Below are 58,007 nucleotides of genomic sequence, written 5' to 3'. Positions count from 1 at the left end.
TTCCCCCAATTAAAATCTATATTTTCCATCTCCGCTCTGCTCCCTGATTGCTGCTTTACTCTCTTCGCTAACACAAACACGCACACACACATACACACCTCCCCCTCACAGCCTGTCCGGCGGCTGTCTCCCAGTACCCCTCTGTGCGCCTAGATGGCATGCTGAGAATGTTTACTTTTGCCACAGTGTGTATTTACAGAGCCTAATAGTTTTTTAGGCCGCAATGGCGCCTCACTTCGTAACATGTGTACAACCCACCTACTCCTTCGAACTCCTAAACAGACACACACACACATAGTCTCAGACTCACACAGAAAACATACAACACCCCCCTACACCGCCGCCGCCACCACCACCACCAAACAACAAATCAAACCTCTGGTATTTGGGGTTTGGCAGTGGTGCAAGCTCGAATGCAGGCAGGTGACACGATTAAGCAGCAGCAGCAGCATGCGATATTACCTCCTGTGTGATTGGAATGAATGAAAAAAAGGGAAAAACAAGCATCTGAGGGGAGCGTACTGTGACAGGCTGAACGAATGCATGGGGTTCTTGGAATGAACGGCCTCGTGGTGTTTTGAAGGATTGTGCGTGGTTTTGCGGGAACGCGAAAGATTAATGAATGTGTCCGAAGCACCGTGTGAGCAAGTTTGTGAGGCAGAGAGTGGATGAAGTTTACCTGGATAAGCAGATTATGCAGACAAGATGGATTTGAGACGACTCCTTCCTGGTTAAGAGATGGAGAAGCTATCAATAATAATGAATGAGCACATTCATGGACTTAAAAGGTAAACAAGTTGCAACAAGAGTTATAACAAGAGGAGACCGGGGGTAATCATACAGTAAGGCATCAGTTCATTCATTTTCTTAACCACCCGGACACTGGAGGACAGGCGGGGCGCCCCCTGAATGGTTCATCACAGGGCTAACTCAGAAAAAACAAACAGCCATTCACCTTTTTGCAGTGAGCCCACTGTACTGGAGCCACCCCGCCGTGTGCGGTATTTTATTTAATAAGACAACTGCAGTGTTATTACTGGGATGGCTGGTGTTATGTATTATATTAAAACACAACCACAAGATTCATCCCTTAATAATAGTTAACCCATAAGCGGTTACAAAAATGCTCTTTAATGCTGTGCACTGAACACAGTAACCCTGATAATTAGACATGTTCAGACATGTGTATGTGTGTCTTTTAATGTTGTTTCTGTGTCACCTTAGTTTCCTGAAAGTCAAAAAAACGATGGTACTTTGCTTTCAAGTTACTTATTGACTGGAAACAAACTGGTATATGCAGCCCTCTCCAGTGGGCGATTAAACCATCTAAATGGCAATACCCAACTCATCTACAGCTCCTGTCTGGCACGTTATAAAGAACGATCCACCAACATATCACCAGATCATGGGGCAGTTTCTCTCCTGAGGCTGTAAGATGTCTGAAGTCATCCTCCAGCTTTGTTTAATGACTAAATTACTTCTCTTTTCTTTTTGTGGTTTTGGATCTTTTATTGTGTAGCAGTATGGGGCCCTACATAAGCAGACAATTAAATGATCTTGAATCTAGAAGCCTAAATTTGTCTATTCAGTTATGATCTATTAATATAAAATTAATGAGTCCTCAGCAGTCACCATACAATGAGGGAAGGGGGTTGTGTACAGAACAGGTATTAACTGTGGATTTTAAAACACTTAGGCCATTGTTTTATCTTCGTCCTTCCATTAGACAAAGAGCTTGAGGCAACCAAACAGGTGAAAATAAATAACTGGCTCTTTTTCCCCCCACTGGGCAACTATGCAAGACTCGGCCCGCCGAATCTGATGTCCTGACGCCTGTCTGTCTGTCTGTCGTATTCAGCTGAGGTGGTCTATTCAGGGTTAGGGACCAAGGGACACAGAAGCCCAAAGGGTGTGGACATGCATGTGTGTTGTTGGTCTCTCAGGGGGAGGGAGGTGGCACTGTGAACAGCAGAGAATGCCTGGTGATGGGTTACCAAAAACAGAGCACGAGGGGACAATAGGACCTGGGACATTCCTGACATAACCCCAACACACCAGGGAGGAAGTGGAAGGGGGGATTTATTGGTGTCAATGGCCCCTTGCCCCGAGAGGAGGAACGGGTGCCTCTTTTGTCCCCTCTGGCGTTGGAGATGGACTGAATCGAGACGCCTTGCAAAGAGAGGACGCCACTAAACACATACACACATAATCACTCCTTTGAAAGAAGAACCACCAATTAGGGAATGGACATATATGGCTATAGTGGTTTAGACTCAAAGAGGGAGGCTGTGTGTGTGTGTGTGTGTGTGCGTGTGTGCATGCGTGCGAGTCTGTCTGCATGCACTTTTCAATAGGATCTGAATGTAAAGGGAGAGGCAAATAGGATGCTTTTCAGCACAAAGTGCACAAGGGCTGACCCCATGGGAACACCGCTACGAACTTGTTTGAATCAGAGAGCATTTAGTGGCATTTAGGAATGGTTCGAGTTACACTGAATGAGCCCACAAAGAACGGGACAATGTAATACTCTAGTAATTGGCTGGACAATTGTGTAGTATGTTTCACTTGAGAGAAATGAGTCTCTCCCTGAGTCAAATGAAACAACATCTTACTGTTTGCAGTGATTTTACAAAACAACAAAACATTAAGATGCTTTAAAAAAAAAAAGCATCTCTTGTTTTCCTATTTTAAAGATTTCCTTGTAAAATTCATGCCACCCATTATGCACTTTAATATTTCTCAACTGATGAGAAGAAGCATCGTTTTGGTAATGGGAGGGCTGGTTTTAAATTGCATTGTAATTACTGACCCACCCTGAGCCTCCTTAAAGCTTATGCAAACCATATTGAAGGTAAATACCTCTTTTGTGAACGGAAATGACTACGGAAAGCTGACCGCTGAGCCCTACAAAGAATAATGTTTCTCCATAGACACTTGAGACTTGAGCCGTGCAGGAAAAATCAATGACACACTCAATAAGGATTTAATTTAAGATGATTGATTTAGAAAATATGAATATAAAGTATCTGCTGGTCTGAAGCCAGTCAAAAATCACACATTTTAGGGTCTGATTCAAATATATGCTTTCATTTACACCACAAATGACTTTTTTTTTTCAGGCTTTATACCTGCAGGGTGGTAAATTGATGACAGAGAGCTACAGGTGGGCCTGAAATCCTCGGGTAGAAGCTTTTTATCCCAGGAGCTACAGCACACCTGGGATCAGTCTGGCAGCTTTTCTGTGCAGGCCTGCTGTTAATCTCCACTGTTTTTGACAGTATGGATTAGGCCTTGGTCAGTGGTCACCTATTTTAGCTTCAGAGAAACACGCTAAGCTAGATCAACACTGTCATCTAGTGGGGAAATGAGGAGCTATCTCTTCCAATAAAATGTGTGCAGTATAATAAGCTTGTAAAGCTGTATGACCACACTGTGGTTATCTGTGATAAGCAGTTAAGAAGCTGACCTTTTACTGTTTTACAAGCTTGAGGTCTGTATTACTGTCATGTTCACATAGCTGTACTGAAGTGTTTATTTTTTGGGGTTGTTAACTTGACCATATTTGCCATGGATTGCATGGGATTGCAATAATCAGATTACTGACTCAATGATTAAGGACGAACAAATACATAAAATAACCTATTCTCAGTTTAATATTGCAGTAAGTTGTCATTCAGACTGGTTTGCATGGAAAACTCCGCAATATAGCATGCATATCAGCTAAAATTAGCTAATTAAAAGTGGAAAAGGCATTAAATTATTTATGAGGTCTAGTTGTGTGCAGTAATGGAAGTTTTGAGATGATCCCATAAAAACCGTGCCAGCGTAGCCTGTACTTATACTTCTAATCTAATGTGGCTCAGGCTGGGAGAGCAGCATGTCATCAGGGATGATGATTAATATGTATTCAGATTCTGAACACATTTTAACGACCACAAAATCACTGTGATTTTCACTTTTGAAGCTAAGTCGCAATTCCGTGGCCTACATACTAAACTTAGAAGATAAAAACAAAGGATTGATCCTATCGCGCTGATATTGATGTGATACCAACACCAACACTGGTTGCCTGATACCACACAGGTCATAAAACACAATAAATTTCCAATTATCCTGATTTAGTGTCTTCGTGTTTTGCAGAAATTGCAACAATTCTTTCCATTTTATAAGCATATATTGAAAAGCTTGCACTGGAGGAAATACTAGAACACCTAAAGTTTTCCTGGAATCGATTGGAGCTTTATTAGCCCATTATTTACCATCATATGCTTGACTTCAACCCTTACCATCATCCACTTCCAGCTCACTGCATTACAAATAATTGAGAAAGCATCTCTGTAGCCTTGGGTGGCATTGTTGTAGCTGTACAATTTATTAGCTAATCAGCAAGACAGTGCCAGATTCTGCTGCTCATGAATATCAGGGTGGAATGAAAACCAGAACATGAGCTTTCATTATAGAGTTTTGACTCTTTCAGTCGTTCTACATCTTCAGAACACACATAGAGTTCAAATGGGAACTCCCAAGCACTTCCAGCTGGCAACACTTTGGGATAATGATGCTGGATTCCACACAAATGAAGGGTCTAAATACCACCAGAGAGGCACCTGAACCACCTCCTTAATGCACAGACATGCATACATGTATGACTTCCAAGTCATAGCTTCTCTCTGTGGGTTAATCACACATGCACTACATACCAAGTGGGAAAGCCAATTTCCCACCGTCAGTCCTGACAGTCACTGCTGTCAAATGTAAGCAGCTACCCCCCAAGAAATCCCACATCAGGTCAACAGCATCCCCCCACAGAGCACACATCCTTTGAGTCTTCAGCAGCGCAGATTGGGTTACAGCTGATTCCAAGCTGCGACCTCAAGGTATCCTCATTTAAAAACTCTCCGTGGTTGAGTCATCAGTGTGAGCTCGGAAGAGGCCACCTTCGGCGGCGTAACGTCAAAATGATGGATGGGACAATAATACCGATAGAAGAGCTATTGATAGCTCTCTTTCCTTAATGTTGACATGTTGATATTCACACCCCAAGCACTGTGTCACATGGGCAAAGAGAGGGCCTGCACTCGTGCACACACAGTGGACAAGGACATGATGGTATTATACCCATTAATATCACTTCCGTTCCCACTTAGGTCTTCGGGTCTTGAAGTGACAGCTGAGCCCTGGGCAAGTGAATGTGTGAGATGTATACCACAATGCCGCCGTCTTGACTTCAGTTGAGCTGGCAGAGGGAAAGTAAACATGCGGGGTTCCCCAAGAGACTGCTGTTGTAATTGGGGGTGTGCTAAAATGGGCTCGAGTTGTTTATTTTTTTTATTTTTGACCCTAATTGCTCCACATTATTGTTTAACAACAGTTGAGATTGCTGGAAGTCTAGATAAGGGGCATAATCTGTTTAAGGTTCTGCTCCATTCACCTCCACGTGAGCTAATTATGCTTAATAATTTAAGTATTTAAAGGTTATATAGACAAATGTGAGCCAACACTTCCTGAGAGACTGAAAACTCAACCAAGCAACAACCTTTTGGGATAAAAAATGAAGTTAAAAGGCTTGATGCTAGCTTCAGGAGTAGCATGTTTTTATTTAACTCGCCTATTTAAACTGTATTAAGGCTTTGAGTGAAACTTGGGTGCTATGTTATCTTGTTCAGCACTACGTTTTGGCTAAGTTATTTCAGAGTGAAAACAGGACATCAACATCCTTGCAACTTGGAAAAATTGGTGGTTTTACTGTGTTTGCATTGAATATTCTCATATTTGGCAACCATTTACAAATAGATGCGATAGTTTTGATTGCAGTTGTCTAAGTTGATGCATCTTTTAGCAATAAGGGACTCATCTCAACTGGTTTTCAGCTGTTTGCATTGTGTATTCTGGTTATATTCCTACATTGCTATTTCATTTTGCATTTAAATTGACATCCTGTAGCATTTATGTCACTATTTATATAACTGAATCAAGTGTACAAGGTTATTGAGTATGTAGATGGCAACAGATTTGCAGTTTTTGCTTATTTATTGCAGATTCACTCCATTAACACAAACAGATTGCATCTAATTTGAAACTTGAGCTTATTCAATCAAGACTGACTGTGCGTTATCCTCATTTTATTTCCATCTTGATGCATGAAAGTCCATTTGCAGACAGCAACTGACTGCGAGTGGTTGCAGACCTGGAATTCTACGGTGGCCCTGAGAGGTCAAATGCACTGCCTAATAGCACACATGTATCTATAGTATTATATGACTGATGCGATTAAAGCACATGTTATTTTATGTCTGTTCCTGCTCACAGTTCAGATGAATCCTCAGCTTCTTTTAAGTGCACCTGAGTGCAATCCTTCACATGCTTTGGTTTCTGTTACATCACATCATTGTCTCCCCAAAAGACGTTTTTGTGTTTCATTTTTTTCCATTTCCATTGTGTTTCATTCAACTTTTGCTGTGTTTCGTGTGCTTTTGTGGCATTTTTTCTATTTGCTGGTGTTTTCTTAAGTTGCTGTGCGTTAAACCTCTCAGAATCCCGTCTTAGAAACAACCATTTGAAAGGCAACTCGATCCGAAGTTCAAGTACACACGGTTGAGCTAATTTTAGTCGTGCTGCACTCTCCAACCAATTTGTGTCTGTAGCCTTAAAGATACTGACACAGTTTAAACACAGTCTAAACATTTACATCCTGTTTTTGCTCAGAAAATTAGCATCCCATTTATTGTCACAGTACAATACACATCCCAGTTATTAACCACTCTGGATAGAAAGAACTAATGTTAGCTGATAGCATCCTTCTTGTCCAAATATGGTCATTTCTTTTAACATTCTTGTTTAAAAAACAAACAAACAAACAAACAAAAACAATTGTAGAAACCAAAATGCCAAACTGAGGGTTTCAAAATATCAGCAAAAAATTGAGTGGGTGACATCAAAGTGCCTTTGTGCATCTTTAAAATACAGTCTGTGGGTTCTACAGATATTAAAATGTCAGCGACAGCTCATAAGTTCTGCATGTTAAAAAGTTTCTTACGCCCACATTTTCTTCTATAGGCCAGCAGGGGTGAACTCCTCAGGTCCTTAGTAAACAGTTTCCTATGTCCTATATTTAAATTTAAAGTATTAATAAATGCAACGTTATGTTCATTTTTATAAATTGTCATCTTCTTGTGTATCCAGCAGAATGATAAAGCTTTGTGGGGCCTAACTTGTGATTGATAACTTATAGTATGAGCAAAGAGTTCCCCTCTGTGCTCATGACGTCTGCTTTTAAAAACTAACAGTGAGAACGCTCACCTCAAGGATTAAAAAATAAGACTTTGCAAATCAGTCAGTGCTAACAGAGTGACTTTATCTGTGATTAAGTGCCAACAGAAGATTTCATTACATTCTGGTGAGTTTCCTTGTGTAGCTATAGTGAAAAAAAGATGGGAAAAGCAGTAAATGAAAAACAAATAATCCAAACAATCAAATAATATGTGATCTGTTTAATTCAACAACTTATCTGAACCTATAACACAGCAAAAAGAAATCCCGACATGAAATGATAGTATTTTTTCTTTGTGTATTTTACTTTATTTCAGCTGTGAGCTACAGACTTAAAAAATGTGTCATCACGCTGAAATCTGTTTGATTAGTCAAAAACGTTAATAATGATGATCGGTACTGTGTTAGTTCATATATAACGCTGCTTACTTGGGTAACCGAACGAAACAGCCCTAATCTTAACAGTAACACTTGTTTTCATGCTAAGGCATACATGTCTCCACGGTGGCCACGCCAGCTGATCCAGTAATATCGTGGAAATGCTCTCTTGCTTACTGCCATACAAACAACCACGAATCTTTTTTTTGTCTCAGAAAATCTGAGGCTGATAAAACGTCAACAAAGGTGCACCTGGTGGAAATCCACTCAACTCACCAGCTTAATTAGTGACATGACTGGGTATCATTTTCACGTTATCTTGCTCTGAGGCAATGCAGAGCCGCCACTAGAACCCCGTGATAAGGAAAATGTTCAGTACTATAGCGCCACCTAAGTGTGAGTTGCATTTATGTACTTTGGGGCAGATTTTTTTTTTTTTTTTTTTTTTTTTTTTAAGGCACAGGTTATTAGTCTGACTGAGTATTACACGGTATTCGCCACAAGAGGGAGGCCCGTCTCCACTGAAAGCCAATTGGGGGTTTCCCCTCTGGATAAGGTAAGCATCTCTCCTTGCGCCCGACAGCAGGGGTGCCAAAAAATGAAGCGAGGAAACAGTCGGAGGCTGACATTTTCTCCAGGGTGTCCGCCACAGGGAACCTAGTGCCGAGAGCCCCCGGGCTTGGAACAGACAGACGGGGTTGTTTTGCAGACACAATCAGCAGACTGATCCAAGTGCAACAACTAAAGGACCGAGGAGAGCTCCCCGCTTGAATCCCATCTGACAGCAAGTGAGTGTGTTGCCTGTTGTTAGTCTTGCTTTCTTTCATTCTGTCTTTAACGCAGTCCAGCCTCTCCCACTTGTAACTGCAGAGATAATCTACCTAGATTACTGGCTGGATGGTGGAGCTCCTTTATTTCACAGGAATGCGTCAAAATTGTCCCCTCTCTCAAATAAAACGCGTGAACGTGGACTGCACTGCCCCCGTGTAAACAGAAACGCTGGCAGCAAAATGCCCCTACTTGTTTTTTTTCCTCCTTTTAACAAACCAAAGAGTTTGAGTATTTTGTGTTTCGGACAGTTTGTTGGATCAATTGATGAAGGCCTGCTGTGTTTGTGTCAGCTTCTCTCCATTTGCTGCCCTACTTTCTCAAACGTTTAGCACTAAACTCAAGTATTTTAATTCAAAACACTGGAGAATATTTGAAGCGCCTGTATCGATGTTCAATCTGCAAATCTGAGAGATTTTAATAAGACTGGGATAGAAATGCATCCGAAATATTAAGATTTACTACAAGATCCCATTTAGAAGCTTAACTCTTGGAGAGTTATTTGGAAAGAGTGGAGACAAACCACCTGAGATTAAGAACTAAATTGCTCTTATATAAATAAAGTATTAATCGCTGAACAAAAGGAGTCAGATAAACCTTTGTGTTTTAAGTTTTCTGGAAGCAAATCGAAAAATCCCAATATTCTGTCTCCACTGCACGGCTCCCCTGTATGCTTGCCCTTGCTCGTCACTTACTTTCATCAGACTTCATTAATTTTAGCCCACTTTCTGAGCCGTTTTCCCCTTTGTGTTTAAATCCATTAACTGATTTGAGTAATTTCCTTTCCCCCCCTCTCCGTGTCTCATTGTGTTCACTGATACTGTTAATTAGTATTGGCTGCAGGTGTGCTCCGTGGGCGTAGCGCATGCGCACGGGGTTGGGGGTTAATGCCTATTAATTTTAATTATCCGCGGCTTTGAATTCGTGTTTGAACGGTCTTTGTTTGAGATGAATTACTGGATGAAGGCAGGGCGGTTCCGGGCCCGGGCCAGGCCAAGCTGGGCCATGCTGTTCCCCCCAGAGGATGGTACAGTAAATCGCCTACAGGAGGAATGTTGATCAGCTTACAGCGGGCCAGGAGGTTCTCGGGATTTGATCGACCGCGATACTAATGACCGGCCTACCCACCGGTAGGCAGGCTGCACCTGCAATAACACGTAGAGCAACACGCGAGCTGTCGCCTATAAATTACCTGGAATTATGAAGTGAACTGCGGCCCGTCCTCGCGGTTCTGCCGGGCTGGTTTTACACGTGTGACAAGTTATCCTCTGTGCTTACATTAAATGAACTCTGCCCAAAAGTCCCGACACGGCCTATTTTATTTGGCCGTTTTGTGATAAACGTCAGCGGCTCTAATTGCCGTTACCTACGTCTGCGATACCTGCTTTAATTCTCAAATCCCCGAAAATCCATTTGCTCCCCCAGTGCGCCTTTGGGCACGCGCTCCCCAGACGGGCTGTATAAAATTGCCAGCACTCATCACGACAGACCGCATGCTCTTTAAAGTCACATGAAGGCAGTTAATGAGTTAATGCGATGCTGTCATAGCCGAGGGCGCAGGTCCACATTTTCTCTGCCAGAACGAGCCTCTTTTTACACAAGCGCACAACAGGCAGTCCTGGTGTGTTTGATTCCATGTTACTATTATTAATAAAGGGGGGGAAAGTCGGTTCCTCGACGCAAATAAATCCCGCGTGTGCTGGACTATTATTGGGATTAATAAGTCACAACATTCTGCATCTGCCTCTTGTTTGTTTGGCCCCCGCTAACCCCTGACTCTGTTTCAACAGGTTCAGCGTTGTGCGCTCATTACGACCTCCATATGGCTGCCTGTGAAAACAGCCCGGCACGTAGCGTTCAGAGCAGGCAGCAGAGTAACTGCCGGTCCGTAAAGTGGCGGAGATGTATTTGTTGTAAAAGTGAGACCGTGGAATGAAATCAAATGATATAAGTAGTGTTTTTCTTCGCGCATATTTATTTCTTTTATTAATTGGGCGCCTCTTCAAATTACAGGAAAAATTAAACTTAAGTTATCCAAATACTGTGCGCTATTGGATATGCAGATCTCTCTCTCACACACACACACCCTCACTCTCTCTCACCCTCACTCTCTCTCTCGGGTGCGCTCTTTCTCTCTTGGTTTTGGGGGAAATCTGGGTTTGATTTTAACGGGGAGTAGCCTAACCCGGGCTCTCTTTACATATGGATGTACTGGACGCTCTTCAGTCGCTCTGAGCTTCGGACGGGGATGAGTTCGGTGGTTCATCTCTCCTCCCGCCGCTATCTTCTCACTTGTGCTTAACTATTTTTTAAAAGGAGACGAACGTGAGAAAGTACGCCTCACTTTTTTCCCCTCGTTTGGAGAGGACGGTTTTTGACGGAGCACGAAACTTGATGCTAAGGTGGATCTCTCGCTTGTAGGACGTCTTTTAAAAGTACTAAGTCAGCGGCTCTACCGTCTTGTGACACTGGGGTAAGTTTATAATTTGCGGCTCACCGTGCCTGTTTGTTCCACACACCCGGCGTGTGCGCGTCTCTGCGGAGAGCAGATCTCAATTTTACGCACCGCTTATTTTCCTAGTAAGTGACTCACGGCGCTCGCTGTGACGGGCTGTCCAAACCTGCTATTTGTTTTAAACGCAGGCAATGACTGTTATTACCGCATTACAGACTGAGGTCGTGTAAGTTTCGGGTTGCTGAATCACCGGGACGCGCTGGATCAGAGCGGCGGACATCACGAACAGGTGTCAGCCTCCACGGTTTACACCTGGCCCACGTGTCGCCGCAAAGGAAAAACAACAATGTCAGCCCGTGCCGAGGTGCAAGAGGTGAGCTATATGAAAGCCAGCTTGCATGCAACAGCTTCCAGGTTCGGGCACTGGCGCGTAATCGGTGCATTGGCCGCTTCTAATATTACCCCCTTTTCCGTTCGACGCCACCACGTGCAACTTGTGGTTTAAAAAAAAAAGGGACATTTATGCATTAAAAATGTTTAAATTAAGACACAGTAGCTCGTTTGGAGAAATAACTTGTCTTTATTATTAAAGGTCAGGAAAATCTGTCTAAATCAGGGTTGGCAAACATAAGTCCCAGGGGCAAGAATCGGCCGCCCAAGACTCCAATCCGGCCCACTTGATGGAAAATGTGTAGGAGGACATGAATATATGACTTTTGACCGTCCTTTTACAAGTTTTGAAGCCTTTTTTTTTTTTTTTTTTTTTTTTACTGATCCAGACCTTCCCCATTACCATTCATACTACCCCAAAGTAAATAAATAATAGATTTCTATCATTTTAAACATTACTGCTACACAGAATTTAAGCCCAAAGAGTTGTGCTGACAGATTTCATACATTTACTGCAGCAGCATTTCTTTATCATTTAGAAATGCTGTTGAAATTTGACTTTCTTTTTTTTATATTAAAATCTCTCTGGGTTTAAATGTGTAGTTAAGCTTCTGCACACTGACAGAAAGGGGAGTTTCACTGGTACGGCCCACATAAGATCAAAGTAACGTGTATGTGGTCCGTGATGTAAAATTAATTTGATACCTGTGCTCTAAACTCTAAATAGCAAATGATGATAATACATTTTTGCACTTAAGTCCACTTCCTGTCAGGGTGTGATGGGGAAACAATAGCCTTTACAATACTGATGAGGTTCACCCTCCCCGAGCTCATCCACTTCTCTGCTCTCAAGCAGGTACAAGCCTGGAAGCGAAAGCGAGAATCCCATACCGATGGCTTATCTTAACTGCTTCAATAGACTTAAAGTATCCCCCTATTGCGCTCTGAAACAGTGTCAGCCACTTGACCTACTTCTCACTCTCGCCGCAAACGCCTGGAATCGGTGCACGATGAGGGCCTCTGAAACCTTGCCGCTCGCCAAGGTCAGAAAGAATGTGAAATGTCAAGTCGAAGCCAGAGGAAAGCAGGGGGAGTTTAATGCATCTGAAGCGAAGGGCTGTTCATCTGGAGTGCAGCCACTGCTTCCCTGTTTTTGCAAATTAATCATCATTATTTAATTGCATCACACCCTGCTTCCATCAGTGACAGAGCGAGGGAGGTAGAGCCAGGAGCAGCTGAAGGCACATGATGTGGAGGCTAATCCAGAGCAACATAGTGCAGATTTTTATTAACTCCTTAAAGTGCGGCTGAATGGGGATGGTTAAAGCTGCAGTAACATAAGCAGACTGTTTTCTTCTGCCTTGAAGAGCAGGATTCCTCTGGATCTTGGCTCCGTCCACCTGAGCGAGTAAAGTCAACACTTCCACTATATTTTTCCTTCTGTGGCTTCAGCAGTTTGACGAGAGCGGGAAAGTAATGCTATATCTGTTTCTCCTAGTCGCATACACTGCTCTGTTTTTACTGTGTGTAACTTCATCCCCCTTGAGTCGAGCATTCGAATAAACTGTGCAGGCTGATTAATTAATAAGGTCTGCTCAACCACGAGCCTGTGGGAGAGGCTATCATTGAACTCACGATGCAGCTGTTTGTCAGGAGCTACCATATCAGATTCTGGTAGCTACAGGGATAAAACACAAGATCCAAGAATTAGAGTTTGATTTCAATCCATGAAGAATTGATATATTCTGTTTCCAATCTTGCATTTATATGCAGCGCATGAGCTGAATGTGGTGTGACAGAGTACCCACATTACATGCACTCACTCAGGCAGCATCTGTCTCCACTTCAGAGGTGAGAATGAAGTTGAAATACTATCTTGACTGCTGACTGAATTGCCTGTGTGATATCTCTCTGAGTGACAAATTAGGTGTTTGTACTTGCTTACCTTCTCTGTTAAAATACCCATCATTCATCAGCGTGATACCCAAGATGGCTCTCGCTGTGGGAAGAGGACCCAGAGGCAGAGATTCACATTTTATCCCACCACTTCCTGCACCAGCAAACGCTAGGCCTGCGTTTGCTAGCTGCAGATTTCATCCAGATGCAGTGTGTGTGTGTGTGTGTGTGTGTGTGTGTGTGTGTGTGTGTGTGTGTGTGTGTGTGTGTGTGTGTGTGTGTGTGTGTGTGTGTGGTCCACATGCGTATATCTGGCCCCACTTATTTCCTATCAGTATACTTATCTGACTTGGATACACACAGACACATCCATAGTGATGGAAAAGTGTTAGTGCCTTTACACTATGACCTCTGACCTGTGGGCAACTCCCCTACAGAAATCCCCCTGGGGTGTAGTAACATCGCCCTCAAGGGAGAATGAATAAAGATGGAGAGGAAAGAACAGGAAGAGGTGAAGCAGGCTTGTCTGAGTCACAAGCTTTGGCATCCGATAAAGTGTCTTGTAAATACAACTTGTTTGTCAAGGAGTGTGTTTAATGAACGCAACCTTCGGAGTATTTCAAGGACTTAATAAAACGATTTGCACCCCCTTTGGAGTTCAAAGTAGGTCCGTGCTTTTGGCTGTGGTGGGGTAGAGGTTGCTCTTATGCAATGGAAAAAAAAAAAAAGAGGAAAAGAGACCGTTTTTCCTGTTAGGGGGGCTTTTGGGAAAACCGCGGCTCTGCCTACCGCAGCCAACCTTCAAAGGGTTTTAAAGGAGCGTTCACCTCTCTTCTCCTTAAATCCTTCCATGCCTCTGAACGAGTTACTTCCTCTCATACCCAGAAACGGCTCACCTGCCTCTCAAGCTGCGGTCTGGGTTGTGCTTATGTCCATGGGAAATGTTCCGTAGGGCAGCCCTCCAGTCCAACCGCTTCCTGAAAACACCACACTTTGGGAAGTTCAGCATTTCTCACATGTCTGTATTATCGCTGTAATCCTGCTACTTGATAGCTTTCATCCAGTGTTAAAGGAATTTGTTAGTCTGCCCGCCATCGTGGTCCGAGGATATCATCCATCTTTTTCGCTCTCTCTCTCTCTCAAGCTCATCTTGACAGCACATGTAGGGGAAATATTTCTTGTATTTGAAAACAGATCACAGCGTGACATAGGTGGCTATAAATTTTTGGACGCCGGTCCTTGTACTCCAAACTTTTACCCTGTCAGCTAAAAATCCAGAAGAAAAGTTTTTCCTCGTGGGAGCTTCATGGAGATTTTTTTTTTTTTTTTTCAAGAAAATAGTTCCACATCCTGTAACGCAACATACTTATGTTCAGAATGATCCATGATCCATTTGGCTGTGACTCAAATAGATTCAGAGTTTGTAACTGCTAACTCACATACTTTATTTTGCAGTGTGATTTAAGGTTGAGCTTTCTGTAGGATTTAGTCTTAAAATCAGTTATTTTACCACAGATGTTTGGTTTGTGTCACTGACTAAATGTTTTTTTAAAAAAAGGTCAAAACTAAAAAAGAAATTATTTAAATGCATCATATTTTATTATATTTTTTTAACTGTAGAGCTCATACTCGTCTTCACCCTACTTACTGTGTTTTCTTCTCGCTTTTTATGAGTGCAGTCACATTTAAAAGTGAAGCAGAAAACACATGAGTCGGATGTGTGGAGGCTCTAAGTTGGAAAAACAACTAAAACCAAAGGTCTTGTGTATTCATTTGATGTGTATTTTTGCCTGTTTCTGTTCTCACAGTTTAACCCTCTTTAATCCCGTGTAAATTCATGAGTAATGCCTAAAACTTTCTGTCTGCTCATGTCCTCTCCACTCCCTTACGCTTCTCGTTTTCTCACCGAGAGCAGGCTCACCTCACTGAACCCTCTTTTTAACAGACAAAAATATACAACAAGGTGTCCTATCAGCAGTTTTCGTGACTTTTTGCACTAAATACAAGGATCAGCAGCTCAGTACAGCTTCCCGTCCAGAGTCTGTGAGAGCCGTCTTAACTTCTCTGTCTGTCGTCTCTCCTCCTGTTTGGTTCTGGATCAGGTTCTGTTGATTTAAAGAACTGCTGTCAGACTCGGGGCCGGCGGTGTGGGCTGGGCCAGAGAAGCTGCTGCATTCCTCTGCTGGGCGTTCAGGGTTTCTCCCTGTGGTGTCTCTTTCTGTCAGATAGAAAGGTAGAGAATTTTTTTTTCACTTGGATGTTTTATGATCTTCTGTGGATCTGCCTGCTGCGTCTCAAGCCACACAGACACTTTGAAACGGCTTTGTGTTATCCCAGAAACAGCCAGTACTATCTCATGGACTTTGCTTTAGCTACAGGAGTTTGATATAGCAGTAAGGTGATGGTGAGTAGTTTTGAAGGTTGGAATTGGAGGATTTGTCACATTATATACACACACACACACACACCCTCTGAGGAGACATAAGCAGGCTTTAAAAATTTGTTAGTGATCCCCGTGCTAATGACGCCCTCAGCTGTGAGAGGTTACACCCCTCTTTCCTCAGCCCTCCCCCTGCCTCTTCAGTGCCTAATGAATGCTAGTGAGGTACTCAGACTTTCCTTCACCCTCACGTACTTACACACACACACACCAATGGTAGGATCTTCATGACCGTGGAGATGGACATCATTAAGTGGGATTCAGGCTGATAATATCTGACCCCTGTTACCTGAAACCTGTCAGTCATGTTGATTGGTCTGGACAAGTTTGTTTATCTTTCAGGTGTGTGTGTGTGTGTGTGTGGGTGCAAAGTGGACAGGGATGTGATTCATGATTAATCAGAACTGTCATTTATGGCCGGTTCCATTTTCTCAAATATATAAATTTATGTTATTCTCTCATAAATGGCATCAATTAATAATTTATAGGTGTGGCACAAAAGCTAAAATAAACCTTGTGAAACGTGACTACTTCCTGATATCTGAAATAGAACACTAGTAGTTGATAAATGGATAAGATTGAGGGGATGGAGTAGATGTAGGGGATTCCTGTTGCTTTCCTGTTCAGCGGTGTAATATTCATACAGTGTATCTTTCCATGCTGATAATGAGAATGGAGGTAGCCCTGTTGTTAGCCTATTAAAAATCCCATCATGATTCCAGGCAGCCGGTAATAACCCCATTAGGGATTACTATACAGCAGGCTGGAGGGTTAGCAGGGTACCAATTTGGACCCCAGCTTGCTGTCATCTGAGACGGTCGTCGCAGAAGGCCTCCATTCAGTCCCACTTTGAGTGCAGCCAGCACACCGTCGCTCCAGAACAGCAGGAACGGCTCCCAGTTGGGATACAAAGTGGCTCAGCTGGTCCCTCTCCTATCCTCACCTCCCCTGGCGCCCTCCTCTTCACCCAAGCCAAATAAAGCCTCTCAGCCACTTCTGTTTTCCTAATCTGTGAACTCTGACAGAGGCGCCCACGCTTGAAAGAGAGACAACTCAACATGGGATGATCTCCCGGTGACAGCGAGAAGCTGAAAAAACGTTCCCAGGAATGTCTCCGCTGAAACCACCAGACCACCCTGTCATCTTCCTGTTCTTCTCTTCCTCCCTTTCTCTCTCGTCTGTCTTCCTGGATTTCTGCTCCCTCTATTCGTCGCCCACATCTCTTTAATCTAATTTCCTTTCCCATTGCCCCTCATCATCAGCCTTCCTTAATTGGGCTCACTGGTTTGATTTTTAAACCGCTGGATCTGTTCCGACTGCCAAATGGCCTGAGTAATCTTTAAAAACATGCTATGCAGGGGGAGAGTGAGGGCTTTCACTCTAAAAGCCCCATATTATTTTCATTCTCTCATTTCCAAAGGAGTCTATATTACTAATAAGCAAATAATTTAACACTGCCACAGCCCAGGATTTGGGATCAAAGCATGTTTGCACATTCAGGATTTTCATTGCCGTTATGCCACAGAGGAATGTTGTTGTGACAATTTGCCTAATGTGCAGTTTGTATTTATCACCGCACTTCGACCAGCTAATCATTTTAAAATTACTTCTTTTTTTCTCACTTAAATGATGCCAGTAGGTTTGCAAGCAGGCCAACTTTAACGTGAAATGCAAAAGCGTAGCTATTATAGGAGATCAACATGGGAAGCGATGCATTACCCTCAGGTTAAATGTAACATCTTTACACTCAAATGTAATTAATTAGTGAGCTTGGGCAACGTGGCAGCCAGATTTTCCAACACTTAAACAGAGCCAGGATAACTGCTACACTCACTTGAACGAGAGTGGTTTTAATCATCTCATTTAACTCTTGGCAGGAATCATAATGTAAAAATATTGCATGCATGATTTTATTTTCTCCCACAACAATAAGAATATCTCTTTACTAGAACAATGTAAGCAAATCTGCAAGTCTTTTTGTTTCTCTTTAAAAGCTGCAGCCTCTCCTCGCTAACCCAACATTTCTGTGTGGGATTCGTCGTCTTAATCAGAAAGACGGAGACACTGGACTGCAGCTGTTGCTACTTGAACCACATTTAATGAGAGGCTAAATCTTTCCCACTGAGGGGAAGTCGTAGCTTGTTAAACACACGGCCAAAGCTATAGGCAGATAACTTTTTGCTGAAAGAGATTCTTAGTATTTAAAAGGTCAACCTGCTACACCTCAGTGCTGATGTCATAGCAGAGATTAAAAATACCAAAAGGCTGATTTTAGTGGAAGTGAGATAAGTCTCTCGTGCATGCTGGCAACTGTTTCGGAGGGCGGACTGAGTGGAATTAAACAGCCGTGTCACTGTACCGTCTCTGTTTAACCTACATGCTCGTCTGTCAGACGCGCCTGACAGCACCAGACCCTGCAAGAGTCCCGGCAGGCACATGGGCCGCACCATATTTAGTCATCCAAAGTCCAGACACAGACCCGTGCAGTCCTCTACCTTAATCTGTCTCCCCTCCATTGCACCCTCTCTCAATTTTTATGTCCTTCCCTCAACTCCCTCCCTCCATCTCTGTCACTTTCCCTCTTTCTCCTACTGCTCCCATTCATCTCTGTCCTTGCTTGCCCTCCCTCCAGTCATTTCTGCTTTATCACTGTCGTGCCCCTCACTGTTTCTCTCCTTCCCGTGTCCCTTTCCTTTCTTGCCTACCAAAACTCTTATATATGATTATGCCATCTATTTTTCTTTGGTCTGCTGTCCACCCACCAACTCTTTCTAAACATGCCCATAAAATCTTCAATCCTGTGATAATTTCTAGACCTTTTTCCTATTTTGTTTCCACTCCTATTTCCTCTCTCCTTCAGAGACTCCCCACAGTTTATTTTCCCAGATGAGCATGCCTCTGATGGAAGCCCGGCCTGGATGCTAATGAGTTGCTAATTCTATCGGCCGCCTCTCTGCGCCCTCCCCACTGAGTGTCAAGCCCACCAGCCTTACCATGACCGGTCTTTTGATGGAGTACGTTTGGTTGATGAACTCCCGTCTGTGTAACCACTTTAACCTCCCTGACCGCAGACACATGCAACCTATCTGTGTCCTTATCTATCCTGCCAAGACCTCTTAGTCCAGTCATTAATGAGCAGACCCATCCTCTCAATCCACTGTGCATAGTGTAAGAGGAAATGTGTTGTTTTTATTCTTATGCTGAGGTCTTTAACTTGCCAAGAAGATTATTTCTGAATGTCTGCTTCACATCTCAGATGTGTTAGGTTGTATTTCCCTATACTCACATATAGGGAACTTCCCACTATATCACTTTATACTAAATCCTACAACTTATGCTGTCATGTCCCAAAAGTTCTCTGTAATTTTTCTGAACTTTTTATTTGAAGTTGTGATGCATACATACAGTAGGTACAGAAGGACAACAGAGTACGATTGCACCTCAAACTATGTAATTTCACATTAAGATAGGGGCATTCGGATACTCTATAATACAGCCCACAACCCTTTTACAATACTGTGTAGATACTGCATTTCCCTTATGACATTGTATGTTTAAATAGAAAAACACCTGTATGATATTTTATCTCCTTTCCTTTCAAATACTCCAAATGTACCTGTTACTTTAAAATTATTAACAGCATACTTTTCTTCTTTTCTTTAAGAGTGAAAACTGTATCCAATGTTCTCCTGCATGTATCCATAACACACACATACTGAAAATAAAAAAACCTAAACCTAAAAAAATTACCTGCTTAATGTTGCTAAAATTAACACCACACAGGTTACACTCTGTAATGCGTGACAGAGATTGATATCGATATTCATCACATTAATTTTTCTAAGCATCTGAATTTATGCTTGACAATCAGCTGAATGGTGTTTAAGCACAGAAGAGGCATCCTATTTATTAGGACACGTGGGTGTTATTTTTTGTTTTTGTTTTTTTTGAGGATTTCTATGGACAAAATCCACAAAAATTGACTTTTTTTTTTTTTTTTTTTTGATTGGCCACAGATGAAGCTTTTTGTTCTACAAAGATGAAGAACGATTCTGTAGTATAAGAAAGAGTGTGGGGGTAGAAGGAGGTGGGTGTGATGCATTGTAATTGAATTCAAACGGTTGAGGTACCTTCCCAACCCCTCCGCTGTCACTTTTAAAATGAGGCTCTTCTAGACTTGACATCCAGGGAAGTAAAAAGGGGATTAAGGAAGAAGAAACCTCAGGCCATATACATCTCTTTCTATTGTCTGCTTTCTTTGCTCTGGGGCTTTTTCTCCTTGTGCCCCTCGATCTTTCTCGGGGACCAAGAGGCCTCTCGTCAAGCACTCAGCTTATGAAAGAAGCCAGCCAGGTACCTGTCTTGACCCATAGATTTAGTCTGTGAGACACTGAGGCCTTTCTAAGTTCTTTTAAAGTGGAGTTCATTTCTCAAATACCCATCACTTTTGGTGAATTTTCTGGTTCAGCGAATAAACACAATGCTGCCTTCTTTGCGGTCAGCACTGTGTCACAATAGCGTTGCAACGGTTGATTTCCTGTAAAATTCCTCAAAAATTAGCAAGTAACTACAGCCTGGCCTTCGTATGTAGAATCCACCCCCCGTCTTTTTCTTTTTTTTTTCCCTTCTAGGACCAGCGCTTGCAGCAGTGCTTTGACCAGGGTCACACACGGTTCACTGCTCTGCCGCACCACCAGGGATTATGGGGTGACTTCTGCCATGCTGCTCAAGCATGACCAGAAGGCTTGGCCAGTTTTGACCTGAATAGCGTAGGACTCGAGTAGTGAATGAGAGGCCGGCATTGAAATTCAGGATGCAGCTACTTGCAGTCACTTATGTCTCTCTTTAAATGGTCACATTCTCTCTCTCGGGCCCCTCATCTGTCTGATCCTTTGACAGGCTTTCAGTCAATGAAAACATTCACTTGTGGCCGTACAATGTAAAAGATTTTATTTAATTTCCTTTATAAGGGGAAGTATAATTTGGTTTTAAAGATACGCAACATTGGGTTTTTTGTTTGCTTGTTTTTTATGCAGTACATCAATGCCACTTTCCATTTTCTATCCTGTTATGGTAAAATATGTCGATGACATTGACCCTTGTGTTTATTTCTCTCTCTTACAGGAAAGGCTCTGGTCAGCCTGAAGCGAAGGGTCACTGAGCTCAGACACTCTTCTTCCACTGACTCACAAATTACACACTCACGGGGGGGGAGTCACACACTGACACATCAGTGCAACGACGCAGACACTCAGTTTACACACTTGGGCAAACACACATACCCTCATCCTTGCACATAGACATCCAAACACAGGCCCCTTGAGCAGGATGAGGGAACCTTGGAGGTACCTGCTGGGCCTGTGCCTCCTGGCATGCTCAACCTTCACCCACAGTGCCGCTAATCCCTTCACAGGACAGCAGACTCCTCCAGACCCCTGCTATGATGACACCGGTGCAGCACGCCGGTGTATCCCTGAGTTTATCAATGCTGCCTTCGGCAAGGAGGTGATGGTTTCCAGCGTGTGTGGCCGACCTCCCTCCCGTTCCTGTAGCGTGGTGGAGCGGGGCGACGAGCGGCCTTCTGTACGCACGTGCCAAATCTGTGACGCAGCCGACCCTCGCCGTGCCCACCCGGCTTCCTACCTCACCGACCTCAACTCGGCCCACAACCTCACCTGCTGGCAGTCGGAGAATCTGAACACCTCTCCGTACAATGTGACTCTCACCCTTTCGCTGGGTAAAAAATTTGAGATTACCTACGTCAGCCTGCAGTTTTGTTCACCACGACCCGAGTCCCTGGCCATATACAAAAGCATGGACTATGGCAAAAGCTGGATGCCCTACCAGTTCTACTCCTCGCAGTGCCGCCGCATGTACAACCGACCCAACAAAGCAACCATCACCAAGCAGAATGAGCAGGAAGCTCTTTGCACAGATGGTCACACTGACCTTTACCCGCTGTCTGGAGGGCTTATAGCTTTCAGCACTCTGGATGGACGGCCTTCTGGTAAAGATTTTGACAACAGCCCAGTTCTTCAGGACTGGGTCACCGTCACTGATATCCGTGTGGTCTTTAGCCGGCCGCAGATGCCCCGGGAGTTGGTACTAGGGGCCGGAGGCAACACTGGAGGGAGGGATGATGACCCCATGGCAGTGACATCAACACTCCCAACTTATTTCTATGCAGTGGGAGACTTCCAGGTGGGCGGGAGGTGTAAGTGCAACGGCCATGCCTCACGCTGTCTGAAAGACAAGGAAGGTAAACTGGTGTGTGACTGCAAACACAACACGGAGGGACCTGAATGTGACCGCTGCAAGCCCTTTCACTATGACCGACCTTGGCAGAGGGCCAATGCTCGCGAGGCCAATGAATGTCTGCGTAAGTCTCTCTTCTTATCTGTCATCCGTTATGTGCTTTTAACAATGTTTTAGTTTTTCTGCTCTAGATATCTCGTGGATATAATCTGGATATTGCATGGGATCATTACTTCAGGTTGCAGACAATCATAAAAAAGTCTGAATTTGAACAACACTGTGGCGCAAAAATCAGTGCAACAGTGGCTGCATCTAAAGTTCTGATTGCATGTCTTAGCTGAGCAGATGAAAATTAGGAAATGCCTGAAAATTTCAATGTTTGTCTATTTTGTTGCGTCTTTTCACGGCACAGTTATTTTCAGGACGTGAGCTGAACTGAGAGGGCACCAAAAATGATTTTATACAGAAGCAACACAGAGAAAGAGCGAGCTGTAGAAAAGGATAAATATGAGTTGGAAGACCTGTGTTTGACTGTCATAAGAGTAATTAATGATGTTGCCAGAACATTATGTTGTTTATACAGGTGAAGAGTTGTGCGCTGACAACTTTGGCAATGTCTCTCAAAACACAAGCCCATACGTTCCTTTCATTTCTCATCAGCCTCTTGCATTTACTGTTCCAGTAGAGAAAAACAGGGCTACTGCACTCAACTACATCCTGAACTTGTCTATTTAAAAAAGGAAAAAATTGTTTTGCACAAGCAAGTCTAAACAGTGGATGACAACAGCTCGACTCATTGGCACACGGCTACGGCTAAGACTTCCAAGAATGTTATTTGGCAGCGTTTGCCGTCACCTCACGACACACTCAGTAAAAGTCATCCAGACATGCTCTGAAAGCATGCCAAGAAAAATCATGGCAATTTCTGTGGCAATTTTTGTAATGTAAGTAGATTACCTTTGTATAGGATCAGGCCTTTCTATGACACCAATTTTATGGCTGTACAAAGGTCTTGCTTACATGTCACATTAGCGTTTTTATCAGGATTCATCCTCTAATGTGTGGCTGTTTCTTTGGTGGTTACACACAAATATATATATAATTATTATTATTATTATTTTTTTTTTTTTTACAGCGTTCTTCTGTTGGTGTGAATAGACTTACGTTGAACTCAATTCAGGTCAATTTTGCTTGTCATAAAAATGTGTTAGCGTAGCAAAATAAAACCATATTAGAAACCACTGTCCCTGCTTTAACCTTTATGAAATAAAATTACAGCCAGAGAAGGAGGGGGGAGAAACAGGAGCAGAACATTGAAAAACTCAGTATATTTTTCTAACATGTTGTAATTGCCCTGTGAGCTGGCCTGAGTTCATATTTAGCATTGAACAGAGCCAAATCTGTTTAAAGGGGGCAGAGAGTGACAGAGCCAGAGAAGCGAGGCCGTTCTAGCCTTAGACTGGACTTAGAACTGACACGGGAGATTTCAACCTTACTTTTGGCTTTTCCTCCTCGACGCCCTCGCTTTCTCGGCTCACAGATGCAGGCACACATACACCTAACCCCTTTCTGTAACAATATCCTGTCAATCCCTGAGTGATTTCGCCCTCGTACTTTTGCGCACGCCCTCTTTCAAATGTCCCGTAGCCGTTTGTGAAGTGTTACGCCCGCTTTCCGTAGATCTCATCTCTGTGGGATTGATATGTCACTTTTACCCAGAAGTTCTGGCCTAAATAGCCCGGCTCCACGGGCCAACTACGATGACCTAATCCCAGTGTTGATACAGGGCAGTTAAAGGTCTTTGCTAGTCGCACGCTATACCTGATCACACATCCTGATTTGCCAACAAACCAGTCCCAGTTGTCCCTAATTTCACGTTCCACAAGCTTCTTTTTTTTTGCTTTTTTTACAGCCTATTCCACTGGAACCACTTCCAAAATATTCTTAAAGTAGCAGGAGGGCCTTTTAAAGAGGCTTCTCAGTGTATAAATAAAGCCCCTTAAGAAAAAAAAATGCTGCCGTGCCTTGTCGATTTCTCTGCTTGCTTTTCTTTTTGAGACGTTACACAAACTGATTGGGGGGGTAAGAGTGGTAAGTTACATAGTGGAGGAGTCCCTTAGGTGTCATAAGAGGTCCTGGGGTTGTTTGGGTTTGGAGGGAGAGTCTGAAAGGTCACGATCCTCCGTGCAGGGGTGACGGAGTTAAGCTGATTGGGAGGTGGTTTGTGGGTAATGAGGAATTCAGAGTGGGCAGATTTGGAGCCACATCAAAAGCTGTTTTGCACCCTGCCACTGAAGCCGAGTCGGCTCTTGAGAAATTATGTGCCTCTTGGCTGATTTTTTTTTTTTTTTTTAACCCTTTCAAGTTCCTTTTAAATGTTGTGCAAGGTTTTGGTCTTATCGGTCTTGACTTAAATCTTAACATGCACAACGTGAACATCGCCTCCAACAGAACTTGGGTTTTGCTAAATGTTCGACATGCCCCGCACCAGGATTTCTGTCTGTGCTCTTGGCAAACTCGCATAGCGTCTCCAGACACAAGCCATGCGCACACACGCCCATCTGCCGCCTCCCTCTCTATGAATCCTGCCTCGAGACATTGGTTTACAAATCCCTGCTGTAGTAGTCGGAGAGGGCAGCCTCGTAAAGGATTGTGTCTGTTTGTATTGAGGGAGACATGATGGAAAAATCTGTGATTTATCTGCTCGGCGTCCGAGCCACAGGAGAGAATAAGGAAACAGATGGATAAGAGCTATTTGGTTAGTGGTTGTGATGGAGTGTGGGCTTTTCTGCTGGCGTGGCCGGTCTCGTAATGTAAATACTTTATGTTAACTTAAAAATATGAGACACTAGATCATGCCATAAATTGAATCTGCCAAAGTCGCACCGTAAGATGAAGAGCCCTCTTGTGGAGTCAACGACAATGTGACATCCTGAGTAGATGATAATTTATGGTCTCGTAGCTCTCTGTTCTTGGCTGTGTCCACAGCCGTCTCGGCCCTGTTTGGCTGCAACAACAAGCTGCTCTATTCTCCAGCCCTTCCTCTCCCTCATTTGTACTCAACCTGCAGGAAGTCCAGAGCACTGCTGGGACGCTGCGAGCTCGGGGCCAGACACCATCCATCCCCCAGTGGCCCACCGAGCCAGATCTGCTTCCAGTGTTGAGCCAGGCGCGCTGGTATGCATTAAACAGGGAAGTCATTTAAAGACTGATTGAACTGCTGTTTCGTCTGATTTGCCAGAAATGCAGGTGAGCTGCGGTTAGCAGCGAAAGCCGAGTGTTTCTGCTCTGCTGACGTCTTTGGGCATGGTGTTGAATGTTTTGAGTAGGAAATTTGACACACTGGGTCCACGGAGGGAATGAATGATATGGTATTCTTCTTTTTTTCTGCACAAGAGGGTTTAATTTTGAAATTAAACAACCAATCAGTCAAAGACCTTTTCACTGTAGACTCTCGTTATACCTCAGGCCATGTCATCACCTGAAGGAAATCCCACAAATTAGTTATTACCTCTGAAAAAAGTTATTAGCTGTTATATAATATGTAGATGCTATTAGATCATGTCTGCTTCACTAATGAAACAGTGGTCTTATTAAAATGTGACTTTTACAGCGGAAGAGGAAGGAGAAGCAGAACGGACAGATTTTTGCGAGTCTTGTCACAAACCCTCTCAAGCTTTTCAGGGGGCTTGTGGCTTTTTGTGGGCTCAGCTTATGTTTTTTGGAAACTATTAGCTGGAATTAGGGGGACATTGACAGATGGGTTTCTTAGGGAAAGCAGTGTGATCCAGCAGTGGTGTCAAAGCAAGAGGCCGGCCAGCAACACATGCTCAGAACCATTACTCTGATGAAGCTTTCAGAGCTGGAAACTCTGAAAGACCACAGAAGCGCAAATTCGCCGCTTTTTTTTTCCTCTTTTTTTTTTATATCTCTTTTTCCACCTTTTCATTTCTCTCACTGACAAGGGGCAGATGGTTATTCAATCCTTATTAGAATTTCAAAATAGGCCTCCATCCTTTCACAGCACCCCTCCTCCTCGTCCTCCTCCGCCTTCACCTCCGCCAAGGCCAAGCAGAGGTCAGGCCCGCGTTCCAGTCATGGAGCAGATTCATCAAGACACTTTTTAGAAACTTACTTGTTAGAAATGACCTCATTCTTAAACATCCCACACATGAAAGCATGGCACAGTATGCGTGAAGATGCATCAGCGACTGATTTCACAGATGAGCAACGTTTGTGTGCTTTTATTTTGAAATGAAAAGCTAACATCACCAGAGCACTTGGTACCTTAAACTGGTACAACATGGTCAGCTGAACTTTTTTTTTTTTTTTTAATTATTATTATTTTAATCTGACTGTAGAGGCCATTATGAAATGAATCTTAGTAAGATGCTAAATATAGATGGCTAAGGATGTACGTTTGTTCCATTTTCCTAATTTCACTAAGTGACCTCCGCTGCCTTTGCCATGGAGGCAAAGGGGGAAACGATGCTTCAGTTACTTTTGTTTGTATGTGTGCTTGTTGAGGGGGCGTGGGGGTTGGTGAGCAAAAGAAAGTGATTTTTTTTTTTTTTTTTTTTTAAAGAAACCTCCTGTGCTTTCAAATAATTACACAGCCGCAGAATGTTGTTTTTAAAATCATGCCTCTGGGATAGTTAGCGTGAGACACGAGAGTTATGGTATGGCGAGGCCAACAAACATAACATTAGGCCTCTGAATTCTGTTTTGGTGGGGTGCGCGCGCTTTAAGAATTTGAAGCAGGTCCTTTAGGACAGCAGGATTTGGTCACTTTGACTGTAAGCTTTGCTCTTTGCTTTTATTCCCTCTGTCAGTATTGCAGCTTTGGTTCGTGGCCAACCCGCAAGGGACTGATGCAGTTCTCATTCGGCAAAGCCACCCATAAAGGCTTCCTGGCAAGAATGAAGCGCGGTTAAACAAACGTTCAGGACAGCAAAGTGTCAAATAACAGCGCTTAATGTCAGCCGGGTTAGAATGCTGGATGCTCCGCGGCTGCCCGAGGCCAAGGGAGTGCGCGTTAGTGTGCGTACGAATCTCCTCGCGTCTGTGCATGTGTGAGAGCCACATGTAATCTGGAAGTGTGATGTAGCATTTCATCCCGGTGCCAAAGCAAACTGGTGGAGCTGCAGTGTGTGTGCCCACCCTGCTTTCCCAGGCCCACATCAACTCTCACCCACAGATGGTAGCAATCACCTCCTGAGGTGCCCTTCACCTCCAGCGTTGTCTTTGCTCTCTGTCCTCGTTGTAGCACACACTTCAGTGTTCCCTCTTCTGCCTGGACAAACTCACGCCTGCTGTTTTGTATTTCATCTATTTCGCCTCACTGATATCAGCCTCCTCCTTCTATCGCTGAATTCGTCATTTCGTAATGTTTTTCCTCTTCATATGTTGTTGCAAGTGTTTGTGTTCTCTTGCCTGGAAAAAGAAGAAGAAAGAAGTAGTATTTTGGCTGCCAGCCGGTATTGCTGGTGGCAACAAGTTTCAGAGGGTATTAAAAGAAAGTATGTTTTAGTATGAGCTCCCTTTTAACAGGTTTTCATTCATGTCTATACCTGACTCAGACGGTGGGGAAATAGACTGATCTAAGCAATCAGTCGCTGGCATCGTTTGCATTTTGTGTACTGCAATTTGAAGTGAAGTCAAAAGAAGACTGCATCCATCTCCACTGAGGAAGTTCAGCCCATGAATACATCTTACAGACCGGATCTGTAAGTCAGGCTACCTCTGCTTCTCACTGCTGATTTAAACATCACCTTTACGACTCCAAAGCCGCTTCAAATGTTCAGCTATTATTGGGGTTTGAGCCACGGTTCTCCACCATTTCTGCTGTCATCTCTGGCCAAGGTGGTGAATTTTCACAGTATGTTCCATCTGTCACTTTCTATTTCTATTTCTAACCCAAACAGGGCATCTCGTGCAATGCCCAGAGGCTACATCATGCATGTGTGTGCCAAGAGTCAAGGCAAAAAGTAAAAACTGCTGCACTTTACATTGGTTCTTACTGATTCTCCATGATGATTTGATTGCACAACATCCTCTGCTGCTTCTCCTGATTGCATCTTATTGACTGTGACAAGGAAAAAAAGAGCAAGTAAGAGACGGAAAGCAAAGGCAGTGGCAGGACAGAGATAACGATGTAGGGATGTGAAGTGGACCAGTGAGGGGAAACAGAGCTAAGGACTCAAATCTCACTGACACCAGGCCCCCAACCTGGCAACCCTCCAGACTAATCTTGTTAAAATCTCTCCCTGCCTGATGCCATCCAGAGAGAGAAAGTGGAGATGCAGGGAAAAAGGTGGACGAGAGCGAGGGCCAAGGCAGGAAACGAGCAAAGGAGAGACGAGCGACCAGCATTTGAGATGGGGTCTTATGAAAGTAAAAAGAGAGGAGGGGTAGCAGAGGTATTAAGGGGACTCTTAAGTTCAAAAGGGCTCCTGAGAGCTTGCTCTTAAGCCAGCGGCGTGAGGCTAACCACAGAACCCATCAGAGGGAGGGGAAGTCTGAGAAGTGGTATCATATCTGAAATTGAAAGATGTCTGTGTGTATGGGGTGGGGGGGAACAAGAAGCTCTTGCATACTGTACTGAGTGTGTAATGCACCCAGCCGGATTTCCTGTTAGTCCTCAGCTCTGACTCTTTAAGTCATTGTCTCAGCTTGATGTCCACAGCTCATTAGAGTCTACAGATCCAGCAGAGCTTACATCTGCTTATGACTTTTATTTTATTTTTTTTTACCCTCAGTCCATATTATTTTGTGGGCAGTTATTACCTCTTGAGGCACTTATCACTGGTGTGTGTGTGTGTGTGTGTGTGTGTGTGTGTGTGTGTGTGTGTGTGTGTGTGTGTGTGTGTGTCCACACTGTACACTGGCTTGGCTATAATAAGGAGCTAATTAACCGGGTGTTCCCCTTGGTGCCCTGAGCAGGTGGCTGGAGCAGCCAGGTGGAACTCGGCCCAAACACACACACACGCGCATTGGCATACACACATACACACACATGATGGCAGCAGCCCATATAGCAGAGCCTGTTTGGCCAGGCGAAGAGAGCACCCAAGGGGGGCTGCTGCAAGCAAGTCTGGACTGTGGCATGGGCCAAGAGGGGAAAGGTGGTTGGTGTGAGCGCACTCCAATTTTCAAGGACCAATTTTAGCCATGGGATTTGTGTTTCGCACAGGCATCCAAAATCAATTGGCTGTGCTCACTGTATACGTACGGCTTGGCTTTTGTTCGGCCTGAAGGAAAATCGAGGTTAGATTTATCCCGGAGATATGGAGTGGATGCAAGAGGGGTGATGCACTCACAAACACGCTCGCATTTTTTTTTTGTTGTTGTTGTTGAGCAGAGTCTTTAATGGCCAATTTGGCATTCGTACTTGACGAGTCAACACGCGAACCTCTTCGGAGCACATTTCCTCGTAGAGGCATCTTAACACAATAACCGATATTAAGTGGTGTGGTGTGTGTTTAATTTTTTTTCCTCTCGATCTCGAAATATTTCCTCTTGTTTTGAAAAACACAGATCACCTAAGATGACGAACTGTGTAGGGGGAAGGTACCGGGTCGAAACAAGAACCGCAGATGAAAGTTTTGCACTTGGCACCGTTCGGTTTGATGACAGTGTGGTGAAACAATTCATTGCTCTAAAATTTTCCAAAGGGTTCTCCTCCTCCCTCCCTTTATTTTGGTCTCCGCATCCCTCCGTTTGCCAAGCCTGTAGCCTGTGTTTGTTATTTGATTTCCACGACAACACGAGAAACCAGCTTTACGCATCCTTCGAATTGGACACTGACCCACGGAGGAAAATCGTTCACTTTGGGGGGCAATCACAGAGTCTTTGCTGACTTTGCTGCCACCCACAGAAGTCCTCCCCCATACTGAAATGACTCCCCCCCCCCCCCCCTTCCTCCTTTAGATAAAAATGAGTCTTTATGCACAGCACTACTACGGAAGCTTTGATGTGTTAATGAATTGAAAAATGGTCTTCAACAGAGTTCAGTTATCCCCGCTGAGCCTAATTTGGTTGAGAGGGTGTGCAGTGGTGGTGATGGTAGGGGGTGGCATTTTGGTGGGAGGTGGTGTGTGTGTGTGTGTGTGTGTGTGTGTGTGTGTGTGTGTGTGTGTGCGTAGGCACTTCAAAACAAACCCATAAACATTCCAGGATCTTTGGGGCAGCTGTAGCTCTGAGTTAACAGCACGCAGGGTGTGAAGTGCAGGAAAAAAAACACATGCAGGTAGCATAGAAACACCTACTTGCTTTTAATTTTTTTTTTAGTGCTGATTTTCTGGGATTTGTTCATTTTTCTCCTGCACTTTTTTTTTCTGCATCCATCCCCATTTGCGTCGTTCTTTTACTGTCAGATACTAAACTTTTTCCAATTCTTTCTTCCTGTGACAAAATGTCTGGATGTCGTTAAATCCTTTGCAGCTACACGTGCTAAATCATTTAAAGGTTAAATTCTGGAGCTTTCTTTTACATTCTCCACACTTAAGCGTGTCCAAGCTCAGTCCGATCTTATTGCACAGCTGTAAATCTAGAGGATGCCATAAGAGGTCCGCTGGTACTTCAGCTGGGCAGAAAACGCGATCCATCGCTTTCATGTTCTGCTACAAGGTGTTAATGGTCACAAGTGCTCACAGCTGTGTGTGTGTCTGAGATGCTTGATCACAATCACAGACCCCTACCTCCATGCCCCCACCCGCTTTCCACCCCTGCAGCCCCAGCCACTCAGTGTGACGTGTGTGTTCTTTGTCACATTTCCCTTAGAAGAAGTTGGACAGGCTGTTTAGATCTTCACATGCACACACACACACATGCAGGGAGTCTCTCACCAGTCGATGTATATTGTTTTTCCCACTCAAACCTGGGACCAACCATCTCGCCATCTAAGAGCAGACTAAGGGTTAAAAGGCTTTGAACTCATTTTTCAAACTTTGTTCAGGATTAAATTGCCCCGCTCCCCTAACACTGCCTTCATATTCCATTTTGGATAATTCTCCAGGGTTGAGAATTAATTCTGATCTTGGACTCTCCAGAGTATGAAAGCACAGCAAATAAATCCAGCAGGGTCTCTACACAAACAGCGCTGCCTTGATATGAATTTATACATAAAACAGTATTTTCATTAGCTCGAGGATTCCATACAAATTGGGCAACATAATAACCAGATGGAATTGGGAAACAGTCTGGGAATGTGCTCCCCTTTTTCTTCCAGGGCCCGCAAGAGGGTGAGTCGGGGGGAGACTTGGCCTCTTTCCCAACCAGGTGCCAGGCTTTCCTTTGAGTGTGGACAGCGATATGTATTGCTCACCATATGTGGGGTACTTATTGCTTAACATTTGCGCTTGAGGGATTCTCCTCCAGTGAAGTTGTCCTTTAAGTGATTGCAAAAGGCTCAGATCATTGAACTTAATAGTACTGGAGAACTGACCTTGGCTGGAGCAGAGAAATGAAAATCATCTGTAAATTATTGGGAAATATGTCTTAAAGGTCACACATTATACCATTATCATTATAAGTTCATCTAAGTCTCATATCTCTCAAGAATGTGCATGTCAAGTGTCAGCTTAAAATACAAAACGGATTTCTCATCCTGCAGTGGTTGTACAAACACGGTCTTTGCTGTGTTTTATAAAGTTTCCCTTAAATAAAATAGGGGCCTTGGCAGTGGCAGCTTATCTGGAACAGCGCTGTGCCTTCTCCTGCCATTGCAATAGATATCTCAGAACAGGAAAAGTAAAGCAAAAGAACTTTGGTTACCCGCCATAAGCCCAGATCCTGTAAGTATAGACTTACTCACTGTCTTGTAACAAAACTCCAGAATTCAGCCACACGTCTGAACCAGAACTGGACCCAGAGCAAGGAAAGAGTCTTACAGAATGAAATGCTGCACTAAATTTTCACATAATAGAGTTACCATTTCTGAAATCACTTGCATTATGGCTATTTATTTTCCACTTATGTACAATCGGGCTAACTGAGTTTAGCCCGCACTACAGGACATGAAGAGACATGAAAATACCCACTTGTAGCAGGCTCAGTATTAAAGGCATTTTTTGCTGGCCTTTTGTATTCTAACACAACGCTGGTGAGTAGGCGTATATACTCAGGTCGTGCAAATAGTTGCCAGATTAGCTGTGCAACATGCTAACAGTGTTTTCCGATCAGGCAAGAGTGGGTAAAGTGTACTGCATTCATCCAACACTAAACATTAGTTTGATTGTAGTATTTTTTCAGATGTATAGCTAAGAGCTTTACAGAGCTACAGGCTCAAACCAAAAAATAAAGAAGTAAAGGGTCATGGAGTGGGGGGGGGGGGGCTTTGTTGAAGATGAGGACTGTGTAGTTGTGACATGACGTTATGGAAGGCCCTTATAAGTCGTTTTTAAGGTAGTTTCTGAACACAGTTTGAGTAAATCTCTATTTTTCTAAATCACTTATAGTCCACCTTTACATATTTGTAATGAAATGGGTACTGAGATCTCATTTTCTACGAACTTGTAACAAAATAAGTTTAAAAGTTCTGTGTTCTACAACTGGTTTCTTATTTTGTCAGTAGTAAACTTAATTACTGAAAAGATTTATATAATTGAAAATAAAAAAAACTGATATTTCCCAAATCTTTGGAACAGCATTGTTGTTTTAAAGGAGTGACAGAGTCATTTAAAAGATGATTAATTATTAATTGGTCTTTATATAAACACTAAAAACTTATAAAAGCGGGGGTTTAATACATAGAACATAAAAGTGACGTTGGACAAAATTTTATTCAGTAGTAGTGGTGATGATGATGATGATGATTATAAACTACCTGTTTTCATTGCCCATTATGGCACTTAATTACTTAATTTTCTTATTTATTTTACTGTTTTGTGTCTGTGTACAATGTATTTGTACATACTGTCTGTGAAAAGCTCTTACAAACTTTTATTTACTTACTCAACACAAAGGTGTAAAGGTACCATGTTGTGGTTACAGGTGTTGCAGGTGTGTTATGTACCATTTTTATGCTCTTTAATTCATACACAGCCGTAGTACCTTAGTAGCTCGGCTTTTTGCCTAGCAACTTCAGAGTGGTGACGTGTCCTCATGAAGTGACTGCACCTGGGCAAGAAATAGCTCTACAAACAAACAAGATATAATGTGTTAATTAGTGAGGGCTGGCAGATTTAGTTGCCGCCGGTCAGAGCCAGGCTAGGTGTTTGGCCCTCGTAAGAGGCTGTTCTCGCTAGCTTCATGTTTATCCATCTGGCATGAGGATGGTGTCAAACTTGTAGCCCTGCAAATATGATCATGTATACACGGAGTGAGTGGGTAAGACAGAAAATATACATTTCACATGTTTCTGTAACTGACCCCTCTGCGCCTTACCCTCACCCAGTGTGTTTTAACTTAGTCTCTGTTGCTACATCCTTCTTGTTTTATTCTAAACATTTATTGTGTAGTGAAATCTATTTCCTTGACGCCTCTCCAGTTTGACTAAAGTTAATGAATATCACTTTCTGTTGTGATCCTCTAATACTTCTGCTTTGCCACAACTGTTGACATTTTCACTCAAACAGCTCTGCTGTTGTTTACCGCTTTTCAAATGCATCTGCAGATAACTTTGAGCTAAAGCTAAGCTCAGCGACAGTTGACTTTGAAGCCACGGCCAAGTCTTCAGGTTCCAGGTCTGACTTTGATTTAACCAGCAGAAGTTCTGGATCAAAGTCTTACACAAGCAAGAAGTGTGGGTTTCTCATTAGACTTCTCAAATGCAAAACCCCCACATTTAGATAATGAAAAGAGTTTATCAATAATGTCAGAGTTGGTGAACGCAGTTTTATGCTGAGGAATCAACGGAAAAGACTTGTGAGCAAAAGAGACATTAAGGAACCAGCTGGATTTCAAGGGTAACTGGGAGAGCTATAACCACCCCTCACATGTCCCATATATCCTGCTCGCCTCATTTAGAAGACAGCTAGCTCGAGCCCATTCCTATATCTGATTTGGTCTCGCTTTTAATAGATCTAAGAAGTCTTTACTCATCAGTGATTCATGAAATTAATGTCTCTCTTTCCAGTGATTAATAACTAATGGGCTGAGAGAAGCCGAATTCATTAATTATGAAATGGGGAAAATGAGCTCTGTAAATATCACTTTTGATTGATGAGTTCTGGAATAGCAGCCAAGCCCACAGATGCAGCATAGATTATAAACCACTTATTATTATTATTATTATTATTATTATTATTACACTGCCTTACTTGAAAATCTTTCCCAGCTCTCTTGTGATATACATACCCCACCAGTAAGGATATATTTTACTGCTGAGCGTGCTCCATGTGAACATTTCAGCCTGCTAAATTTATGTTTGAACCCTAAGATAAATACTGAGAAGTTATTGTAAACTTTTGTATCTATCCTCCTCACCCTTGCCAATACCATAACGGCTTTGCTCTTTCCCTCCGCAGCGTGCAACTGCAACCTCCACGCCCGCCGGTGTCGATTCAACATGGAGTTGTACAAGTTGTCAGGGAGGAAAAGTGGCGGGGTGTGCATGAATTGCCGCCATAATACCGCAGGACGCCACTGCCACTACTGCAAGGAGGGCTTCTACAGGGACATGGCCAGACCAATCACCCACAGGCGAGCCTGCAAAGGTGAGAATCTAACAAGAAGTAACAGTAGTGTTTATGAAGAACTTTATTACTAATTTTCCAACGTGGCTTTCAAGATAGTCTGTGCTATTTGCTGCATGAGCTCATTCCTCCTCTATACTTCTATTAGGCTTCAGTCAAGCATACTGCAGAACTGTAGCACTCATTCATTTATCCTTGATTATGATCAGAGCTCGCTCTTCATCTGCTGTCAGAAATATAACACACAAGTGGTTTCCTGGGAAAGAATTACCAACCACAAGTCACGAGCACGGATCGCTTCGCGTTATGTCAGTCATTAATAGAGTAGAAAATATTTGTTTATAGATATATGTGATTATATGAAAATGTCCCAGATTATTACTTTAAATGTAGTTTAGCTTTTTCTTTGGCGCTACTCGGTGCTAAATGTTTACAAAATGTTCAAACAAACACTGATTGAGCCAGTCTATGTGTTTAAGAAAGGGGAGAAGTGGTAATATTTTATGAGTGGAAACATATGTTGTCATGGCAACTCTTACTATATATGTATATATTAAAAAAAAAAAAAAATCAGCATGTCTGATTTGCCATACCATAGCAGAGAGAAATGATTTGATACTATGCCTGGAGTCTTTCTGGCCACCCCACCGAATGTTTCCCCCCTTGCCCACACACCACATAATATTTTCATGTAACCAATGCATGTCTCATGGAAAATTGATTTCATTATTTCACATTTGCAGTGATATTTTTCAGCCCCATATTATGCTGGAAATATTGCAAAAATAACACTTGTTTCCTGTATTTGATGCTCGAGAAAATACTCAAATAAATAAGAGTGTTTTGTAGCCGTATGATCCAGATGAAGGTTTAAAAAAATCACTTCCAGAACATAAAAAACGGCACTAGTGAAAGCTGCCAACACTCATAGCCATGAAGATCTCCTGGCTGTAATTTCACGGTGGGAATCTCTCACTGGCTTCTCGTCAGTTTTCCTTCTGCAGCCTGTAATATAACACCGAGAGGTTAGAAATGGCATGATATCAGGCCGCAGTTGCCCATGGTAGTTTCAATGAGATGTTGAGCCATTCATCGTGTAATGGCCAAAAAAATTACAAAAAAAACCCTCCACAGCGACTTGGTCACATACCTTAAAACTTAAGTCATTTGACCTGTTAATGCACTGAAACAATAACAGAAAGGGATCTGCTGCACCCCTGACAACAGATCCGCTCTGAGATGTGCATCCCCATGTGCAAATGGTTCTCTCATCTTTCATTTCCTGCAGTACGTGGAAGCATAATGTTTTCACACACATGCAGGCCACTTGACACTACAGTTTGTCTGCGATCCAAGTCAAGTGATCAGGTTATAAACAGTTTAACACCCTCCTTTCCAAAAGCTCCAGATGTGACAGAATCCAAGCTTACATTTATAAAGCTGAGGGGGCCAGCTCCATGATTGATCCACAGCATTCTAGGAGATGTCATTTGCTTTTGCTCTCTTTTTCTTCATCTCTGTCTTGCCAGATGGTTTACAACCAGGACCTCTGATTGCACCCTGACTTATGACTTCCCTCACTCTGCCTTTCTACAAACCCATTAAACCTTTGTCTTCCTCTTATTCTCATACCAGCATCTATGATTTGCTTTCCATGTCCTTTCTGCCTGTGACCCGGTCGCGACAGAGGTCAGGGGTGTGGTATTGTTGAAGGGGGTGCGTGTCATGTCGTCATGTCTGAAATGGAGTTACTGCAATAAAATACAGGTGTGTTCAGAGGAGGAGGCGGGAATAGAGGGAGGCTGGTGGGAAGTACAGAATCTAGAAGGGGTTGTGTCTGTTACTGATCAAACTTGTCCAGGTCTAGTTGTCTGTTCACAGTGTGAGGCGTATTTGAAGGAATCTAAACACAAAACCAGGATTCCGGAAGTAACGTGGATATTTTAAGTCCGCAAATCTGAAAGCTACTTTCCATGACAGCAGACAAAGGCAGTCTTCCATGTGTCCTCACCCCCAACTGCTCTCAGCGGATGGCTGCCCAGCCGTGAGCCTGGTTGTTCTGGAAGTTTCTTCTAGTTAAAAGGGAGTTTTTCCTTCCCACGGTCGCCAAGCGCTTGCTCATAGGGGATCATCTGATTGGTTGGGGTTTAAGTATTAAATGCCTTGGTGTGACTGTTTTTGTGATTTGGCGCTACATAAATAAAACTGAAGTGAACAAAGTGCAGTCACCACAAGTTGAGTAACACAGTCACTTAAAATCACTTGAATCACTTAAAACAAGCAGACGCCTGAGAAAGGGACTGCAAATCCCAATGCAGCGCCTGTCACATCTGCAGTCACATGGGCTTGAAAAGCCATCAACATCTGAGGACATTTTTACAGCTTTCTAACTGGCTCTAGCCTCTGCACATAAAACCTCAGAAAAACAGTTTGAGGAAGGAAGGCTGGGGGTTAGACTGACACGACCAAACCCCCGTCTCCATCCTGCCTGCCCCTGACAGCTCGTTCAGATCTGGCCGTTGCTGGTTATTTACTGAACAATGTGAACACTGACAGTAACCTCTGAACTCCAAACAGTCAGAGTCTCAATTAGAAGGGAAGCGAGGGGGTCCTGTGCATCATTCGCAGTTTGTTTATACTGACCAGCCCTGTCAATGTTAAGTGATCAGTGCAGAGACAATAGCTTGTAAAACTCCTTGCCTTTGTCACATGTCTCTGCAGGAACAACTTGGGATTATGACATGGGTCATCTCACATGTGCTTTTCCTTTGGTCTGAAAGCGTTTTTCATTACTTGAAAAACGGTAAAAGTTGACGGACCAATGCACTATATCATTTGAGTTTTATTGAGAATGCAAACTTCAGGAAAATCCCAAATAGTTCCTAGCCAGAAGCAGAAGAAACTCTGGCTCTAAATGAAGGTGGAGGTTGCTGGCACAGCATAAAAAGGCGTCTGGTGACCCCCGGCACCCGAATTAGTCCTGCATCACACCCTGCCACATGCTTAACGTTCTTGTCCTTAGTTCAGTCGCACTTTACCAAGTGCCTTCAAAGCTCAAGTTTCCCATTGGAGTCTGCGTGACTCAAATAATGGGGATTTTGCACTCATGATGAAGCATCAGATTTACATCTCGGCTTCAAACAGTGTGCAGCCACTTTGACACCTGTAGACTTCGTTGGCCTTGCCAGAAAAGGCAGACACGATTCTAAAGATCTGAGCTGAGCTAATCTCCTCACACCCTGCCGTCATGCAGACACTCTTGGGTCAGTTTCAGCCATTTAAACGCTCGCGTTGCCGATCCAACAGGTGGTAGGGTCCTCTCCTTTGTTGTAGCAACTTTTTAAAAAAAAATCTGCGGGTGCAAATAAACACATTAACAATTTCGTCAGGTGGTGGGAAGATACCGTGGCATGTTAGCAGCTGCCTTTCCCTGGCAAGCTCTGTAGAAGTCTGCTGGATTACAGGGTTTTTCCCTTGTATGAAATATTGGTCCTTCTTGCCTTTTCTTGATAAGCCTGGACAATTACAGCTATTGTGTTACAGCTGAGGCCCTTGCAAGTTTGCTTTTGCCTTTTTTTTTTTTTTTTTTTGTTAGTCTGAGAGTATTTTTCCAAAGTGTCAGACTGAAAACAAAGGGGGAAAAGGCAGAGTTTTCCTACTGGGTTTCATGGCTTATTGTGTTTTTGCTTTCACACTTCCTGTGTTCTTGTAAGCTTTTGTCAAATGGCTTCAACCAACACTCTAGGCCTCATATGATTAACTGCTCTTCATACATCCAAAAAAACTAATGAGTTAAAGTGGCTTAAATAAATCACCTAGAAAAGCAAACCTCAAAAGTCTTGCCAAAGTGAGGTGACCGGAGCATTGCCTGTTGGTGTTGGCATTTGGTGGGCATCCACGGAACTTTTGGGAAGTGATGAAACAGCAGAGCGTGTGTTACCAGGCAGGCAGGCACTAGGCTGCATGCAGCATTTAGGAAAGAGGAAACGAGCATTTGGTCTGCATCTCCTGCTGAAACTGATGCACTACATGCATCGTTCACCCGATCTAATAGCTTTCTGTGCTTTTAGTTGTCCTGTAATGTCCTCCACACAAATATCTTATTTCTCATCAGTTTTCTGGATATGCATGCAGTTTTTCACAATGCAGTAGTTTGAGAAACCTAGGTATAAAGGCTAAAGACATGTGGGCCCCCAAACATTCAGTATTAATGCAGTCAATCAATCATTAATCAATAATATTTACTGAATGTCGGAGGAGTTTTGTCTTATCATTTTGCATTTTGCAGCAGGTTTGATGAACTGGTATCTCTTATCTCTTTTATCTGCCCCACCACCCTCCATCCCTCTTTGACATCTTCCCCCAACCCCCCCACGCCAGCTTGTGACTGCCACCCTGTGGGCGCAGCAGGCAAGACATGCAACCAGACCACAGGCCAGTGCCCCTGCAAGGACGGTGTCACGGGCATCACCTGCAACCGCTGCGCCAAAGGGTACCAGCAGAGCCGCTCGCCCGTGGCCCCCTGCATCAGTGAGTAACTCAGACACACATCCACACGCAGCTACCAGTTACTGCATGCGACACTGATCAGATCGTCATGGTTAATTTTATCAGCTTGCCTGTGACTATTAAAATCTGACAAAAAGCATGATCCATAGCTAAAGGCAGCACATACCCAAACCATGAAGAATACAGAACATAAGTGAAAACATACTTTTATGTAGTCTTTCTGGCTATCGGACAGACATAACCCGTGTGTGTGTGTGTGTGTGTGTGTGTGTGTGTGTGTGTGTGTGTGTGTGTGTGTGTGTGTGTGTGTGTGTGTGTGTGTGTGTGTGTGTGTGTGTGTGTGTGTGTGTGTGTGTGTGTGTGTGTGTCTGTCTGCCGTATTTGGATATATTTGTGAGGACCAAAAATTGGAATGCTACACTACTTGTGGGGACAACAGTCAGTTATGGGGACAAAATGCCTGTCCCCACAAGTTTGAAGGCATTTTAAGTTTAGGCTAAGGGTTATGGTTAAGGCATTAATTTTTGAAAGGTTAGGGTAAGCGGCTAGGGAAAGCCTTTTGTCAATTAGATGTCCTCACTAGGATATGAAAGTGTGTGTGTGTGTGTGTGTGTGTGTGTGTGTGTGTGTGTTGACTTGCATAGCCACTGAAACTGCAATGACATTTCATGGAGAAGAGCCCAAAACGTGAGCCAAACGAGCGCCCCAGCATAAAGTTGGGTTAAATTGAAACGCGATCCATGCTAAAGGAACAAAGAGGCATACTGTTGTTAACGCTTGTGCTGTTATTCTACTTTCTCTTAACTATGTACCATATGTGTTTGTGTGTGTGTGTGTGCTCTAGTAGCTGTGTTTAGGTTTTTGATTTCCTGTAACAAGCGAATGTGAGTCCACGCAAGTTACGAATTTTGCCCGTGGGCCCAGCACGTGTCTGTGCCACATTGCAAACAATCAAAAGATAGCCTCCACCAAATCAAGTCATGCCGCGCCGCCCAGTGCCGTGACCAGCTCTGCCACACTGCCACACGGTGCCATGTTGTTCCTCTTGCATGCAGCTCCGAAGCAGATGGCGGATAGGCAAGAAGGAGAAGACGACCGTGGTCATGGATGGCAGACTATACTCGTTTAAGTGCCATTAGGTGAACTGTCTATCGAGAACAAGAGGAATAGTGGGTGTGGGCATGCTTAAGCTATGCACATTATGACAACCCTGTCTGCCATTATAGCCTGATGTCAGCATATTACCCCTGGAGGATACTGTATCCCAAGACAGAAGACAAATCCATTAAGAAGCCAATTAGTATGATGGCAGCAACCCACATCTGAATGATCCTTTCATCATCTGTCTATCTTCACAAGATGTGGCCATCGGGGCAAAGGGTCTCAAAGTGGCTTCTAGCAGCTGTGCCTGCCTTCACAAAGCTCCGTGCCCTTGTTTGTTTTTGTTGGCAGGGTGTCCATAATTTTAGAGAGACAACTGCTGCTTTTGCCTCAAAACAGCTTTCCAAGAAACCCCCCTCTGCCTCCTGCCAACACACTCTCACACACTCGGTCCAACCCCTGAACCTCCAAATCCAATCAAAAGCAGATCCTCTGGGTGGATGCTAAGCCGGCGTTCCAGTAATTCTGTTTACGGTAAAAGGAGAGGGGCCTGTTGTTAGCATTAGCATTTGTATTGGAAAGATGCATACGATTAAAGGAGTAGTCCTGGAGGAATTCTACAAGGCACTTTTTTTTTTTTTTGTAGCCAGCGGGCACAACAAGGGAGGGCTGTATCTGTCTCAAGATGATCCCACCAAAATTGCCCCTTTGCCATCCGTCCATCTGTCTATACATGCTTGCATGGAGATTGCACAGCAGTGTTAACCCCACATCTGTTAGAGGAGGATGAAACTAATCTAGTGTAGCCACCTTGCCATTGTGTGCCTACTTTCAATGCGCTGACTCCTCCAAACTGGTTTATGGTGTGATTCTTGTGAAGCATCAACTAACATTGGACTTTGATTATTTCTTCCAGTTAGTCTGAAGATCTCCTTAAAAAAAGACACTGAAACCACTGCATTAGTCTATGGCATGTATGGTTTATTTGAACCGGTCTTCCCTCTCACCACCAATAAGTATTCCTGTCAGTCTCTTAGCGTTTATCTAGCACGTCTGTCTGGAAAGCCCTGTGTATTTTCATAAGTTTGACATATAGTACACCACAAACCTACTGTGTGGCAACCCTGATTCTTCTTCTTTTTTTCCCCAGTGACCTCAAATAGCACTTTTTACTTCTTCTCAGTACTATTTCCCATCCCACCCCCATATTTGGGATCACATTTAATGAATTTGGACACACTTTGTTTCTTTGACCACACGTGCTCTCATTGTAGGCCGGCAGCCAGATCATTTCAGACATACTTAAAAGGTGTGGACTTAGAATTAATCGTTGAAATAACTTTGTGTTTCTTGTGCGTGTTTCAGAAATCCCTGTGGTCAACCCCACAGCTGTCGTGAGCAGCACAGAGGAACCAGCAGGTTAGTATATACTCCTTGCACCTTGAGCACCCCTACTTTATGAGAGGAACAAAAACATAAAATACGTGTCCAGAAATATTAAATATTAAGGCGTGGAATAAATATTAATAGAGGGCGGGTTTGCTCATTTGAAGTTCTCAGGGAAACGATTGCACTGGGGACGGAAAATTTTTACATTGTCTTAAAAACCTGTGTCCTTGGCATAGTTTCCCCAACTGCTAGCCTCAAGTTAGTGGAGACACGCTGTGCTCAGACTTTAAGTGCAGCTTTAAGCCAAGGGCAGAAGATAGGCAGCTGAGGTGATTAATTACAGTTTAGTTGGGAGATATAGTGGAAGGGGAACGTTGCGAGGCATGAAAAGAGTGTTGGCAAGTAACTGGGGGAAATTTGTTCAGTCACTCCCTCTAACACTCTAGGCTTCGGTCAATTACCCTGTCCGCATTTTTCATTCTACAACTGTTTGATTTAAATGGTGGTGTTGATTTGGAAACGTTGATTCATTAGTGGATTTATATCATATATTATCACTGAAGCGGCAGACTGTGCACCCCTCCCAAATTTGCTATTACTGCCATTCTTTTTAAAGCAATAATGGTTTTCTTGTTTTTATGTCCTTTCTCTTCTAAAAATAATACGTATTTTCAGAACCCTCACAATAAATTTTCCAACTTTAACTTTCGACTTAACTTTCGAGGTTGCATGCTATAAATTTTGAGGACTCGATTCATAGAGTTCAAGATGTTTATAATGGCTCTTACCGAGGTCCACATAAAAGGCCAAAATTGGTTGTACACTCCAAATAAAAACCTCCAGATATGTCTAATAGTGTGAAATGAAAAACATTCTTCTGGTGGAGAATTCGTGAAGTTTCTAAGGTAAATGTTGTAAACTAGCTAAGCTAAGCTTACCGGTTACTGGTTAGCTTAGCAAAAATCCTGGACAAAAAATGGGGGAAAGAAATGGTGTATTACAACAGATTAATCGTGGTAGGTTAATTATTGAGATTTAGAGCAGATAATTGCATAAAATAAATCCAATTGGGATCAAACTTTACCTAAATGATTTCAATTAGGTGAGGTGAATTCTAGCCAAAGATCTTTCATCTCATTTTTTTTTTACCATGACTATGTTTACAAGTGAGTGTAGTTAAAGTAAACATAAAATCAGGTCTTAAAATTATGTAAATACAACCTCAGAAGAACAACACATGATTATACTGTGTTATTATTTTTAAAAATGCTAACGCAGAATTGTGTGTGAAAGTACACCCTCAGTGTGAGCATCTCTATAAAAGCTGAAGTTCGGACAGTTTGCAGGTCTGGAGTATTCAATTGTGTATTAGCACAACATTAAAGAAGAAATGCATCAGAAATCATCTCAGAGAAGCAACTGATGCTGCTCACCAATCTGCGAAGTTGGAACTAGTAATTTGAAATCCATCATTGTAGAGTGAGAAAGATTATTCCACTGGTGAAAAACATTCAAAACCGTTCGCAGGAGTGGATGTCCCAGCAAATTCACCCCAAAGTCAAGACCGTACAATGTTCAGAGAAACTTCAAAACAGAAAGGCTACACCTCAGACTGCACATGCCTCAGCATGGTCAATGTTAAGTTCGTGATAATACGATTAGAAAAAGACTGGACAAGTATGGATTGTTTGGAAGTGTCTCCAGGAGGAAACTTCTTCTCTTTCGAACATGGCAGCACAACTCAAGTTTGCAAAATTGCATCTGGAAAAAATTCCTTTGGAAACATTGGAACTGACAGAGGGTGTACTTTCTTTTTACTGTGACTGTAAGTCCTGAATTTAATTTTCCTTAGACTCGCAGCTTCTTCACTCATTTACAACTTGTTCTGTATAACCTTTTACCGCCATCGCTTGGGTCTTTTTAACCCAAAGAAGCAGAGTCCAGCCCTTTCTTGTTTACTACTTTCCTGGGAAAATGTTACAGGGTCTAAGAACACAAGAGTCATTGATTGTCAATTCACCTCAGCTTCTACCAAACACACCAGCGCATTTCCCCCATCTTTCTCCTTCCTAAACTACCACAGAAAGAGCTTCACCATCAGAAACCTAAGGCCCCCAAAATCTTTTTGTGTAAGGGGCGTTGGATGCAATTTGTCCTTGTCATGGCACAGTGAAAGGGGCTCAAGGGAAAGAGGGCATCGAGAGTCTTGGAGCCAATTGTGCATGTTTTCAGCAGGCTGGCCTTCTGGGTCATTGGGCAATTCACCGAGAGCTTTTCCAGGTGATCACCCAGCAGTAAGTAGTGCTTCATGGGAAAGAGCATACTGTCGCCCCAGCCAGAGTTTCAAGAGCAGGTTAGCCACTGTATACAAAAACAGAGACCTACATACACAAAACAGCTGTGATCTAATGAAATCCATGCTCATCTCATGCACATGCACGCCTGTCACAGCTGCATGCATACTTACATGAATACCACATACTCTGTACTAATGAGAAAGCCCTTAAGTAGACTGTGATATTCTGCAACATTTATTTAAAGTAAAACGTACACACATGCACCACACACCTTTGCACTCATCCACACCTTCACTCATTGCAGCGTATTGAAAGTCATCTTCTTTCTCCTTTTGTGTTTCCCTTTCTTTCCTCTCTCTGGCTAATAAAATCTCCAGCACTCTGATATACAGCCAACCTTTCTGGACGTTTTAATGAGCTCCTCGGTCCCCCGTTTCTTCCTCCTCCTCAGTTCTTCCACAAAAAAAAATGAACAATACAACACCCTTTCACTCATACAACATTCCCAAAAGGGTCATTTTTCTCTTTTTTTTTTGTTTTTAAACTTGGACATTTCATGTCCAGCGATTTTTATTTGGTTTTCTTTGGAAAGCAAAAACGGCTAAATGGTTATTCCTCTTGAAGGGAACGAGAGATACCAGTCCACTTACCAGCGTGTGGTTTGTTGGTGGTCAACTTTTCACGTCCCTTCATTAGAAGTGACTAAAACTCTGTTTCTTTTGCAATTTCAGTTCACCATTTTCATTTTTTTAAAACTTATTTTGTATCCTTCTCATAGATTTTTATTTTTATGCTGTGGATCCAAAATTCAATGAGTCACAGAATCCAGCAGCCTGTGTCAACCACAGATGAGTCTTACTAACAAACAACAGCATTTTTCTTTCTGCAGCTCCAGTGGCAGAAATTGAGTTAAAAGCACAGTGAATGCTTTAAAGTTTAAAAGGGATTCTTATCATTGTTTTAGCGCACTTCATCTGTTTAAGCCTATTTAATCATGCTTATCTTCTCAGTTTCCCTTTCCTTTTGCTCTTTGTTCTTGCAAAACATGTTTTCCGATCTCCGAGAATACAGACATGGCAAAACAAATATTTCAGGACTACAAGAAAATAAACCACGCGATGTAATTACATGCATATGCTTTCAAATCTTTGAAGGGTTCTATAACACAACTGAGAGTTTCTTTCCGACCTTTCTGGTCCATTGAAACTGCTGTACACAGCTATTCCTCAACATAAAATTACAAACAACTTTTATTTATATATATATATATATATATATATATATATATATAATATATAAAATTTGTTTTTTTTCTTTTTTTTTTTTTCTTTTTTTAAATTTAATTCAGGTTGCAGGTAAGCTGTGAGTCATATAATAGAAGGAAAGGTGGCTGCTCAGGTTCCAAATGCTGAAATCAAGCGCCAAAGTGTTTCCAGCGCCACATGCCTGCTCTTTGGCCAAAATCTGCATGAGGGAAAAGCTGGATTGAAAAAGATGCTGGAGGACACAGAACAGCTAAACCAAACCGTGACTGGCCTTAAAGTCGGTCAGAAAAAGATCAGAGAATGGTCATCCAGCCTAGAAATCAATTTTGACTGTCATATTCATAAACGTAAAAACCACATCATTTGCAACCCCACCTACTAATGGTCAGCAGAGGTCATTGGTCCAGTGTGTGGTCTTAGTTGTCACTCTGGCAGCCAAGGCCTATCCACATTCATCCAACCATGACCTGCTTCCACCACGCTCTGCCTTTTCTCAAGGCCCCGGAGAACATGTCAAACTGAACACTTTTACTCCTCTGGTATGTTTCACTTGCCTCCCAGCACTGGCTGTTGCAGGGATTTGGATGTGTGATTTGTCAGAAGCTGTTTTTTAGCACACAAAAACCACACCAAGCCCAACTATTATTTAGCGCTGCTCCAGTTTTCCTTTCAGCCTTTGGCAACATCAGTCAGTTTGTAAAGGCAAGTATAAGTTTACTCAGTTATTATAGAAAAAAATACACATGTATTTAAAAAGTAGATCATGCTTTGATGTGTATTTTTTGTGTTTATAAAAAAATGTGAAATATATTAATGGGACGGGGAGTCAAAGTTGGCCTTTCTATATAGAAATCAGCACATATCACAATGTTATGTTTATATTTGCTTGATCACTGCGTTTTATATTTTAAAGTGATGTGACACTAATTATGCATTACAACGTGTTAGTAAGACTGAGCAAATATGAAAGATTCATGTGCTCCTTTGGTACCTTTTTCACCAATACTGTGACTGTGCCTAGCCTATAAATGCTTAAACACATTTCCACCACAAAAAAGAAGACTGATGACTTGTGTCAAAAATCTGTCCCAAAGGGAGGGTTCACAAGTGACTGGCATTTGGAGTCTGCAGATTCTGTTGACCATGATATTCTTCCCAAGGAAATCACACCGACTTCTGTTAGTAACACTATGCAACATTTGGTTCCCAAATCTGTCAAAATGAAGGATGGTTTTCAGTGCACCAAGAGAGAACTGGCCCCAGCCACATGTTGGTGGAAAACAAGCACTGGAGTCACTGCCTGCATTTCAGGTGTGAACTTGGTTGTCCTTATTTTTGCAGATTGTGAGTCCTACTGTAAACCAGTGAAAGGCAACTTGAAGATCAACATGAAGAAATACTGCAAGAAGGATTATGGTAAGAGAGCAGAATTCCTTTCCATACCATTAATTAAAAAGCGTAAAGAGTTTTGAGTGTGTTTCTTGCAAATGTGTTCCCAGCTGTCCAAGTGAACGTGCTGGACATGGAGACAGTGGGTGACTGGGCCAAGTTCTCCGTTAGCGTGGTGGCTGTGTACAAGAGCCGGGGCGAACCCTTAAAGAGAGGTGACAACATCTTGTGGGTACACATGAAGGACCTTGCCTGCAAGTGTCCCAAAATCCAGATGAGCAAACGATTTTTGGTGATGGGTGGCGCTGAAGGTGGAACGGGCCCAGGAGCAGGTCCAGGAGTCGGGCCCGGAGGTGGAGCCAGCAGTCCAGGGGCGGAGCGCATAGGCTTGGTGGCCGATAAGAACAGCCTGGTGATCCAGTGGAGAGACGTTTGGACGAGACGTCTGAGGAAGTTCCAGCGCAAGGAGAAGAAGGGGAAGTGCAGCAAAGCATGATTGGGAAAAGCAGCGTCCATCCCTACCTCTCCCTCCACAGCACTCAATCACAAATCCTGACTCTTGACTTCTCTTATCCCCGGCCACTCGAGTCCTTTCTTCTCCTCCATTGTGGGAACGCTGCACATTACAAAGACTGCATGTACCCTGCCTGTTTTAAGGACCACGTTTTGTGTATATTGTATAATTATTTTCATTTTTATTTTTCAAGTTTTTTTCATTGTAAGGCCACTTGTCTATTTGTCCGATTGGTTTGCCTTAAAAAGGGACCATTAAAAAGGGTGTGAAGTGTAGACAAAAGCAGGCGCCATTTCCCCCCCTCGACGACGGCAACTGAACTGTCCAACCCCCTGCTAAAAAATACAACCCCCTGACCTCCACCTGTCAAAACTGCCTGTCTTCTGCCATTTTAAGGTATTTCCATGCAAGACTACCAATGCTCACCCCTCACTGTTCTCTGAGGATTTTATTATAGAGTGTTTATCACTTCACAGACTGATATCAGCAACAAAACAAGCTACAGATCTCCAGCTTGGCCACCTCACACTGATGACCTTCAGAATTTTCCTGTCAAAACAGGCCTAATTTCTCAAGGTCTTTGCAGTATCTTCTTTGGACTATAGGACTTCTATGTCCTACGAGGAACCAAGGGCTCCCTTTGCAGGGACATTTTCCACAGCAAACCTCAGTCACACCACCACTGCTGCTGCCGCCACCACCACACAGCCCTCACAGAATAAACTGCTCACGTAGGCTCTTATACGGTCAAGTGCCCGATGTCACTGCTCATACTAGAGTTTGTATATCTTGTGTGGCTACTTTGCTATCTCAGCCATCCACATCCTTATTTGAGATGTATCCCTTTGTTGCATTGGGCACGAGTGAGTCACATCGCAGGCCTCTTCACCACTGTTCCCTCTTATGAGTGGTTTATAAAGTCACCATCATGACTCATGGCCTGTCACTTTGTGGAAGATGAAGCGGCGCAGACCGAATTTCAGAACAAAACCAACTTTTCCATTGAGACTTTTGCGCTTCATGGATATTCTCTTTGCTGGGTACAGCTCTTCCAGACGTTGCTGTGTGGCCAGCGTCACTTATGTCTTTAAAAATGGCCGAACATTTCATTGCGTTGACTGATGAAGACTGGCAGGCTTTTGTTTGCCACAACAAGAGATTGAAACAAGAGTTCCTTTTTCATGCAGTAAAAACACAAAAACAAGTTGGATAAAGAAAAGACGTAGCTGTGTTGTTGGGTTTTTTCGTTTTTGTTTTTCATTCCTTGCTTAGTATTTCGACAAAATGAATGAGCCTGGAACATTTTTAGTGCTCACTGATTGTATTATGACATGAGAGGATCATATTTCAGTCCTCATGTGCTTTGTTAAGTTTGCATGTTTGTGGGGTTTTTTCTTTTTTCTTTTGCTGGTCCATCAAATCCTTACAGGGAGCAGAGAGAGGTAAACTAATATGAGTATGAAGATCCAAAGGAAAACTTCCCAGGTCATCTTCCACCACTTGCCCACCCCAAATGCATAACCCTGTCATGCCTTGCCAAATAAGAGTAGTCAGTTTTTAAATTCAATTAAGAGACTATGAAAGTCAGGACCAACGAATTAACCGCAGAGAGACCCATCTGGTTGCTCTCAAGCTTTTTATCTGCCTTTTGCAGTTATTTCATTTTGTAAACGACTTTACAATTTATTTAAATAGAGTACAATATAAACACACAGTTTAGTTGAGGGGCACATCAAGCTCACATAGCATTGAGTGTTCCTACAGGCATCTCATGCTAGCTTGTGGTTACGCTCCTTTGGCTTTGGCGGCATGTTTGGTTTGTCATTCCTCCAAAAGTGTCTCTCCTCTGCTCTCGTCTGTGTGTCAGCCACAAACTCCCTCCCTCCACCCCTCCCCCCCCCCCCCCCCCCGAATTCTCCTTTTAACCCATTTTGCATGTTGTGTATTTAGTGTTTTAGATAAGTGAAAGCACAGAAAGAGGCTTCCAGACTCCTCTGTGGTGTATAGTACTGCACTGTAGTTCTTGTTTTCTGAGAATGTAAATCAATCTGCAAAGAAAAGACACACAGGTAAATGGTCTGATTGTGTTTATGAAGTGTTATTAGAACTGAGGACGTCTAATGGCATGATATTTGATGCTGTTATGAACTCTGAACATGACTAGATGTTGTTCAAACGATTGTGGCTCTTCATGCTTTTCACTCTCATCAAGACATTTTTTGTTTTTGTTTTTTATAATACAATGCAAAAACAAGTTGTAACCAAAATGAATTATAAGCCACTACGACTTCTGATGTGTGACAAAAAAAAGGTTTTCTATGGCACTATGCTGAGGGCACAAATCCCACTGATGGAATTTCTCAAAAATGCAGAAGCAGTCCTTTATTTATGTGTCGGCTGTCCTCTGTGACCTGTCAGACAGGTGGTGTTACAGTAGCACCCGTGTCCGCATCTTGGTATGTAAGTCTGGCATTACAATGAATTGTCAAAATATTTGCCTCAGCTCCTTGAGCACCCAACACCCTCGTGAAGGAATTCCACAAAATTCTTTCTCTTCTAGTTTTCACGTGATATGTCACACTATAGGAACGCTTCCAAAAGAGGCTTTTTCCGATGCCTGTTGATCATTTTTGCCAGTTCAGTTTACCCAAAATGCTGGATAGTTCTTAAACTATACACATGTATAACTATCCTGCCTGCAAATCTTTAGAGTGTGGCACTGCATGGGAACACATTTAGCCTAAGGGCCCCGTTGTACCAGCCAAGCAGATAAAAGTGTACAATCATGTCAGGTTTTATTGCTCACAGATCAGACGGACATGTTGTAAGATGACTTGGTGGAGAAAAAAGTATAGATGGAGGCGATTTCCCTTATATCAGTGCCGATGCAGAGGGTTTTTTTTCAGAGTAGCGACACCTATTGTTCCGAGGAGTACTGTAGCAGCTTCCTGCACCATAAATGTTTAGGACTATGATGATGACGTTGCCTGTGGCGAACAAACAGACCAGCGTGAAAGGTATACTGAGGCATCCTGTCATGTAGCTACTGCGGACAGATCACACCAATCCACCACAGCAACTGATCTTGTCAATAGCAATAGGAAATAAGTTTCACTATAATGATGTTAAACAAAATGTTACTGGTGTGTCACTTCTGCCATAAAACATCTGAAGCCAGCAGCTGATGGATCACCATGTGTTAGCTAGCTAGTTTTAGCTAAAGCGCCCTTGCCTTTGTTTTAATAGTTGAGAGCTTTTTTACCTTCAAATCTAAAAGAGCAAATCAAATCAAGATTAAGCATGTTTGTGCTTTTGCACTGCAGTGTAAAGTGAAGGAATCTCCACTAAATGCACTATATGGACAAAAGTAGTTTACCTCACACCTACAAGAGCTGCTCAGGTACCAAAATCCATGTCGTGAAGCTCCTGGCACACAGCAAACAAGGTTTGCAAATCTGCAGTTACTGAGTCACAGGTGCACCTTAGCGGTTGCTCTGTAACCTCACATGGCCTTCCACTTTGTCACTATTTCTAAACACACCCATGTTTGCGATAATACCACCGATAGCTTATCGTAGAATATCTGGAAGAGGGGAAAAAATTACAAATGTGATGGATTTCAATGAGCTCTTTAGAACTGATCTTTCACAAATGCTTGTAAACGCAGACTGCGTTGCTAGGTGCTTCATTTTATACACCTGTGGCAATGGGTTTGAAAACACTTGAATTCATAAAAAGGTGTGGTCCAAAATTTTTTATCCATGTAGAGTTCAAGTAAAACATCACCAGAATGGAGCGGGATCACATCTTTGTGTGAATCCTTTAAAAGGGTGATCTAAACATTCATGGATTGTAAAAGATGAAATATTTACACGGTTCTCCTGCAGTTCTGTGGAGGGTCTGGTATGTAAGCTGGAAAAAAAATACAGTTTTCCCTGCAGGCCTCTGCACAGGTCACATGATCGAAAACTACGAACCAGCTTTTCCTTTTCTTAAGTGCCCACCCTGAACATCGAAATCAAAATAGGTTAAAATTGGCCAGATTTTGTTCGAGTGGGGGGTTAGGGGGTGGAAGTGTAGCGCTTGTGAAAGCTATTTTGTGAGCCTCATAGAGAGAGCCATCCTGTTGTTTTATATTAACAAGCCCAGCAGCTTGGCAGTGGAACTGAGACCATAACTGCTTCACTTTGCTTCCTCCCCCCTGTGTATTTTTTTCCACAGCGTTTATAGCATTCACAGGTGTGTGAGTTTGTGTGTTTAATTAACCTTCCCGAGCAAACAAGTGACACACACAACTTGCAGAGAGGTGAGAGGAAACTTATTTGAAGTTTAGCGTTTTTGGGTGGGGGTAGGGTTCTGAAACGGTCCATGATGAAGAATTAAATCACACAAATTTTCTTGGTCAACTTCCCATTGTTTGTTTTTTGACTTTTTTTTTTTTTTTCTTTGTGCACATGCGTCATTTTCATCCACACATTTGGCTTGTCCTGATGCATTTTTTTTTTTTTTTAATATTGTAAATATGTACTGAACTGCCTCTGCCGTTTATGTTGTCTTTTGTAAAGCATCACTTAGCCTGGGATGACTCACATTTATGGATGTACAAACCAGATGATTATGGATGTTATATGGATGTAGAAACCAGGAACATATGCTTTCGTGATCACGACCAGAAGACGTGGTTCAGATATTACACAGAATGTATTCCTTTTGGTTTTATGTTGTTTCCAGACAACAACCACCCAATTGTAAATGACTTTGAGGTGAATGGAGTAAAAACGTGACTGACTGGACCCTCTGCTTTTCCCATAGAGGTACAGATGGAAACTGACACACAAAGCCCACCATGTCCTGTTACATTAATGTCCTGGGAATAATGGTTCACTCACACAAAAATTGTCCACCTACCTTTTTGGGGGGAACAAAGGGATCCTGCCCTCAGTCTAGCACTGCTTTTCACTTCTGTTATATCGAAGTCTTCCTTGTACATTTTCCTCTGAGGCAATGAACCACTGACTTTTTAATCTAAATGGTAAAAAATAAATTATTAGGTAATGAACTGTGCGTTGTGTTGATCATCTGTCTCTTTAATAGCGGCTATTAGCCTTAGCTGCAGAAATTATATAAAATTGATCATGTGTGTTTTCTCCATTGCTCAAACACAGTTGGCACTGCTCTGGTATGTTTCCACTCACGGGGGCTAGATGGGGGTTTGAAGAAGAGAATATTGGGTAGAGCGGCTCCCCTCCTCTATGAACGCTGCAAGAGCTAAAGCTCTGTAAATAAACAATGAGGCGCACACACACAGTATATACACACAATTTAATGCGTTCCTCACCTTGGAGGAAACCCAACTCCAGAGAAAGGCTCAAAGCAGGAATCTCCTTACTCTCTTTCTCTTTTTTTTTCACCTACAGTGTCCTCTCTTCCTCATCTCCCCACCCACTAACCAAACAGGCCAGCTCCATCCATTCTCCTGAAGGTAAATTACAGGAAAGCAGTCATTTATCATCACTCTCCCCAGGCATGGCCACTGAGGCTCTGAGAATAGAGGTTTCACAGACTGGACACACACACACACTGAAACATATCTTGAATCTCTGAATCAAGCATCTCTCTCCTGGACATCCTGGCCTTCTATCAAGTTGCTGTTTATATTGAGTTCAGTTAACTATACACCAAAGCAAAACCGTCTACAACCAGAACAAAACTGAAAATCCTTTGTCCTGTAGGACATTCAGTCATTAAAGATGATCAGCATTTACATGAGCAAAATATTGCCTCAGTTCTTCGCTTCTTCTTATGAATAACAAAATAAAGATGTTAAGATGTTGTTTTACAAGGCACCAAGCTTTCTCCTTTTTTTTAATCTCTGTGACAACCAATAACCGAGTCCCAGACCCCAAACCCACTTTGATGTCACCCTTTATTTTGTAAAGTTCATTTGAAGCCTCAGCTTTAGCTTTTTGGCTACCATTAACTATTAACATATTGGGATGGGAGGGTGGAGTCCTAAGCTATCAATAAGTCCCAGTTACCTTGGTTAGCAAGGTTTATCCATAGACTATACTAGTGAATCACAAAGATAGGGGAATTCTGTCACATACAGTTTCCTTTTTCTTTCTTCAGTTAGAAACAACATTGAAAATTTGACATTTGAGTCTTCATAACAACATTTTACAAACTGCTGGTTGCTACATCGATTTTTAGCGATTAATCTTTGAGTGGTCGAAACTTTTAAGGCCTCAGTCACACAGGCTTAGAGACCAGCTGGTGGGAATAATGTGTGTTCCTTTACTGGTTGTTGAGAATCGCTGGGTGAACATCAGTCGAAAAGAGGGTGCAGCAAAGGTCCTTGTTTTTGCTTTGGTCACTAGCAGATTGCTGCAATTGCCTGTAGTTTCCATTGAAGATGACAACATGATAACACTTGGAAATTACTAGTTAAGTGGCTAAAAGCTGTGATTCACAGAGGCAGCCAACATGTTTCAAAGGGTGGAAGTTTGACTTTGAAGACAAACATTCTCCGTTAATGTTTTGTGTTGCGCTTTTAACAGTTTCACTACAGCTCGGAGAGCAACGGTTGATTGTTTTTTTGACAAGTCAGTGTATTGCAATCTAGGGGAACCATGAAAATCTGTTAGCAATCAAAGAAAATGCTGGTATGTTTTTGGTGCAACGTGGCATACCTCTTTGTAACCAATTTCAGATTGCGACTGCCAGCAGTCTCCACCTCACTGATCAGCCTGCGTGGCCGGGGATTTGGCAACTGATTTCACAGCAACTGCCACCAACCTCAAGCAACCGCTTGGCGACCAGCTGGGAAATGCACATTTTTCACTTACCACTGGTGGTTGCCAAACCTCATTGAAAGGTTTAGGGTTTTCAAGGTTTACCCATAAAGATGATCATGGCGATGTTGGTTTATAAAGTCCTGTTATGAAGACTCAAATCTAATCAGAAATAGCCACTTGGACGAAAGATTATGGGGTGCTAATTTATTAGCTATTGCTTGGTTAGCAAGGTGTATCCAGTGTAAGTGTGTCACACATGGGATAACTGCTACCTCAAATATGGGACTAGGTTCAGCTGACTGGTCAGAATTAGATGATAACGGCAGCCCTCATTCAGAATGGCCAAACTCCTAATAATTTATAAGCTTCTAATACAATTCAAACAAGTCAGTTAATCACGAAATCCTTCCCAGTACAGCTTCTTTTATTGTAGAGACCAAAACCACTTCTTTTTCTTGTGGGGACTGATTTTTGGAGTCAGCTTCAAGTACCCACTTGAGCAACTCCACTTTTTGGTGTTGACTTTAGTTTTCAGGCCTGCAAGTGGCACTTGATCCAAAAAGCCCCTTAACAAGCTTCTTCTACACTATGTTTTCTAAAGTAATGCAGCCCACCTACTGTTTGTCTCTATAAAGGTTTATCAAAAACATCTACATTACTTTCCCTCATCACCTGCACTGCTCTCACGCTGCATTCATCTCTGTCAGCTAATTTTGTTTCCTTCACCTTGATGAATGCATCAGTAATGGAAAACCTTGATCTAAAGAGCTAAGGGGCTCCCTCATAGGGTTCATTGCGAATTACTGCTATAATGAAAGTTACATCAATTATAGCCAGTGTAAATCACTGTCACATTTAAGCTTTGTTTACTAGTGTTTATAGAATAAACTGACTTACGGGAGTTTTGTGAATAATTTGCTGCTTTGATGAAAAGAGAAACTAAAGTAAAGCCAAATATTGTCCAGTTTGTCCCCTCCCTATTCTACTGACACACACACAACCACAGGAACACACACACACCCATCAGCAGACGAAGGGGGCTTACCAATTGTGCTTTCATAAGCTGCCAAAGCGGCTTCATTGGATTTAAATGGAGCCTCATTACCACTGTGCTTCAAAGCTCAACAACGGCATTTTCCAGCATGGGGTCTCTGTATGTGTCTGCAGGTCTCTTTCCTAAGACTTTTCTTTTCCCCTCATGCTCTTCTTTTATTTTCACCGCAACTTACCATCCTAATGGTCTAATGGGACTTATTTCTCTTTTTCACGCCGCCCTCCCCCAGCCCCTATCTCTTTTCCATCATCTGTATATCTGTGAACACTCGTGTGTGTGTGTGTGTGTGTGTGTGTGTGTGTGTGTGTGTGTGTGTGTGTGTGTGTGTGTGTGTGTGTGGGTCAGCAAGTACTAACCCCCCGAAAACCGCAACAAAAATGTGGCAAGAAATCTGTGTGGACCGAGATCATAAATATTCAGTGGTGAAGGTCTGATCTCTTTCTCTCTCCTCTCTGCTGTGTGTCTGTTTTTTTTCCTTTTCTGAGTGAAACCAGCTGTCGTCTGAAGAGACGCCGCTCCCTCTGGATCTGACAACATGCGTGACAATGACCACACCTCTGCTCGCACATCTGTCATCCTTCGGTCTCTTCGTATTTCCAACTTTCCGTTTTTCCATTTTGCCTTCATCTTTCCAAGGGAAACATCGTCTTCTCGCTTTCAAAACGTTCAACCTTTCTAGGCTGCAAATGGGCTAATCACATCTCTTTTGCTGGCCAGCGATTTTCCAGACACAAACAGAGAGCGTCGGGAATTGTAGGGGACTGCCGCCGCACAAAACTGGAATTCAGTGCTCTCTTTTTTCCCATTTTATTGCAGAAACAAACTTTATTGGGCTAGTGAGTGATTGAAAATGAGTGAGGAATAGGGGGGTAATTTAAAACCAGTGTGGTCCCTGATAGGAGCATTGTGGACCACAAGCCTGTTCCTAATCCGCCCCTCAGCTTTGTGTTTGATTGGGTACTGTTGAAAATGGGGATGAGTCTGCCTCTTCAAAGCCTGTAACATAAGAGGAATGTGTGTGTGAGTCAAAGTGTGTGTGTGTCTGTATTAAGGTGATCACAAAAAGCGGATTGTGTGCAGATGGACAAATAGAAATTACACTGGTAAATTTTGCATAAGCCCTTTATGAGCTGTTTCACTTATTACTGAGCATTTTGAAGCCATTGCTTAAGCAATTACAGTCCTGGCTTCAGCACTTCAGTAATTATTAAACTTTCATGCCCGTGCCAAATTATTCATGTATTTAAAAAAGAAAAACAACAATAACCAGACACTCAATATTGTGCTTGGCTAAGAATGCCGTGTCTGATTGCGATGGGATACTTCAGCATCGAGATCAGGCCTTGGGTGAACATTTAAGTTTGGGAAAAGGGCTGAATACAAAAATTAGGGCGCGCCTGGGAATCTGAGGAAATACCAAAAAGAAAATATAGCTTTTTTATTAGTGTTTCTGAAGTTATGGTGACTGTAACGATAAGTCTTGGCATTAATATGAGCTGGCCACACTAGAATCTCAATTATTACTTGCCCTGTGGGCTAAATCGGGGGTTTCCAAAGTGGACACACACTTAACTCCCAAATATGTGAGAATATGAGGAAAAAAAATGTGTGTAGCGGCACCCACTTTTTAGAGGGATAATCTATTCGGGATAAATCAAATTCAGCGAGCGTTGTCCATTCATAATTTAGAAGTGATGACAGAAAATGTGCCATTTGAGGAGTATCCTTATGCATTATTGGCTTTGCGATGCATGCAAACGTCACGGCCAAAGATTTGATGAAATATGCAAAAATTTAGGGGTGAACTGGAGGAGAAGTTGCATTTTAGATGAATATGACTCATTTTTTTGGAGTTCATACAGTATAAACAGCTCCTGGGTGGTGGTGGAGGAATGATCACGACAATAAGTTTTTTAATCACAAAGAAACAAAACAAAACAAAAAAATCTGATTTGAGACACCACCATGGATCACAGGTAGGTCCCAGGTTCAATAGTTTTTCCAAAGTTGCCAATCTTTCTCTCTACATTCCTCGCTTCCAAGTCTTCTATTACTCACTTATAAATTTAGGAAGAACGCTCCTCTTTCCTCCAGGCTCAAGCCCTTTTAAGCTCTACACCTCAGGCTATACTGTAACAGACTGTGTCAGGCTGGGCCGATCCACTTCAGGCCCCATCTGTTGCCATTTAGCACCAGCTTCCCCGCCTCTGCACAGATCTCCGGTCGACATTAACTGCCCTAATTTGTCTGCCAAAGCCCACTCTGATTGCTACCATGTGACGTTATGCGAAAGGTGAGGGATTCCTACTTATCTGTGAGGACAGGCAGAGAGCAGAGCAGGGGGGGATGGGTGAAAACAAGAAGGGGGTAAGCAGGGTTAGGAGGAAAAAAGTTAAGTAAAGAAAGTGATCAGGGAAGGCATACTATGTGAAAAAAGTGGGAATAAGATTGATTGTCAACCAGTGTTGATTAAATAGTTGTGAGATGTCCCAGATGGGACATGCTGTCATTCTCTACAGTCTGCAACCCAACATGATCAAAAATGTAAAAGACAAGTTTTGAAGTCTATTTTGTAAAGTTTTTCCATGTGGGATTTGTGTTGTAACAGTTGGACAAGCAGGGATATGTGGGAAGAACATGAAGGCATGCCATGCCTTGTATAGCTTAACCCCTTCATTCAAATGATGATTTTATGTATAGAATCATTTTCTTAAAACTGCCCTAAATATAAATTCCACATGTACTTCCAGAGACTGTAAAGCACATCCAGAAAGCATTCACAGTGCTTCACTTGTTCCACATTTTGTCATACAACAACAACAACAACAACAACAACAGCAAAGCTTGATATTCTAGTATAGCCTGCTTAGCTTTTGCGCAATACTTTGTTAAAGCATCTTTGGCAGCAATTACAGCCTCAAGTCATAAGCATGGTGGCAGCTGCATCATGTTGTTGGTTTGAGGGACAGATATATCCAAGACAACAACAACAACAACCTTGAGCACGCAGCCAAAATAACAAAGGAGTGAATTCAGTACCACTCTGTAAATGTCCTTGAGTGGCCCAGCCAGAGCCCAGAGTTTAGATGTGAAAATGGCTGCGCACTGACCCTCCCCATCCAACCTGAGAGGTTCTGTAAAGAAGAATG

At 42.8% G+C, this 58,007-nt stretch overlaps 1 protein-coding gene across 4 annotated transcripts; it reads left to right on the top strand.

Annotated features, from left to right (window-relative positions):
- The first annotated feature begins 7,999 nt into the window (after positions 1-7,999).
- Positions 8,000-52,069, top strand: ntn2 (netrin 2). Of its 4 annotated transcripts, none has more exons than XM_085284313.1 (7): positions 8,000-8,435; positions 20,781-22,035; positions 34,379-34,567; positions 38,927-39,076; positions 41,522-41,575; positions 46,449-46,523; positions 46,607-52,069. In XM_085284313.1, exons 2-7 carry the CDS (start codon positions 20,985-20,987, stop codon positions 46,990-46,992), a joined length of 1,905 nt encoding a protein of 634 aa, XP_085140439.1. In that variant the 5' UTR covers positions 8,000-8,435; positions 20,781-20,984; the 3' UTR covers positions 46,993-52,069. The 4 variants fall into 4 exon arrangements, with proteins under 4 accessions (XP_085140439.1, XP_085140440.1, XP_085140442.1 ...); XM_085284314.1 differs by lacking the exon at positions 8,000-8,435 and adding an exon at positions 10,656-10,948; XM_085284316.1 differs by lacking the exon at positions 8,000-8,435 and adding an exon at positions 11,210-11,303.
- Positions 52,070-58,007: the final 5,938 nt, after the last annotated feature.

This window comes from Mchenga conophoros, linkage group LG8 (genome assembly GCF_057382185.1).
Source record: "Mchenga conophoros isolate Kocher_MC1m ecotype Shallow Benthic linkage group LG8, M_conophoros_male_GT1.1, whole genome shotgun sequence".
Lineage (NCBI taxonomy): Eukaryota > Metazoa > Chordata > Actinopteri > Cichliformes > Cichlidae > Mchenga > Mchenga conophoros.
This window is presented reverse-complemented; position numbering and strand designations above follow the sequence as displayed.

Bases quoted from the DNA above. Each gene is read 5' to 3' on its own strand.
- ntn2 (XM_085284313.1), top strand. From the start codon at position 20,985: ATGAGGGAACCTTGGAGGTACCTGCTGGGCCTGTGCCTCCTGGCATGC. The intron at 22,036-34,378 runs GTAAGTCTCTCT...TTCCCTCCGCAG, and splicing joins CGAGGCCAATGAATGTCTGC to CGTGCAACTGCAACCTCCAC. The intron at 34,568-38,926 runs GTGAGAATCTAA...CCCCCACGCCAG, and splicing joins CCACAGGCGAGCCTGCAAAG to CTTGTGACTGCCACCCTGTG.